Source organism: Entelurus aequoreus, linkage group LG16 (assembly GCF_033978785.1).
Source record: "Entelurus aequoreus isolate RoL-2023_Sb linkage group LG16, RoL_Eaeq_v1.1, whole genome shotgun sequence".
NCBI lineage: Eukaryota > Metazoa > Chordata > Actinopteri > Syngnathiformes > Syngnathidae > Entelurus > Entelurus aequoreus.
Window position 1 is genome coordinate 38,453,729 of NC_084746.1, and position 72,089 is coordinate 38,525,817.

The 72,089-nt window shown below is 41.4% G+C and overlaps 1 protein-coding gene and 1 long non-coding RNA gene across 2 annotated transcripts; both read right to left on the minus strand.

Moving 5' to 3' along the window:
- Positions 1-8,962: 8,962 nt before the first annotated feature.
- On the minus strand, positions 8,963-23,650 carry LOC133631211 (PDZ domain-containing protein 11-like). Its single transcript, XM_062023371.1, is given in 6 exon segments — positions 8,963-8,995; positions 14,049-14,147; positions 14,221-14,340; positions 14,342-14,373; positions 14,526-14,571; positions 23,612-23,650. Coding segments are annotated over 6 exon segments (369 nt in total).
- A 3,930-nt stretch (positions 23,651-27,580) lies between these two features.
- Positions 27,581-38,916, minus strand: LOC133631363 (uncharacterized). The gene is made up of 3 exons (XR_009821452.1): positions 38,792-38,916; positions 29,935-30,008; positions 27,581-27,792 (listed from the first exon to the last, which is right to left on the minus strand). It is a non-coding gene; the product is annotated as an uncharacterized LOC133631363 (long non-coding RNA).
- Positions 38,917-72,089: the final 33,173 nt, after the last annotated feature.

Sequence of the window (72,089 nt, forward strand, 5' to 3'; positions counted from 1 at the left end):
CAAAAATATGGCACTATCGCAAAATGATCAAGTATGACACATAGAATGGATCTGCTATCCCCGTTTAAATAAGAAAATTTCATTTCAGTAGGCCTTTAAACATGCTTGTATTATCTTAAACAAATTTAACTTGTTAACAAAATCCTCTCTTTCATAAATAAATAAACATAAATGACATATATGAATGATGTAGATTCTCTCCACTTGGTCAATTAAAAAGTAGCTCGCCTGCAGAAAAGGTGTGGACACCCCTGCTCTAGTACATGTACAACAGTTTGAGCATTACTGGTACACCTCATTTACAGTATATTGTGCAATATTTGGATTAGCAGTTTTCTAATAATTTAAGTGGTTTGCAATAATTCTGTAATAAAAACAAAAGACAAAAATGTCTCCATTGTTATGTCTTATGTATCCAAGTCTGGTTTAACAGAATTACTTCTTTTTTTTTTCAAAACATGAATGTTTGAAGCAAAGGCTGGAACAAGGTTGATTCGGGCACATTGCTGCAAAGACACACAGCTCCAAACTAATCTAATAGTCTACCTAAGCCCCAAAATAATCAAAGAATGAATCATCAATAAACCCTGATACAAAACAAATGAAAGGAAGGCTTTGTAGGATCTTCTTTAATTTTTTTTATATATAATCATAAACCAAGTCACTCCAATAACAAAGCGTCCTTGGCAAAGCTTAGTGTTTGAAGAGCTACTTTTTAGCTCTCCATTAGTGACCTATGACTGACATAAATCCATCAATAGAAGAAGGTGCTCACGTGATCAAATAAGCTACACGATGTCACCTCAGTTCACGTAGTCCTTTTCTTCATGGATTTTTCTGCTAGTGAAAGCCCTCAGCAGGACTCTCATACTCCAGTACATTTAGGAGTTGGAAATGTCAACATAATTGTTGTAAACATTGATAAAGGGAGATACAAGACTCTTGGAAGTAGGGTTGCATACCGAATTTGGTACTTGTTTAGGTACCACCCGAATTCCATCAGCAGTACCGAATACCGATTGACGTAAAATCAAATGGTACCAAACGATACCTGAGTTGCACCTCCAAATTTGGCAATTAAATCTACTATTAAGATGCACGTTATAATCAAATAGCTGGTGTGTAATAAGTTCAATACTTGCAGTTAGGGTTGTACAGTATACCTGTACCAGTCTAGTATTGTAGTACTAATGAATGAAAAACAGTACTATACTCTGTTTGAAAAGTACCGGTTCACCATATTTTTTTTTTACAGGCATGACGACGCGTCGTTGTCTACTTATGTTTATATTCATTTTGGCATGAGAAGTTCAAGTCTGAGTTCACTGTTACCCCTAGATTTCTAGCCTGACTACTCGGTTTTAGGGAGAGGGTTTCAAGGTGAATAATAATAGTTTCTCTTTGCTTCTCAAGTCCAAAGATAATATTTTCAGTTATGTCTGAGTTTAGCTGAAGAACATTGTTTTTCATTCACACACTGACCTGTTCGATGGGTCCATTAAGCGCGGTCCAACATAGCTACATTGATGTCCCAACGTGAGGTTTGGTCTTCTCTTTCCGGCGATGTTGCGGATGACTTAATCCAACAACCAGATTCAATGATCCAACAAAGGCAGCAGACTTTGTGAACAAAAACATTTACCCCAGATTTGATTCAGGAGCATCCTAGCTGGCCGCTGCCATTTTGGAGCTGGAGGACTACAAATCTCAGAAGCGTGCGATATCTTGCCTTCATTCGACAGGGGTTACCTTTTGTTATCACTCCTAAGCGTGAAAACGGGGCTCTAACTGAGGCTGACGGGCTGCAAAACTTCAGGATCATCCATGGGAGAGTGGTCGTTGAGCAAGCCTTTGGAAGGATAAAGTGCAAGTGGCTTGATGCGGTAGTGATGATTCTCATTGCAGTTTTTTTTTTTTTTTTTACTTGTGCATGGGTGCTTTGTAGCCTTGTTAGGATCACCTAAATGGATGCCCAAGAGAGGCAGACAAAAACAAGTAGAGGACACACATGAGGCCATGCTAAAAATGATCCCACCGTATTTTCCGGACCATAGGGCGCACCGGATTATAAGGCACACTGCCAACGAATTATCTTTTTTCAAACTTTTTTCATATAATAGGCGCATCGGATTATATGGCGCATTAAAGGGGTCATCATTTTTTGTTCTTCTAAATGTAAAATACTTCCTTGTGGTCTACATAACATGTAATGGTGGTTCTTTGGTCAAAATGTTGCATAGATGATGTTTTACAGATCATCTTCAAGTCGCTTTCTGACAGTCTCTTCAGGATGTGCCGTTTTGTGGGCGGTCTTATTTACGTGCCTCCACTTGGACAGTGTCTTCTCCCCGTCATCTTTGTTGTAGCGGTGTAGCGTGCAAGGACGGGAGTGGAAGAAGTGTCAAAAGATGGAGCTAACTGTTTTAATGACATTCAGACTTTACTTCAATCAATAGCGGCGCAGCATCTCCTCATCCATGGCTCACTAGTGCAACAACAATGCCGGAAATGTATCCCTTGAAAAACCGTCCGACCGGAACTCTCTGATAACTAAAGTTCCTTGGGTGAATAATGTAAACTCACTATATCGGTACTTTTTAGTAAACTTTCATGGCAAGTTTACTGACAGATATAAGTAAGAACTTTACACAAATTTAGATTAAAAATGTCAACAGTGGAGGATGAATGTCCCATAACAAGAAAATAGAGAACAAGAAGAAGCTTATCCGGCATGGACTACAAAGGGGGACATTTTTTAAGGATTTATGCAGATCCCAAATACAGATCAGCAGGTACCAGGAGGTAAGAAAAGTTGCTTTTGCATAATATTGAGAAACAAAACGCCAGATAATATGTCTTACCTTATACACACACCATGATAATACTCCTAAGTTTAATGTGCCGACAATCCATCAAGCGGTGCGGCTTCATAGCTTACCAAAGTCGTACTAAAACAGATTTAGATTTTTGAGCTCCGTGTGTAATGTTCTATATTTTCAATGGAACATATAAAATGTTGGTGTTGTTTACTTGAGTCATATTGCAGTCTACACACATATCTTATGTTTGACTGCCATCTAATGGTCACACTTATCATTACACCATGTACCAAATAAAATTGCTTCGAGGTCGGTAAGCAAAACCAGAATAATTCCGTACATTAGGCGCACTGTCGAGTTTTGAGGGAAAAAAAAACATTTTCAGTGCGTCCGGAAAATGCTGCACTTTAATAGATTAGAAAGATTTGTATTAGTCCCACAATCATGATTTTTTTGGTGTTTCACTCAGTCCCTTACCTTGTGTTGTTCTTATTAGTTTAGTTTATTATTCTTCGGTCAATCGTCAACAAAATAAACAACAGTTATACATTCATAAATTGAAAATGAAAATGTTGCAGAGCGAAAGGGTTTAGGCTGAAGTTGAACACTTATTGCACCTAACCCTATAAACAATGTCAAGTACAAGATGAACTTCCGAAAATTATTAAATGTCCTTTGTACAACATATTATAAACACACATTATACACAACATAAACACAGTTCAATTATATACACAGTAAAGGCTTGTGAAATATCCTTGTACGCGTATTAAACCTTTGCACCAATTTATATACTATATACAAACAATTACACTTCCATTATTATTTATATCCCACATTTAGTATTTGAATTAACATTGATCATACAGTGTTGATTCAAGAGTGATATATTTTTTCAAGACATTGGTCTTAAAGTGTTTTTTAAATGTGTGAATGGAACTGGAACATTTTAAGGAATCATCCAAGCTGTTCCACAGTTGAACTCCCCTGACAGAAACACATCTACTTTTTAAGATCATTCTTATCTTAGCTTTCTGGAAGACAGCTGAACCTCTGAGGTCATAGGGATAGTCTCTGGGTTTAAAGGCCTACTGAAACCCACTACTACCGACCACGCAGTCTGATAGTTTAGATATCAATGATGAAATCTTAACATTGTGTCACGGGGCGTGCACAATCAGCTGCTCCTTCGTCTGCACACGGCCATACACACTCTGCTTCTGCTGCCACGCGCCAGCACAGCTGTGCGCAATCATCAATCGACACACCTGCTGCTGATGACATCACTCCCCATAAAAGCCAGCGTGTCCAGAGAACCAACGCTGGAACGTAGTCTCTGCTTGCAGTAAGCTTCCGTCTCTGGCTCCTCACCTTTGTTTGCTCGCTCCTTGTGACCTTCGACCCTTGTGCTCATTTGTCTCTTGTTTTCCCCAGTATTCCCTCCGTCGCCTTGGAAGTGAGCAGTGCGCCTCACTTCTCTGGACCCCTTCTGGATTCTGATTTGCCTCCCTCGATCCTCGACCCCCACTTTAGACTTGGACCTCTGGACGCCCCTCTCAGCCCCACGGACCCCCGCTTGTTTCACGGACTCTCCTACCTGCCTCGCCCTACTGAACTGGTCACCTTCTCACTCAACACGCACTTACAACAACCACTGGTAAATATTCATTGTAACGCTTCACATAGTCCTGCAAACATACACAGTAGCATACACACTCCACCACATCATCAAGCTCAAAATAAACGGTTGAGCTTATTCTTGTTGCTGTGTCGTCTCCTTCCCTGCCGAACATAACAGTATGTTCCAGCCATGTCGGAACCGGACGGCACAAGCAGACCCAAGTCCGCGTCCCTTCCTCGACCCCCCACGGCTCATAACCTCACGGCCATGCACGCTGAGATTCAGGCACACCACGCTCGATTTTCGAGCCTGGAGAACAAGCTTGATGTCGCCTTCGCTAGCCTGCTGGCTAGACTGGAAAGCCTTAGTCCACGCTCTGCTCCTCCACCTGTGCCGAATTACAGTGCTCCGGCAGCCGCCACCTCCTGGAGCCCCTCCAACCCCCGGGAACCCAAGATCTCCAGCCCCAGTCCCTTTGAGGGGGATTTTGAACTTTGTCTGGGTTTTTTGGTTCAGTGTGAACTCATTTTTAAACACCAACCATCTCGCTATGCTTCTGATGGAGCGAAGATTGCATTTGTGTTTTCATTACTCTCTGGACAGGCTCTCAAGTGGGCCAACGCAGCAGTAGACAAGACTTTGGGGCTGAGCACCAACTATGCTGCTTTTCGAGCGGAGTTCCAGGCTGTGTTCGATCACCCCGTGGACGGGGGGATGCTACTGCACTCCATCCGACAGGGTTCCCGCTCGGTTGCAGCCTACACTCTTGAGTTCCGCACTCTGGCGGCCGACAGTGAGTGGGGAGACAAGGCGCTCCAGAGTGCATTCAGGAGAGGACTGAGTGACGAGATCAAGGACGGTTTGCTGAGAGACCGACCTACCTCGTGTCGAGCCCTCATCGACCTGGCTCTCTTATTTGACCAAAGACTCAGTGAACGAGCAGCAGAGAGAGCGCAGGCTTCTGCTAGTTTTCCAGCTAGCTCATCTCCGAGACCCAAGTTTCGACCTGTCGACCACGCCACCGTGTTTCGGCCTACACCTCCGTACATGCCAGCAGCAACTGTGGAACCCATGCAGTTGGGCAGGTCACGCCTGGAGGCGGCAGAGAGGGAAAGGAGATTCAGGCAGCATCTCTGCCTCTACTGCGGACCGGCTGGTCACCCCAGCCGGAGCTGCCCGACGAGGCCAAAAGACTATGCTCGCCACCAAGGGGGTTCCTGGTGAGCCACACAACTGTTCCCCAAATCAAGAGAGACCCAGGCATTCTCTTTCCTGCATCTCTGTCATGGAACTCTAGGACTCTGACCGTGGGGGCCTACCTGGATTCAGGAGCAGACGAAAGTTTCATGGATCACGAGTTTGCTCGCCAAGCAGGAATAACCCTCATTCCACTGGAGACTTTCCTGCCGGCACAAGCTCTGGATGGACATCCCCTCGGGCCCATCAAGCACCGCACCGAACCCCTGTCTCTGACCCTCTCAGGGAATCACACCGAGACCATCAGCCTCTGGGTGCTCGACGCTCCCGTCGCCCCGCTTGTCCTCGGGCGATCTTGGCTTCGACAGCATGACCCTCACATATCCTGGTCCACGGGCAAGGTCCTGGCATGGAGCACTGCCTGCCACACTAACTGCCTAAGGTCGGCAGTTCCCCCAGCCTGCAGGGCCAAGCCCACCTCACCTCCCACTGATCTCTCCTGTGTTCCCGCTGCTTATCATGACCTTTCAGCGGTATTTGACAAGGTACGTGCGCTGTCTCTTCCCCCGCATAGACCTTATGACTGCGCTATCGACCTGATTCCCAACGCCGTCCTTCCCTCCAGCAGACTTTACAATCTGTCTTTACCAGAGAAGAAGGCCATGAAGGACTACATCACTGAATCCCTTGCCTCAGGTATCATCACCCCCTCCAAGTCCCCGGTGGCAGCAGGCTTCTTCTTCGTGGGAAAGAAAGACGGTTCCTTGAGGCCTTGCATTGACTACAGACAATTAAACTGCATTACCATCAAGAATAAATATCCCCTACCTCTGCTGAGCTCCTCTTTTGAGCCCCTTGCTCCTGCCACTATTTTCACCAAGCTTGATCTCCGAAATGCCTATCACCTGGTGCGAATCAAAGAGGGTGATGAATGGAAGACGGCCTTCAACACCCATCTCGGACACTTCGAGTACAGGGTGATGCCATTCGGCCTTACTAATGCACCGGATGTTTTCCAGGCCCTCGTCAATGACGTTTTATGGGACATGTTGGACCATTTCATTGTCGTGTACCTTGATGACATTTTGATTTTTTCCCAGAACCTGCAGGAGCACCAACGACATGTCCGCCTGGTCCTCCAACGCCTGCTGGAGAACAGGTTGTTCGTCAAAGCAGAGAAGTGTGAGTTTCACGCACCTTCAGTGGGATTCTTGGGTTTTGTTGTTGAGAAGGGCCATATAAGAGTGGACCCTAAGAAGATTGAGGCGGTACTGGAGTGGCCCCAACCCACCACCCGTACGGAACTAAGACGGTTCCTGGGGTTTGCCGGATTTTGTCGACGTTTCATCAGGGATTTCAGCAAGGTAGCTGCACCTCTCCACACACTCACTTCTACCAGTATTCCTTTTCTGTGGACCAGGGAGGCCAGTGAGGCCTTTAGAAGATTGAAGAGGAGTTTTGTCTCTGCCCCGGTCCTCGTCCATCCTGACACGGACAACTCCTTCATCGTGGAGGTGGACGCGTCGGATTCTGGGATTGGAGCAGTGCTCTCCCAACGCTCCCGTAAGGACAATCTTGTACACCCTTGTGCATTCTTTTCTAGGCGCCTCTCTCCAGCTGAACGGAATTACGATGCCGGTAACAGAGAACTACTAGCTGATCATGAGGCCTTGGCAGAGTGGAGACACTGGTTGGAGGGAGCGATACACCAGTTTCAGGTCTTGACGGACCATCGCAACCTGCTCCACATTCGTTCCGCCAGGAGGCTTAACGACCGTCAGGCTCGCTGGGCCAATTTTTTTAGTCGTTTTGATTATACGCTCTCGTTTAGGCCAGGCTCCAGGAACACAAAGGCCGACGCCCTCTCCCGGCAGTTCTCGGAGGAGCCAACTTGTTCGGCTACGGCAGAACCCATCCTTCCTCCTGCCCGGATAGTGGGCATGGTCACTTGGGAGGTGGAAGAACAGATAAAGACCGCCCTGCGGTCTAATCCGGCACCAGGTGGCGGCCCGCCCAACAAGCTGTTTGTTCCCCGTGAGTTCCGATCTAAGGTGCTGGATTGGGGGCATTCCAGCATCTTTTCCTGCCATCCGGGGTTTCAACGCTCGCTATCCTTCATCCGACGACGGTTCTGGTGGCCGTCTATGGCATCAGACACCCGTGAGTTTATCGCCGCTTGTACAACATGCTCCCGCAGTAAAGCTTCCCACAGACCTCCAGCGGGCCTCCTGTGCCCACTACCTGTCCCCGGCCGTCCCTGGTCCCAAATTGCATTAGACTTTGTGACGGGATTCCCAGTGTCCACTATCCTTACCATTGTCGATCGATTCTCGAAGGCTGCACATTTTGTTCCCCTCCCCAAGCTTCCCTCCTCCTCCGAGACTGCTGACCTCCTTGCTCTGCACATTGTAAAACAACACGGTATCCCGGTGGATATAGTTTCAGATCGTGGTCCCCAGTTCACTTCCCGGGTGTGGCAGTCGTTTTGCAAGGGGGTTGGGGCTAGGGTCAGTCTCACCTCTGGGTATCATCCCCAGAGCAACGGTCAAGCGGAGAGGGCAAACCAATGCGTGGAGACCATGTTGCGTTGTGTTGCCGCTCGCCAGCCTGCCTCCTGGAGCAAGTACTTGCCATGGGTCGAGTACGCTTAACTCCATGAAGAGCTCGGCCACCGGCATATCTCCCTTTGAATGTTCCCTAGGATATCAGCCTCCTATGTTTTCCCAACAGGAGGTCAAAGCAGCAGTTCCGTCCACTCGAGCCCACATCAAACGCTGCCATAAAATTTGGAGGACCGCCCGGGATGCACTCTTGAAAGCCTCCGAAAGGATGTGCCAACAGGCGCCGCATCCTGGCACCATCATACCAACCTGGACAACAGGTGATGTTACGCGCCAAGGACCTCCATCTCCAGGTACCCTCCCGGAAATTGGCACCTCGATATGTCGGGCCTTTTTCTGTGGAGGCCATTATCAATCCTGCCTCCATTAGACTGTCTCTCCCGCCTTCTCTTAAGCGGCATCCTGTGTTCCATGTGTCACAGATCAAACCTGTAGCAGAGAGCTCTTTTTCGCCCCTACCCCTCCCCCTCCTAGGATCCTCGAGAGTGGTGACCCAGTATGGTCAGTCAAGGAGATCCTCAGGGTTCGTCGGCAAGGTAGGGGACTAGTGTACCTAGTAGACTGGGAGGGCTATGGACCAGAGGACCGATCATGGGTACCGGCCTCCTATCTTGCGGATCCCTCTCTGTTGGAGGATTTCTACCGGGCTCACCCTGAGGCTCCCCGTAGTTCGTCAGGAGCCTTGCATAAGGAGGGGGGCACTGTCACGGGGCGTGCACAATCAGCTGCTCCTTCGTCTGCACGCGCCGCAGGACACGCCCATACACACTCTGCTTCTGCTGCCACGCGCCAGCACAGCTGTGCGCAATCATCAATCGACACACCTGCTGCTGATGACATCACTCCCCATAAAAGCCAGCGTGTCCAGAGAACCAACGCTGGAACGTAGTCTCTGCTTGCAGTAAGCTTTCGTCTCTGGCTCCTCACCTTTTGTTTGCTCGCTCCTTGTGACCTTCGACCCTTGTGCTCATTTGTCTCTTGTTTTCCCCAGTATTCCCTCCGTTGCCTTGGAAGTGAGCAGTGCGCCTCACTTCTCTGGACCCCTTCTGGATTCTGATTTGCCTCCCTCGATCCTCGACCCCCACTTTGGACTTGGACCTCTGGACGCCCCTCTCAGCCCCACGGACCCCCGCTTGTTTCACAGACTCTCCTACCTGCCTCGCCCTACTGAACTGGTCACCTTCTCACTCAACACGCACTTACAACAACCACTGGTAAATATTCATTGTAACGCTTCACATAGTCCTGCAAACATACACAGTAGCATACACACTCCACCACATCATCAAGCTCAAAATAAACGGTTGAGCTTATTCTTGTTGCTGTGTCGTCTCCTTCCCCGCCGAACATAACACATTGCAACACATGCCAATACGGCCGGGTTAACTTATAAAGCGCAATTTAAAATTTCCCGCTAAACTTCCGGTTGGAAACGTCTATGTATGATGCGTATGCGCGTGGCGTCACGACGGCAACGGAAGTATTCTTACCCAATGTGTCACCATACAAACTGCTCTGTTTTCATCTAACAATTCCACAGTATTATGGACATCTGTGTTGGTGAATCTTTTGCAATTTGTTTAATGAACAATGGAGATTGCAAAGAAGAAAGTTGTAGGTGGGATCGGTGTATTAGCGGCTGGCTGTAGCAACACAACAAGGAGGACTTACTTGGATAGCAGACGCCTAGCCGATGCTAGCCGCCAACCGCATCTGTGATCGGGTGAAGTCCTTCGTCGCGCCGTCGAGCGCTGGAACGCAGGTGAGCACGAGTGTTGATGAGCAGATGAGTGTTGGCTGGCGTAGGTGGAGCGCTAATGTTTTTATCATAGCTCTGTGAGGTCCGGTTGCTAAGTTGCTAAGTTAGCTTCAGCATCGTTAGCAACAGCATTGTTAAGCTTTGCCAGGCTGAGAATTATTAACCGTGTAGTTACATGTCCATGGTTTAATAGTATTGTTGATCTTCTGTCTATCCTTCCAGTCAGGGATTTATTTATTTTGTTTCTATCTGCATTTGAGCCAGATGCTATCACGTTAGCTCAGTAGCTAAAGAGCTTCGCTGATGTATTGTCGTGGAGATAAAAGTCACTGTGAACGTCCATTTCGCGTTCTCGACTCTCATTTTCAAGTGGATATAGTATCCGAGGTGGTTTAAAATACAAATCCGTGATCCACAATAGAAAAAGGAGAGAGTGTGGAATCCAATGAGACATTGTACCTAAATTACGGTCAGAGCGAAAAAAGATACACCCTGCACTGCCTCTCTAGTTCTTCACTCTAACGTTCCTCATCCACGAATCTTTCATCCTCGCTCAAATTAATGGGGTAATCGTCGCTTTCTCTGTCCGAATCTCTCTCGCTCCATTGTAAACAACGGCGAATTGTGAGGAATCCTACCTCCTGTGACGTCACGCTACATCCGGTATAGGCAAGGCTTTTTTTTTATCAGCGACCAAAAGTTGTGAACTTTATCGTCGTTCTATACTAAATCCTTTCAGCAAAAATATGGCAATATCGCGAAATGATCAAGTATGACACATAGAATGGATCTGTTATCCCCGTTTAAATAAAAAAAGGTCTTTTCAGTAGGCCTTTAAACCTCTCCTGTAGACACCCAGGCAGCATGTGGTTATGAGCTTTGTACGTCACAATAGCAGTGTTGAGGTCAACAAGATCGTGCAGTTTTAATGTTTTTAATTTAATAAACAGAGCATTGGTATGGTCATGATAATCCGCATAATTTACAATTCTAATCGCTTTCTTTTGAAGTAAGAATATAGAGTTGATGTTTGTTTTCTAATTGTTACCCCAGATTTCAACACAATAATTAAGATAAGGGAGTACGAAATAATTATATAACATGTTCAGAGCCTTTTGATTTACGGAGTTTTTAATTTTATGTAACATAGCAATATTTTTTGCCATCTTTGTCTTAAGTATATTTATGTGCAGTTTCCAATTTAATTTATCATCTATATAGATTCCCAAAAATGTTGTTGAATACACCCTTTCTATCTCCATATCATCAATTCTTACATGACACTATGTTATTTTTCCTATTTCTAAAAATTATATATTTTGTTTTATTTAGGTTGATTGACAGGTTATTGGCATCAAACCATTGCTTTAGCATGTGGAGTTCACTCTCTACAGTCTCTAAGAGTTGGCCAAGGTCTTGCCCAGAATAGTACAGACTTGTATCGTCAGCAAAGAGAATACAGTTGAGTTTTTTAAAGGCCTACTGAAATGATTTTTTTTTATTTAAACGGGGATAGCAGATCCATTCTATGTGTCATACTTGATCATTTCGCGATATTGCCATATTTTTGCTGAAAGGATTTAGTAGAGAACAACGACGATAAAGGTCGCAACTTTTGGTCGCTGATAAAAAAAAACTTTGCCTATACCAAAAGTAGCGTGACGTCACCGGAGGAAGGACTCCTCACATTTTCCCATTGTTTACAATGCAGCGAGAGAGGATTCCACACTTTCTCCTTTTTCTATTGTGGATCACGGATTTGTATTTTAAACCACCTCGGATACTATATCCTCTTGAAAATGAGAGTCGAGAACGCGAAATGGACATTCACAGTGACTTTTATCTCCACGACAATACATCGGCGAAGCTCTTTAGCTACTGAGCTAACGTGATAGCATCGGGCTCAAATGCAGATAGAAACAAAATAAATAAATCCCTGACTGGAAGGATGGACAGAAGATCAACAATACTATTAAACCATGGACATGTAAATACACGGTTAATAATTTCCAGCTTGGCGAAGCTTAACAATGCTGTTGCTAACGACACCATTGAAGCTAACTTAGTAACGGGACCTCACAGAGCTATGATAAAAACATTAGCGCTCCACCTACACCAGCCAGCCCTCATCTGCTCATCAACACCCGTGCTCACCTGCGTTCCAGCGATCGACTGAAGGACGAAGGACTTCACCCGATCATCCGTGCGGTCGGCGGCTAGCGCGTCTATTATCCAAGTCAAAGTCCTCCTGGTTGTGTTGCTACAGCCAGCCGCTAATACACCGATCCCACCTACAACTTTTTCTTTGCAGTCTTCATTGTTCATTAAACAAATTGCAAAAGATTCACCAACACAGATGTCCAGAATACTGTGGAATTTTGAGATGAAAACAGAGCTTTTTTGTATTGGATTCAATGGGGTACCGATACTTCCGTTTCAACGATTGACGTCACGCACATACGTCATCATACATAGACGTTTTCAAACGGAAGTTTAGCGGGAAATTTAAAATTGCACTTTATAAGTTAACCCGCCCGTATTGGCATGTGTTGCAATGTTAAGATTTCATCATTGATATATAAACTATCAGACTGCGTGGTCGGTAGTAGTGGGTTTCAGTAGGCCTTTAAAGATTTTGCAGATATCATTAATATACAATAAAAACAATGTTGGTCCCAGTACAGAACTTTGGGGTACTCCATGTGTTATAATCTTTTTATCTGAATCTACATTGTTCATATGCACAAACTGTTCTCTGCCACCAAGATAACTTTTCAACCAATCATGAGCAAGACCTCTAAAACCATACCTCTGCATTTTGTTTAAAAGTAATGTGTGATCGATGGTGTCAAAGGCCTTGCTCAGGTCAATAAAAACGCCAACAACAAACTCCCTCTTATCAATTGCAGTGGTTACCTCCTCAACTAGTTCCATCACTGCCATGGAAGAGGACCTGTTTGGTTGAAAACCGTTTTGGTGTTCACTTAGCAAGTGATGCTTATCAATAAAACTGTCTAATCTTGACACAAATAATTTTTCAAGGACTTTTGAAAATTGTGAGAGTAGAGAAATAGGCCTATAGTTGGTGAACTGATGCTTATCTCCACTTTTGAAGATGGGAATAACTTTTGCCGTTTTAATTTTCTTTGGGAAAACACCTTTTATAAAATAAATATTACATATATAAGTGAAGGGAACAGCTATAAAATCCACAATTCCTTTGATCAGAGAAAAGTCCAAGTCACAGCAGTCTGTTGACTTCTTGTTTTTCTGAGAATTTACAATTTTTGTGATTTCATTTTCATGAGCGGGGGAAATAAAAAACGATTCTAAGTTGCTTTCAATGGTTTGTTAATTAAATTTGACACTGTTTTCAGGTTGTCCAACATTCACAAAGAAGGTGTTAAAAGCATCCATTATTTCCTTAGGGTCATTTATAGTTTGATTATTTTCTATGAAATAGCTTGGATGTTCCTTATTTGTCATGTTTTTTTTAATGATACTATTTAAAACTTTCTTCGTACCCTGGATGCTATTTTTATGTTGTTCTAATAGGTTACAGTAATATGTTCTTTTGCTGTGCTTTATTATTTGTGTTAACTTATTTTTGTACGTTTTATATTTTTGTTCAGTTTCTTTGGTTCTGTGCTTTAAATGTCTTCTGTAAAGATAATTTTTCTTTTTGCAGGACTTCAATAGTCCCTTTGTGATCCACGGTTTGTCCTTAACAGTGCTGTCCTTAATGACATGTTTTTTAATTGGACAGTGCTTATCATACAGTGTTATGAAAATGTTAAGAAAATGTTCATATGCCTCATCCGGGTCTGTGGAGGTATAAACCTCCCCCCAGTCTTACGCACTGAAAAAAAACCTCTACAAGACACCAGGTTGAAAAAAAAAAAACACAACAAAAAATAAGATTGTGCAGTGAACATTGTGCAAAAGAGTTGAGATAGACCTCACTGCCAAAATATTTACAACACACCAGGTGGAAATAAAAAAAAACACTCTAAAATTGACAAAACAAATACTCTGGAATGTTCTATGTCTTGGAAATGGACATCCTTGACTGAAAGAACCTGGTCTACTTCCTGTCGTCCGGCATGGTGGGCGTCAGAGTCTGGAACCACCTGATGGCACACAATCATGGTGAATAGAAAAAGTGTTGTGTGTACATCATTCAACACAGGCTGGGAAGCAGACCTTGTAGATAAAGACTCCCGACTGCGATGGCTTCCCGCCGCGGCTGTTGAAGCCATGCTGTGTTCCTGGAGGTTTGTTCAAGACGATGGTGCGCGGAAGGAACTGGGTGAGGTCCTTGTTACAGTGTTGGTATATTGGGGTGGTGAATCCGCTAAAATTCATGCAGATAACATTATCCAATTATACCGATATACCTAGATCAATCTTAAATCCCTAACCCAAAGAAGAAGTGTTATATTAGCCATTCTAGTATTTTTCAATAGGAAAATGATTAAATAAATACAGTGATTATAATGTCTTGCCTCTTGAGGGGGGAATCCATGCTGGTGGGTTCTCAAAAGAAGAACACCACTGGAAGATATGTGACGGGCACTAGGACCATGTTCTCAATCAGCGAGTACGGCCGTGGTTTCAGACTCTTCTTGGGCGCAATTGACTCATGTCAGACCTGGGCAAATTAAGGCCCGGGGGCCACATGCCAGCTTTGCAATCTGGCCCGCCGGACATTCCCAAATATGTGTTTTAGATCTTTAAGATGGAAAGTGTAGCTGCCATTATGATGTGCAGTGATGTTTTCTAATGACCATAAGTCTTGAACTATACAAAGTATTCCAATGGTTGGAATCTGTGCTTTTGCGTGATATACTAGTTTCTATGGTAATCTCATTAGTTACTACGGTCATCTAATTAGTCACTATGGTAATCTAATTAGTTACTACGGTCATCTAAGTCACAGCAGCTCAGATGAGGTACCAAGCACTGTGGGTGGGGAGCGTTTCCACAGAGTGTTTCCAGAGCCTGAAATGTGGGTGTCAGGGACAGACGCTGAAGGAGATTTTTACAACAAAGTTCTAAAGCTTAGTGATATATCAGATGTATCAGATTGTAGGTGGGTTTTTTTTTTACCCTTCACGTTCATATTTTGCTGTGTTTGTTGCATTTTTGTTGCGTTTCGCTTGATTGTAAAATATGTGGATGGAGAGGGGGTGTGACGTTCATATGTAGTTAATATTCAGTGTTTTATCCCTCATAGTTAATATTGTAAATCCCACATTCTTAATTTTCATGTACATTCTGGGTGTCTCATTCAGTAAAAAAAAATGTAAAATTCCATTCCCTTTTTTAAGGCACTCTGTCATACCGTTTTTAGCTTTTAATCAGACATTATTGTGAGGTTTTGTATTAGTGTTCCTAAAAATAGATATATTTTTTCTCTACATTTGGCCCCCCGAGGCAAAATAATTGCCCAGGCCTGACTTATATGATGATTCTTATGTTGGCAGTCTCGGAATAAACACCGCGAAAGAAACCACAACAGTTTTTTCCTGCACTCGCCACAGGCCAAATATTATCTGTTTAATGTTAAAGTGCGTTGGCATGTTTTTGTTCAAGAAAAGATTGCATTTTTACTGTGCAAGGCATGCGGGTGAAATTGAATTCTCAATGCATATATTGCAATGTGCCCGTGTTGTAATTAAACGTGAACATCCAAGGCAGTGTAGACCTTCCAAAATTGGTGGTACATTTTAAGAATAGAAAAGCGTGACTTTGCAAGCATTGTTCTTTATGGGATGTAAAACAGTACTGGGGGATCATTTACAGTCGGAGCTTTTGAGAACAATCCATGCATTCAAATGGCCTTTTACTGTTTGTTGTGGATTAAAATGAACCTACTCTACAATGAGAGGGAGGAAAAAAAACACTCATCTTGACCTTGGCGCCATGTCTGTCTTAGGAAAAGATAGTGACAGTCTGTAGATTCTATCTATAGACACTGATGACAACTTTATCTTACAGTAATAGTCCGCCAACAATCACTCTGAGAAAGTAATCAATAAAGAAAAAAAACATACTTTTTTCTACGGCCACTTTCCGGAAGGTTGCATTATAACTGAAATATCTGGGGCAGAGTAGACCTTTTTTCGCTGATAGAAAGTTTTTCAAACAGAACATCTCCTGTTTTCATTTCAGAAACTTAAACCAGATGTCCAGTAAGGTGTAGAAAGAAAAAAAAAAACACATCACGACCTTGCCTCTGAGTGTGTTTTTTAAAGAACCAATAAGGACAATGGCAACCTTTGGACACCCTGATATTTATGCACATAATCATAAAGCGAAGTCACCGCAGCGACCTGTCAAAATCAGGAAGCAATCTGCATGAGTGATTAGTTATGCCTGGCTGAGTTTGCTTAACATTCTCCATCTGCACGCACCTCAAGGTAGGGAATAAACAGCATTTGGAATAAGGCCGGGTAATGACAAGGTTAAGCTGATGCAGATGCAGTAAAAACACATTTAGCATGGACGCAGGCCACTAGGTCTGCTAACCAGAAGTTGTATTTATTTATAAAAAAAAATTCAAATGTTATCAAAAATGGTGGTAAAACAAAGGCACTGTATTGCAAGTGCTGGGGAAAGCATTTACAAAAAGTAATTAGTTATAGTGTTTTTATCAAAAGAGAAATGTAATTAGTAACACAATTAATCCACCAGGACGTTATGTAATATTTAGGGTTTGTGTATTAGTCAGTTAGTTAGCAACACAACTTAAACAGAGTGTAGGCGGATTTGTATGATGCATTCAGGAAATTGGGGACATGCACAAACGAGACTAAATACAACTGAATATATAATACAATTAAATAAGATCAAACACAAAGTGTTGGACACACTTCTGGCCGTAGACACATGGAATAAACTCATTAACGAGACAAGCAGTATTGCAAAACCCAAAAGCAGTGAATTTGGCACGTTGTGTAAATGTTAAATAAAAAAAGAATGCAATGATTTGCAAATCCTTTTCAACTTATATTCAATTGAATAGACTGCAAAGACAAAATATTTAATTTTCAAACTGACAAACTTCTTCTTTTTTTTTAAATAATCATGAATTTAAAATTTAATGGCAGCAACACATTGCAAAAAAGTTGCCAAAGGGGCATTTTTTACCACTGTGTTACATGGCCTTTCCTTTTAACAACACTCAGTAAACGTTTGGGAACTGAGGAGACACATTTTTTAAGCTTCTCAAGTGGAATTATTTCCCATTCTTGCTTGATGTACAGCTTAAGTTGTTCAACAGTCTGGGGTCCCTGATACCGAAGTACATGTCAAACTACTTCCTTAACGTAAATGACCGCCATAACCACAACACCAGGGGGTGCTCCACTAACCACGTTAAACCCAGATTCCGAACTAACAAAGGTCTTAACTCATTCTCTTTCTATGCCACATCAATGTGGAATGCGCTCCCAACAGGTATAAAAGAAAGGGCATCTCTATCCTCCTTCAAAACCGCAATAAAAGTTCACCTCCAGGCAGCTACAACCCTAAACTAACACCCTCCCCGGATTGCTAATAATCAAATGTAAATAATCAAATGCAGATACTTTTTCTTTTGCCTTCTGATCTCTCTCTCTCTCTCTCTCTCTCTCTCTCTCTCTCTCTCTCTCTCTCTCTCTCTCTCTCTATGTCCACTACTTGATGTCCATATCCCCCCCCACCCTCCACACCCCTGATTGTAAATAATGTAAATAATTAAATGTGATTATCTTGTGTGATGACTGTATTATGATGATAGTATATATGATAGTATATATCTGTATCACGAATCAATTTAAGTGTACCCCGACTTAAACAAGTTGAAAAACGTATTTGGGTGTTACCATTTAGTGGTCAATTGTACGGAATATGTACTTCACTGTGCAACCCACTAATAAAAGTCTCAATCAATCAATCAAAAGTCTCCGTTGTCGTATCTTAGGCTTCATAATGAGCCACACATTTTCAATGGGAGACAGGTCTGGACTACAGGCAGGCCAGTCTAGTATCTGCACTCTTTTACTACGAAGCCACGCTGTTGTAACACGTGCAGAATGTGGCTTGGCATTGTCTTGTTGAAATGAGCAGGGGCGTCCATGATAACGTTGCTTTGATGGCAACATATGTTGCTCCAAAACCTGTATGTACCTTTCAGCATTAATGGTGCCTTCACAGATGTGTAAGTTACCCATGCCTTGGGCACTAATACACCCCCATACTATCACAGATGCTGGCTTTTGAACTTTGCGCCTATAACAGTCAGGATGGTTCTTAACCTCTTTGTTCCGGAGGACACGAGGTACACAGTTTCTAAAAAACAATTTGAAATGTGGACTCGTCAGACTGCAGAGCACTTTTCCACTTTGCATCAGTCCATCGAAGATGAGCTCGGGCCCAGCGAGGCCAGCAGCGTTTCTGGGTGTTGTTGATAAATGGCTTTCACTTTGCATAGTAGAGTTTTAACTTGCACTTACAGATGTAGCGACAAACTGTAGTTACTGACAGTGGTTTTCTGAAGTGTTCCAGAGCCCATGTGGTGATATCCTTTACACACTGATGTCGCTTTTTGATGCAGTACCGCCTGAGGGATAGAAGTTCCGTAATATCATCGCTTACGTACAGTGATTTCTCCAGATTCTCTGAACCTTTTGATAATATTACGGACTGTAGATGGTAAAATCCCTAAATTCCTTGCAATAACTGGTTGAGAAATGTTGTTCTAAAACTGTTGGACAATTTGCTCACACATTTGTTAACAAAGTGGTGACCCTTGCCCCATCCTTGTTTGTGAATGACTGAGCATTTCATGGAATCTGGTTTTATACCCAATCATGGCACCCACCTGTTCCCAATGAGCCCGTTCACCTGTGGGATGTTCCAAACAAGTGTTTGATGAGCAATCCTCAACTTTATTAGTCTTTTTTGCTACTTGTGCCAGCTTTTTTGAAACATGTTGCAGGCATCAAATTCCAAATGAGCTAATGTTTGCAAAAAATAAAATTTTCCAGTTCGAACGTTAAGTATCTTGTCTTTGCAATCTATTCAATTGAATATACGTTGAAAATGATTTGCAAATCATTGTATTCTGTTTTTAATAACCATTTACACAATGTGACAACTTCACTGCTTTTGGGGTTTGTAGATGGATTGATGGATGGAATCTATGTTGTAGTTCAGCAGTTTAAGGAGAAATGCTGGATGAAGGGCAGAATAACAGGAATGTCCAGGGTGCTTGATGATATAACCAAATGGCAGCCCATAGAAATAAAATACAGTGGCTCTAAGGTTGAACCCTGTGGTACACCACAGACATGTCCAGAGGCACAGATAGGGACAAATAGAGAACAGAACCTCCTGATTTGTGTTTTGTTTTCTACCACTCCCAATTTGGAAGTAGACCACCCTGTGGTTATTAAGTTAAGTTAAAGTACCCATGATTGTCACACACACACTAGGTGTGGCAAAATTATTCTCTGCATTTGACCCATCACCCTTGATCACCCCCTGGGAGGTGAGGGGAGCAGTGAGCAGCAGCAGCGGCCGCGCCCGGGAATAATTTGTGGTGATTTAACCCCCAATTCCAACTCTTGATGCTGAGTGTCAAGCAGGGAGGTAATGGGTCCCATTTTTATACTCTTTGGTATGACTCGGCCGGGGTTTGAACTCACGACCTACCAAATCTCAGGGCGGACACTCTAACCGTTCAAAGACCTTTTAGCTGGCTTGTTGGGAAGGAGCCCCACTCACATTGCAAATAGTAGTCTGGTGGATAATTAAACAAGGTGTTAGTATTCCCCTTCTATGTAATGTATGTTTTAATGCAAGTTTAATGAAGACTTCATCTGGACTTAGACTTAGACAAACTTTAATTATCCACAAGGGAAATTGTTCCACACAGTAGCTCAGTTACAAATGACTTAGATGTTTTCACTTCCCTTTTATAAATTGATCTATTCTTATTGTTTTCCAAGCTGTATATTGCTCTGTAGCTTCTTATTGTTTGTTTTTTCATCTTAAAACTTAAGTGCAAAATTTTACAGCCAGCCCTTGTGTTTTATGAGAATATGGCCAAATATCCCTAAACTATATATATTTGTACTTTTATTGTTTGATTATATAATCCTTTTTTCTTATACTTTATAATTAGCTTCATGTTACGTATTTATGAGTTATAACTCACATTTCCATGCTGTTGCTGCAAGCCAGTTTCGGGTGCTGCTTTCTATTCCCCTAACATAGGGCTAACATCTACTTGGCTGTCACCTCACCGTTCTTTTTTATGGGAAATGACACGCGCTCTGACCACATACTGTGCAAACTTGCTATGAAAGACAGTTGTCTGAAAACCCTTTTGCAGCTTAATATGATTTGCTTTATACTGAAACAGGCTTTGGTAGCGCACGGAACATTAAATTAGGACCAAGGTGACCAGGGTGTGGGTTTCTAAGACCCCCGACTGTGAGGAAACGTATGCTTCTAGCTTTGGTGTGTCAGGTCTTCCACTGGTCTTTCACTCTAATTTCTGCAATGTAGGAATTAGGGTTGTCCCGATACCAGTATTTTGGTACCGGTACCAAAATGTATTTTGATACTTTTCTAAATAAAGGGCACCACAAAAAATGGCATTATTGTCACTTTAACAAAAGGTTCATTAAACATGTTTATTATTGCAATTTATTGCTTAAATAAAATAGTGAACATACTACACAACTTGTCTTTTAGTAGTATGTAAACAAACAAAGACTCCTAATTAGTCTGCTGACGTATGCAGTAACATATTGTGTCATTTACCATTATAATAATTATATTATTTTGTCAACATTATGAGGGACAAACTGTAGAAATTGATTATTAATCAACTTGTTCATTTACTGTTAATATCTGCTTATTTTCTGTTAAAATGTAATAATCACTTATTATTCTCTTGTTTGATACTTTACATTAGTTTTGGATGATACCACAAATTTAGGTATCGATTCGATACCAAGTAGTACCAGGATCATACATTGGTCATATTCAAAGTCCTCATGTGTCTAGGGACATATTTACTGAGTTTATAAACATAATATAAATAAATCAAAAACAAAAAAAGATTTTGTGACGATAAAAAACATCGATGTCTGCATAGTAGTATCGACTAGATACACTATTGTACATGGTATCATTACAGTGGATGTCAGGTGTAGATCCACCCATGGCATTTGTTTACATTGTAACACCGGTGAGCTATTGTATCCTCCTACGGTTTGTAGTGTTTAGCTATCCCTCGTTCTGCAGTGATAACGATACTTGTAAGAAACTTACTTTGTCGTTGTGGAGGCCAGGATTAGTCATTTAGAAGTAGCTAAAACACTGCCGCTAGCTAGCTAGCCATGTCTTAAAGCACCTCTTCCTGAGGGTGTTTCAGTGTTATAACTTCACCTTTATCTTTAGTTTTTAGGCCAAAATGCGTCCGTTCTCCCTTTTCTGTCTATACACTGTGTCTGCTTTTAAGTACTCCATGTGTGTGCGCTGCTCGTAAAACCAGCAATGTCATGCCCGTTAAAAAAAGGGGGCAGCGGGGACTGGTATTTTTTAGAGGCGGTATATATATATATATATATATATGATTCATTAGTATTGCGGTACTACACTGGTACCCTAGTAGGAATACAGTTTTTATATTCCATATTAGTTAGTCAACACAAAAATGTAGGGTAAATCCTGTCTTGGATGATGATAGACATGAATGTGGTACTAAGTCCACTACCACTGATGATGTAATGTATTTGATGTGGTACCAATGGACTCTTGCTGGTATCCCAGTGGCACGTAGCCGCATATTCCGATTAAACAAATTAGGTTAAAACTAAAACGCAAGTGTTTCCTCCTGCTGAGTTGACAGAACTTGACTTACAACAGCAGGGAAGTCAATAATTAAACATTAGCATGGCAAAAAAAAAAAAAAGGGAAAAAAACCCTTCTGAGTTCCCAGCTTGCATCTCAGCTTTGTTTGATCTTCAAGGCGTCCTGGCATCTTCTCCCTTTAATGTGGGGTTCAGCCTGGATTCTCAGGACTCAATCCCACCATCTTAAGTTTTTTTTTCCTTTTTTTTTAATTTTCCCAGCACACGCGGGTCACGCCTGGCAGGAGGCTGAGAGCGCCGGCCCCTCTGAAGGTGCCCCCGCACTGAACGTATTTCTCCTGCTGTGCCGGGACACCTCTGGGCTTAGCTGCCCAACACACCTACGTAGGGAAGGCATGTGTTGGCCTGTTAATGTGCTTGAATGCATCCGAAGAAGAAGAAGATGGCAAAAAAGGGATGATTAGCACTTAATACTTGGGTGGGGGTCTGAGTGCCTTAGAAGTATTGCATTTGTATTTGTAGTCACTTAAAGGCCTACTGAAACCCTCTACTACCGACCACGCAGTCTGATAGTTTATATATCAATGATGAAATCTTAACATTGCAACACATGCCAATATGGCCGGGTTAGATTAGTAAAGTGCGATTTAAAATTTCCCGCAAAATATTCTGCTGAAAACGTCTCGGTATGATGACGTTTGCGCGTGACGTCACGGATTGTAGCGGACATTTTGGGACACCATTGTGGCCAGCTATTAAATCGTCTGTTTTTATCGCAAAATTCCACAGTATTCTGGACATCTGTGTTGGTGAATCTTTTGCAATTTGTTTAATGAACAATGAAGACAGCAAAGATAGGTGGGAAGCGGTGTATTAGCGGCCGGCTGCAGCAACACAACCAGGAGGACTTTGAGTTGGATAGCAGACGCGCTACCGTGAGTACGCAGCTTTGGTTTCCAAACATTTGATCGCTTGCCCGTAGGTGCGTCCCGCTATGTGCATGTCGCGTACGTAACTTTGGGGAAATATATGTGCTGTATGAACTTTGCGGAGGTGAACGGTACTTTGGGCTGTGGGATTGAGTGTGTTGTGCGGGTGTTTGATTTGTATTGGTGGGTTATATGGACGGGAGGGGAGAGGTGTTTGTTATGCGGATTAATTTGTGGCATATTAAATGTAAGCCTGGTTGTGTTGTGGCTAATAGAGTATATATATATGTCTTGTGTTTATTTACAGTTTTAGTCATTCCCAGCTGAATATCAGGTCCCACCCGCCTCTCACAGCATCTTCCATATCTGAATCGCTTCCACTGCCCTCTAATCCTTCACTCTCACTTTCCTCATCCACAAATCTTTCATCCTCGCTCAAATTAATGAGGTAATCGTCGCTTTCTCGGTCCGAATCGCTCTCGCTGCTGGTGGCCATGATTGTAAACAATGTGCAGATGTGACGCGCTCCACAACCTGTGACGTCACGCTACTTCCGGTACAGGCAAGGCTTTTTTTATCAGCGACCAAAAGTTGCGAACTTTATCGTCGATGTTCTCTACTAAATCCTTTCAGCAAAAATATGGCAATATCGCGAAATGATCAAGTATGACACATAGAATGGACCTGCTATCCCCGTTTAAATAAGAAAATCTCATTTCAGTAGGCCTTCAAGCACAAATGTCGCCTCAAGGTCACCACCAGCGTGCTTATGAAGTATTAGAACATGTTAATCACCTCCACCAGGAACAAACCACACGAGGTGTTGGGATGCATGTTTCTGGGTGGTCGGTTGCATAAGTTATAAACATTGCTGCGGGCTGGTCCGAGGAACACTGTTACGGTGTGTACAGGGGAAGAAGACGGCACAGACAGCAGGGACGTTGTTTATTTATATATATGCACAATATATATAAATAAGAAATGGACTTTGAGAACTAATCCAAAATGTGTGTGGTGTGTGAATACGTGTAGATATTAGCTGTAGGGTGTTACCGGTAGTGTTGAGTGAGGAGTGGGGGTCCAAGAAGGAAAAGGCAGGCTGGAAGGTCCAGAGAACAGGCAGGAAGCCGGGGGCAGTCGTGTCCGTGTCCAGGCGGGAGGTCGAGATCCAAGATGGGCAGTGACGGAAGCAGATATTTACATATATCCATATTTAAGTGTTACTTCTTTATTTTCATAGTCATATTACAAAACAGCTAGTGTTCTTCCAATTGTGCTCTTTTGGTCTGCAAGTACTGTGTGTGCTAACCTTGACTTTAGGAATGTAAGAAATACAGATACTCATTTTCCTTATCTGTTCCTGTGTCTAGCTGAGGAGAAGAATGGACAAGTGTATTCTGACAACGAGGGTGGGAGGGAGAGACATATTATAGAAGACAACACTTCGGTAAATTAGATTAGACAGGTTTTAGCTGCGCTAATGAATGCTCTGTGCGGGACTGGTCTCATTGTATTTCCAAGGCTTTGGAAATAAATTACAAAATACCTATTCTGTTTCTGGTGGTCCTTCTTACTCAGCTTATGTGTCATCAAAAGAACTTGGGAGTGACCAGCAACTTAAATTCCCCGGGAGGAAGATCTGCTGGGACGCAACAGCAGCCAGAGAGCCAAAGGGGAACACGGGGAGACGAGACACACTGCTCGTAACCAGGGGACGGAGACATGCTGCTGGAAGACACGACACAGGACAGCACAATGAACACGGAAGAGGAGAAACACAGAGAGAGAGAGAGCATAGAGGTAGATACGAGTGGCTTACTGCAGGGTTTTTCAACCTTTTTTGAGCCAAGGCACATTTTTTGCGTAGAAAAAATCTGGAGGCACACCCCCAGCAGAAATCATTAAAAAACGAAACTCAGTTAACGGTAAAAAGTCATTGTCGCAATTGTTGGATATGACTTTATACCATAACCAAGCATGTATCAATATAGCTCTTGTCTCAAAGTACGTGTACTGACACCTGTCACATCACGCCCTGATTTATTTGGACTTTTTTGCTGTTTTCCTGTGTGTAGTGTTTTAGTTCTTGTCTTGCGCTCCTATTTTGGTGGCTTTTTTTTTTTTTTTTGGTATTTTCCTGTAGCAGTTTCATGTCTTCCTTTGAGCGATATTTCCCGCATCTACTTTGTTTTAGCAAACAAGAATATTTCAGTTGTTTTTATCCTTCTTTGTGAGGACGTTGTTAATTGTCATGTCATGTTCGGATGTACATTGTGGACGCTGTCTTTGCTCCACAGTAAGTCTTTGCTGTCGTCCAGCATTCTGTTTTTGTTTACTTTGTAGCCAGTTCAGTTTTAGTTTAATTCTGCGTAGCTTTCCCTAAGATTCAATTCCTTTTCTTAGGGGCACTCACCTTTTGTTTATCTTTAGTTTAAGCATTAGACACCTTTTTACCTTCACTCTGCCTCCCGCTGTTTCCGACATCTACAAAGCAATTAGCTTCCTGCTGCCACCTACTGATATGGAAGAGTATTACACGGTTACTCTGCCAAGCTCTAGACTGCACCGACACTGCTGACCCCACTATGGACTGGACTCTCACTATTATGTTAGATCGACTATGGACTGGACTTTCACAATATTATGCTAGATCCACTTGAAATCCATTGCACCGGTCGCCCTAGAGGGGGGGTCACCCACTTCTGCGGTCCTCTCCAAGGTTTCTCATTGTCATCCCACTAGGTTGACTTTTTCCTTGCCCTGATGTGGGATCTGAACCGAGGTTGTCGTTGTGGCTTCTGCAGCCCTTTGAGACACTTGTGATTTAGGGCTATATAAATAAACATTGATTGATTGATTGATTAAACAATGGCACATTATTTGCAGACTATAATTACTGGTTTGCAAAAAATATTTCTAACCCAAATAGGTGAGATTTGATAATCTCCCACGGCACACCAGACTGTTTCTCACGGCACTAGCGCGGCACAGTGGTTGAAGAACACTGGCTTACTGTACGGGAACAGGTTGTTACGTTCTGGCCCGGAACGCAGGTTTGCACTGGCTTGAAAAGGCAGGAAGCTCATCGGCGACAGGTGTGTAGATAGCTGATTGAGCCGATTGATTGCAGCTGCCTGCTGCAGCCGGGGAGAAATTATACTCGCATGAAAGATTTCTTCAGAATGCACGCTCAGGAAGACACAATTTACACACATGCAGGTGTGTGGTAGCCATTGTTGTGTTATTTTGATTTTTGTAGTCCTTCATATATTAATTTAAAGTAATGATTTATTGCTTGATAAATGCTTGGGCCTACTGCGCTACAGCATTTTGGTAGTGGTCATTGTGGTGGTGTTTGATGAATACTTGGGCCTACTGCGCTACAGCACTTTGGTGTTGGTCATTGTGGTGGGGTTTGATGAACACTTGGGCCTACTGTGCTACAGCACTTTGGTGTTGGTCATGTGGTGGTGTTTGATGAATACTTATTGTTCACCTTGGATGGACTGTTGGAAAGAAGACCTTTTTGCAAATAAAGCTATTTTTGAGAGACTTAAGTTGGAGTCCTTAACCTTAACATTTGACAACCAAACAATTACACAAGGCGACTCGGTAAAGAATCTGGGTATTATCTTCGACCCAACTCTCTCGTTTGAGTCACACATTAAGAGTGTTACAAAAACGGCCTTCTTTCATCTCCGTAATATCGCTAAAATGTGTTCCATTCTGTCCACTAGCGACGCTGAGATCATTATTTATGCGTTCGTTATGTCTCGTCTCGATTACTGTAACGTATTATTTTGGGGTCTCCCTATGTCTAGCATTAAAAGATTACAGTTGGTACAAAATGCGGCTGCTAGACTTTTGACAAGAACAAGAAAGTTTGATCATATTACGCCTATACTGTATATACCTTTATATACCTGTGTACATATATACCTATATATATATACCTATACGGTATATACCTTTTATATACCTATATATATATATATATATATATATATATATAGATATACACCTATATATACACCTATACTGTATATGCCTATATATACATATATATATGTATATATATATATATATATATATATATATATATATATATATATATATATATACACCTATACTGGCTCACCTGCACTGGCTTCCTGTGCACTTAAGATGTGACTTTAAGGTTTTACTACTTACGTATAAAATACTATGCGGTCTAGCTCCATCCTATCTTGCTGATGGTATTGTACCATATGTCCCGGCAAGAAATCTGCGTTCAAAGAACTCTGGCTTATTAGTGATTCCCAGAGCCCAAAAAAAGTCTGCGGGCTATAGAGTGTTTTCTATTCAGGCTCCAGTACTCTGGAATGCCCTCCCGGTAACAGTTAGAGATGCTACCTCAGTAGAAGCATTTAAGTCCCATCTTAAAACTCATTTGTATACTCTTGCCTTTAAATAGACCCCCCTTTTAAACCAGTTGATCTGCCGTCTCTTTTCTGCTCTCCTTCGTGGAGAGGGGCGGCACAGATTAGGTGACCACAGATTAGGTGACCACAGATGAAGTGCTAGCTGTACAAAGTCGGGACCCAGGATGGACCACTCATCTGTGCATCAGTTGGGGACGTCTCTGCGCTGCTGACTTGTCTTCACTCAAGATGATCTCCTGCTGGCCCCACTATGGACTGGACTCTCACACTATTAACTAGATCCACTCCACGTCCATTGCACCGGTCGCCCGGGGGGTCCCCTCATCTGCGGTCCCCTCCAAAGTTTCTCATTGTAGCCCATTGGGTTGAGTTTTTCCTTGCCCTGATGTTGGATCTGAGCGGAGGATGTCGTTGTGGCTTGTGCACCCCTTTGAGACACTCGTGATTTAGGGCTATATAAATAAACTTTGATTGATTGATTGTTTGATTGAGTCAGAAGTGCGTTTGAAAGTGAACCACCTGTCCTGGCTCAGCCCACGGCCTTTGCTTTAGAGCCTGGGGAAGGCAGAAAGAAGATTTTTGATGAATCTGAATATGAGAGCAAGCTGCAACTGTCTGTCCACACTGCAAAGCCACTTCAAAGATACTAATCCTTGCCACTGTGGCGGAAAATAAACTAAGCTTCTTCCAAGTGTCTTTAGTCGTTTTCCACTGTAGGGACTTTTTAGAGTTCCTATAACCTTTTTAGTCCGAGGGCCATTTTTTGTTGTGTTCCGACATACGGGAACTAGGAACTACGGCCCTCAGATCCTAGAACCCTTTTAGCTCCTACTCTGAGACAGGGTCTAAACTGAGTGCCATAGGACCTAAAATACCTAGGTGTTTGGTGATTGGTTAAACAGACGAGCTACGCCCCTTGCCGGATATGCGCTTCTCCTAGCCACAATACAGACCCGCCATTTCCAGTTGTTTACGAGATCACAACAGCAACAGGAAAATTGGACACAGCCAGGGATAAATAGACCGTAAAGGAGGTCAAAGCTCTCCTTGCCGTGTACGCTTAAAATGATCAAAATACGTAAACATTAAATGTTATTATAGATGTTACTACAATACATATATACTTACATCATGTACAGTACAGGCCAAAAGTTTGGACACACCTTCTCATTCAAAGTGTTTTCTTTATTTTCATGACTATTTACATTGTAGATTGTCACATCAAAACTATGAATGAGCACATGTGGAGTTATGTACTTAACAAAAAAAAAGGTGAAATAACTGAAAACCTGTTTTATATTGTAGTTTCTTCAAAATAGCCACCCTTTGCTCTGATTACTGCTTTGCACACTCTTGGCATTCTCTTGATGAGCTTCAAGAGGTAGTCACCTGAAATGGTTTTCACTTCACAGGTGTTGTTTTCACTTCACTTCCGAACTAACAAAGGTCTTAACTCATTCTCTTTCTATGCCACATCAATGTGGAATGCGCTCCCAACAGGTATAAAAGAAAGGGCATCTCTATCCTCCTTCAAAACCGCAATAAAAGTTCACCTCCAGGCAGTTACAACCCTAAACTAAAACCCTCCCCGGATTGTTAATAATCAAATGTAAACAATCAAATGCAGATACTTTTTCTTATGCCTTCTGATCTCTCTCTCTCTCTCTCTCTCTCTCTCTCTCTCTCTCTCTCTCTCTCTCTCTCTCTCTCTCTCTCTCTCTCTCTCTCTCTCTCTCTCTCTCTCTATGTCCACTACTTGCTGTCCATATCCTACCAAGTCAGACCTACACTGTTCCAATATCCATTTCTCTGTTCTCAATTGTTGATGACTGATGATAACAACGAAACCTAACCCCCCCCCCCCCCCCCCCAACCTAACCCCCCCCCCCCCCCCCCCCCGGATTGTAAATAATTCAATGTGATTATCTTGTGAGATGACTGTATTATGATGATAGCATATATTGATGGTATATATCTGTATCATGAATCAATTTAAGTGGACCCCGACTTAAACAAGTTGAAATATTCGGGTGTTACCCTTTAGTGGTCAATTGTACGGAATATGTACTTCACTGTGCAACCTACTAATAAAAGCCTCAATCAATCAATCAAGTTTTGATGCCTTCAGTGACAATCTACAATGTAAATAGTCATGAAAATAAAGAAAATGCATTGAAATGAGAAGGTGTGTCCAAACTTTTGTCCTGTCCTGTATATAAAACCCTAATGGAGGGCTTTGGATGTTTTTTTAGGGGCTCTATATATGGCCAGAATCGAACGTCTTTGTGTCTTTCATAATGATTGTGAACGATAGGCAAAATTCCAAATAAAAGGAGCAGTTCCCCTTTAAGGGCCAATAGTGGATGTCAGGATTGCAAGGTATTTTTCAAAGACTCAACCTGGAGTAGATAGTTTGTGTGTTTACTGTGAGGAAGCGTCCTCACAGTCAATGAAAGGGAACGACTCGCTCCAGCATAATGGCCGAGCATCTCGCAGCAGCCCGTGTAATCATGTGGAATATCATCCCAAATGTACTTCATTTGTAAAGTGCAGCACTGTAGCAAAGTGCTCAATAAGTCTACTCTGGCCCGTCTCGGTTGGATGTCTCATACCATCTCCTTTTTTCCTCACCCCTGTGACGTGAAAGCTCATTTCTGGGTAAGGCGGCGGGATTTGGTTGAGGGATGTGCTCCGTACCTTCTCGCCATTTCCCTGGTTTGCTTTTCTGAGTCTGTTAATCCCCTGGCAAACTGTGATGAGACTGCAACTCCCTGGAAGTGCAAACAGCACATCAATAATACATCCAGTCCAGCTGCATCCATCGCAAGTGCAGACACACACGCTTACACAAACATGGAGACACGTGCATCCAGCCTTCCCGGTGTGACTTGACTCGGGGCTGTCACACTCATAAAAGCCCTGCATTATTTATTCATGGAGAGCCAAAATATCGGCAAGAACTGTACGGAAAAGATGGTACACCTGAAGCGTTTTCAAAAGGATCATGCCTGACCAGACTGATTGCTTAGTCCAAAAGAAAGGTGACTCGTGTTGTTTGGACTCAGTCTCTGACAATAAGTGCATATTCAAGCTGGGTTCCTCTGGGTGCTGGAGAAATGTCAAGCGCATGCAAAGCGGTTGTGCACGGACAGGACTGAGTCTGTGTGCAGAGCATTCAGGGAGGTAGCGATAAAGCTAGCAAAACATTTGCTGTATCAACAACACTGAGACAACTTAGTGAGATGAAATCATACTAGCTGTATTGATAATAAATACAAAGCGGCATACACTATATTGCCAAAAGTATTTGGCCACCTGCCTTGACTCACGTATGAACTTGAAGTGCCATCCCATTCCTAACCCATAGGGTTCAATATGATGTCGGTCCACCTTTTGCAGCTATTACAGCTTCAACTCTTCTGGGAAGGCTGTCCACAATGTTGGGGAGTGTGTTTATAGGAATTTATCCACCATTCTTCCAAAAGCGCATTGGTGAGGTCACACACTGATGTTGGTCGAGAAGGCCTGGCTCTCAGTCTCCGTTCCAATTCATCCCAAAGGTGTTCTATCGGGTTCAGGTCAGGACTCTGTGCAGGCCAGTCAAGTCCATCCACACCAGACTCTGTCATCCATGTCTTTATGGACCTTGCTTTGTGCACTGGTGCACAGTCATGTTGGAAGAGGAAGGGGCCCGTTCCAAACTGTTCCCACAAGGTTGCGAGCATGGAATTGTCCAAAATGTTTTGGTATCCTGGAGCATTCAAAGTTCCTTTCACCTTTCATAACAAGGGGCCAAGCCCAACTGCTGAAAAACAACCCCACACCATAATTCCTCCTCCACCAAATTTCACACTTGGCACATTGCAGTCCAAAATGTACCATTCTCCTGGCAACCTCCAAACCCAGACTGGTCCATCTGATTGCCAGATGGAAAAGCATGACTCATCACTCCAGAGAAAGTGTCTCCACTGCTCTAGAGCCCAGTGGTGACGTGCTTTAAACCAGTGGTCCCCAACCTTTTTGTAACTGCGGACCGGTCAACGCTTGAAAATTTGTCCCGCAAACCGGGGGCGGGGTATGTTTTTAATTTATTTTTATTTTTTTTTGTCATAAAAAATACAATCATGTGTGCTTACGGACTGTATCCCTGCAGACCGTATTGATCTATATTGATATACAATGTAGGAACCAGAAATATTAATAACAGAAAGAAACAACCCTTTTGTGTGAATGAGTGTAAATGGGGGAGGAAGGTTTTTTGGGTTGGTGCACTAATTGTAAGTGTATTTTGTGTTTTTTATGTTGATTTAATAAATAAAAAAATAATTAATAAAAAAAAATAATAATAATATATTTTTTTTAAATTTATTTCTTGTGCGGCCCGGTACCAATCGATCCACGGACCGCTACCTGGCCTCGGCCCGGTGATTGGGGACCACTGCTTTACACCACTGAATCCCACGCTTTGCATTGGACTTGGTGATGTATGGCTTAGATGCAGCTGCCCGGCCATGGAAACTCATTCCATGAAGCTCTCTGCGTACTGTACATGGGCTAATTGGAAGGTCACATGAAGTTTGGAGCTCTTTAGCAACTGACTGTGCAGAAAGTCTTTGCACTATGCACTTCAGCATCCGCTGACCCCTCTCTGTCAGTTTACGTGGCCTACCACTTGGTGGCTGAGTTGCTGTTGTTCCCAAACTCTTCAATTTTCTTATAATAAAGCCGACAGTTGACTTTGGGATATTTAGGAGCGAGGAAATCTCACGACTGGATTTGTTGCACAGGTGGCATCCTATGACAGTTCCACGCTGGAAATAACTGAGAGCGGCCCATTCTTTCACAAATGTTTGTAGAAACAGTCTCCATGCCTAAGTGCTTGATTTTATACACCTGTGATTAGGACACCTGATTCTCATCATTTGGATGGCTGGACAAATACTTTTGGCAATATAGTGTACATTTGGCATGTTAGTTTGCTCCGTGCTAACAGATGGCTCCACACGTATTCTTATGCCTGCTTATGGCCGTGTGCAAATCTGTGACTGCTATTTCCCTGCCAGCAGGTCAGAGAAAATGAAGGAAAGACACTCGGAGAAGTGCAGTGGCAAGCATCCAGGGTAAATCATTAATTTCACTGCATACGCGTCTTTTGTCTCCCTCTGGAGGTTTGTCATCTTTGGAGGCTGTCGTCAAGGCCAAACTGGAAATGGCTTTTTTCTTTCTTTGTTTTTTTGTTTTTTGAAAACGGCGAGTCTCCATCTGTTCTGCTTCTGTGTTCAAGTCTGAAGACCGAGGTCAAATGTGAAACACAAGGACGCTACGCTAATCAAGCACCAAATCTGGGTTTGAGCAAGTTGGGCTGCTAAGGCGAATATAAATGAATAGTCTGGCATGAAAGTGAAAATCGTTTCCATCTTGCATTTAGTTTAAACACTTTCAAGCTATTAAAAGGTGAAAAAATCCAATATTCAATACGGAAGTGAAGCTACACAAAAGTCTTAAATAAAGATCTGGGGCCGTACTTATCAAGCTTCTTAGAGTGCCATTTTACACTTAAGTCTTGAGAATTTGCGAAATTTAGTCCTACTCTCAAACTTAAGAATAAAAGCTTTTTATCAACGTTCTTAAGTCTAAGAATCACTCCTACTCCCCACGATATTTAAGAGACCTTCAGAGGTGTCTTAAGTGGTTAGGAGTTGCCAGCAGGGGATGGCACTGAGGCGAGAGAGACGTGCGCGAACGTTCAGGGAACGGAACAATGTGTTTTTTTTTTGATGACGAGCAGCTGATCAAACGGTATCGTTTAGACAGAGCGGATATTATTTTTGTCACAGATTTAATACTTTTCGATTCCTTGTTGATTTCTGCATGTGTCTGCAGTGGGCTAGTATATATAGAGCCACCCACACCAGTTTCAAATTAGTTGCCTAATTAATGAATTGGAAAGAAAATGTTATGACAGTAGCGTATGTGTGTGGCCGTGAGGTGAGTGACGTCAGTGAGTGTGTGGGCGATAGAAGAGAGGGAGCGGTAGCGTGAGTGCCGGCGGGGACTAGTTTGTTTTGTATTATTTTGTAGTGTATTGTCAAAATATACACTCCCATTGTCCACTTAAATATTTCCAAGATATTTCTTTATTCTTAGACAACGGATTCCCTTCCGTGATTGGTCATTTCTATGGACACAGAAATGACATCACCTAAAATTCCGTTTACGGCACATAGTAATGTCGTAATTCAGCTCTGAGTGTGACACTTAAGATTCAGTCCTACACTTCGCTGAAAGTGTGAGTAAGACGCTTGATAACTAACTTTTAAGTGCAGCTTTCAGCGAAGAATTTATTTACTCTTAAATCAACTCTTAGCAGACTTCTTAGGAGTAATTCTAAGAAGCTTGATAAGTACGGCCCCTGGGCTCTAGAGTCTCATACAAAGCAATTTCAAGTTACAAAATCCAAAACCAGTGAAGTTGGCACGTTGTGTAAATGGTAAATAAAAACAGAATACAATGATTTGCAAATCCTTTTCAACCTATATTCAATTGAATAGACTGCAAAGACAAGATACTTCACGTTCGAACTGGTAAACTTTGTTATTTTTTGCAAATATTAGCTCATTTGGAATTTGTTGCCTGCAACATGTTTCAAAAAAGCTGGCACAAGTGGCAAAAAAGACTGAGAAAGTTGAGGAATGCTCATCAAACACTTATTTGGAACATCCCACAGGTGAACAGGCTAATTGGGAAGAGGTGGGTGTCCTGATTGGGTATAAAAGCAGCTTCCATGAAATGCTCAGTCATCAGTCATCCTTCACAAACAAGGATGGGGCGAGGGTCACTACTTTGTCAACTAATACCTGAGTAAATTGTTTAAGAACAACATTTCTCAACCAGCTATTGCAAGGCATTTAGGGATTTCACCATCTATGGTCTGTAATATCATCAAAAGGTTCAGAGAATCTGAAGAAACCACTGCACGTAAGCAGCAAGGCTAAAAAAACAACATTTAATGTCCGTGACCTTCGATCTCTCAGGCAGTACTGCATCAAAAAGCGACATCAGTGTGTGAAGGATATCACCACATGGGCTCAGGAACACTTCAGAAAACCACTGTGAGTAACTACAGTTTGTCACTACATCTGTAAGTGCAAGTTAAAACTATACTATGCAAAGACAAAGCCATTTATCAACAACACCCAGAAACGCAGCCGGCTTCGCTGGGCCTTAGCTCATCTAAGATGGACTGATGCAAAGTGGAAAAGTGTTCTGTGGTCTGACGAGTCCACATTTCAAATTGTTTTTGGAAACTGTGGACGTCGTGTCCTCCGGAACAAAGAGCAAAAGAACCATCCGGATTGTTATAGGCGCAAAGTTGAAAAGCCAGCATCTGTGATGGTATGGGGGTGTATTAGTGCCCAAGACATGGGTAACTTACACATCTGTGAAGGCGCCATTAATGCTGAAAGGTACATACAGGTTTTGGAGCAACATATGTTGCATCCCTGCTTATTTCAGCAAAACAATGCCAAACCACGTGGTACAACAGCATGGCCTCATAGTAAAAGAGTGCAGGTACTAGACTGGCCTGCCTGTAGTCCAGACCTGTCTCCCTTTGAAAATGTGTGCCGCAATATGAAGCCTAAAATACGATAACGTAGACCCCAGACTGTTGAACAACTTAAGCTGTACATCAAGCAAGAATGGGAAAAAATTCCACCTGATAAGCTTAAAAAATGTGTCTCCTCAGTTCCCAAACGTTTACTGAGTGTTGTTAAAAGGAAAGGCCATGTAACACAGTGGTAAAAATGCCCCTGTGACAACTTGTTTCAATGTGTTGCTGCCATTAAATTCTAAATTCATGATTATTTCCCAAAAAATATGTTTCTCAGTTCCAACATTATTGTCTTTACAGTCTATTCAATTTAATATAAGTTGAAAAGCATTTGCAAATCATTGTATTCTTTTTTTATTCACCATTTACACAACGTGACAACTTCACTGCTTCTGGGTTTTGTACTTCAACCCGGAGGTTTTCTTCCTGTCACCCACACTTTGTCGCTAAATCAATCAATCAAAGTTTATTTATATAGCCCTGTGGAAGGGGCGTGGTCCACGCGTTCCCTGCAGGCAGGGCGTGTGCAGGTGCTGGCCATGAAGCAGCAGACAGGTGAGTGGATATCTCAGCTGGAAAGAGTTATCTAATCACCTGTTCCTTCATTAGCAGCGTCGGAGACCATGAGCGGGGCTGACGGGGGAGTGAGAGGAGCCAGAGATGGCTGGAAAGCACGGAGAGAGCAACACACATAAAGACTGTTGAAAAGCAACAGAGACTTTGTAAAGGAAAAAGAATAAAAAGACTATTGTAACTCTGCCTCAGAGGGGTGTGTCGTGATCCTGTTGGTACAAAATAACCCCGGAAGACCTTCACAAGCCCTTAAAGGCCTACTGAAATGACATTTTCTTATTTAAACGGGGATAGCAGGTCCATTCTATGTGTCATACTTGATCATTTCGCGATATTGCCACATTTTTGCTGAAAGGATTTAGTAGAGAACATCGACGATAAAGTTCGCAACTTTTGGTCGCTGATAAAAAAAGCCTTGCCTGTACCGGAAGTAGTGTGACGTCACAGGTTGTGGAGCTCCTCACATCTGCACATTGTTTACAATCATGGCCACCAGCAGCGAGAGCGATTCGGACCGAGAAAGCGACGATTACCCCATTAATTTGAGCGAGGATGAAAGATTTGTGGATGAGGAAAGTGAGAGTGAAGGATTAGAGGGCAGTGGAAGCGATTCAGATAGGGAAGATGCTGTGAGAGGCGGGTGGGACCTGATATTCAGCTGGGAATGACTAAAACAGTAAATAAACACAAGACGAGTCATACCAAAGACTATAAAAAAAATGGGACCCATTACCTCCCTGCTTGGCACTCAGCATCAAGGGTTGGAATTGGGGGTTAAATCACCAAAATGATTCACTGCTCCCCTCACCTCCCAGGGGGTGAACAAGGGGATGGGTCAAATGCAGAAGACACATTTCACCACACCTAGTGTGTGTGTGACAATCATTGGTACTTTAACTCTTTAATTTAACATATATATACTCTATTAGCCACAACACAACCAGGCTTATATTTAATATGCTACAAATTAATCCGCATAACAAACACCTCCCCCCTCCCGTCCATATAACCCACCAATACAACTCAAACACCCGCACAACACACTCAATCCCACAGCCCAAAGTACCGTTCACCTCCGCAAAGTTCATACAGCACATATATTTCCCCAAAGTTACATACGCAACATGCACATAGCGGTGGCGCACCTACGGGCAAGCGATCAAATGTTTGGAAGCCAAAGCTGCGTACTCACGGTAGCGCGTCTGCTATCCAACTCAAAGTCCTCCTGGTTGTGTTGCTGCAGCCGGCCGCTAATACACCGATCCCACCTACAGCTTTCTTCTTTGCTGTCTTCATTGTTCATTAAAAAAATTGCAAAAATTCACCAACACAGATGTCCAGAATACTGTGGATTTTTGCGATGAAAACAGACGACTTAATAGCTGGCCACAATGCTGTCCCAAAATGTCCCCTACAATCCGTGACGTCACGCGCAAACGTCATCATACCGAGACGTTTTCAGCAGAATATTTCGCGGGAAATTTAAAATTGTACTTTATAAGTTAACCCGGCCGTATTGGCATGTGTTGCAATGTTAAGATTTCATCATTGATATATAAACTATCAGACTGTGTGGTCGGTAGTAGTGGCTTTCAGTAGGCCTTTAATCACAAGTGTCTCAAAGGGCTGCACAAATCAGATCCCAAATCAGAGCAAGAAAAAACTCACAAAAACTTTAAACAGCCAGCGCCTCATCAGTGGTCACCTAATAACCTCTCCACGCAAGAGAAGGGGCAGAGCAGAAAAGAGACGGCAGATCAACTGCTCTAAAAGGGGGTCTATTTAAAGGCTAGTGTATACAAATGAGTTTTAAGATGGGACTTCAATGTGTGTAAATACTGTGACTTTTCATGTCCACTTGGCGGCTTTTTCCGGTGTTATTGAAGACTTTTCTTGTTTCTCGGAGACTGTGAGGTGAAAGCACGCTGCAGTTACTGTCCTCGGCGAGCAGTGGCGGGTGCTGCCGTGAGCACTCGCCCCGTTCCAAAGCACTCACGAGGGCTCAGCTGCAGCTGGTGGTGCTGCTGCTGCGCCAGCAGAGCGGAGACCCCTTACCACTCAAAAAGTACAGACTGCAAATGATTTGCACAAAGCCGCTGTGTTTCCCGCCCTGGCTTACAAAAACGAAATGTCATTTTACATGTAAATGTTTCTTCACTGTTACGTTAAAATAAATCACTGCAACATCCCAATCCTTTGTTGAAGAGCCAGTCAACAGATTCGGTTCATTAATGCATTTCGCAACCGCCCAGTCTTTGATTTGATACTCTAGTATTTAACAATCTAGAACAGGGGTGCCCACACTTTTTCTGCAGGCGAGCTACTTTTCAATTGACCAGGTGGAGGGGATCTACATCATTTATATATACATCATTTAAATTGATTTATTTATGAAAGAGAGGTTTTTGTTAACAAGTTAAATGTGTTTAATGATAATACAAGCATGTTTAACATTCTTTTCTTTCATTAGGACAAGAATATAAGTTGGTGTATGACCTGATTCTGATGACTTGCATTGATTGGAATCAGACAGTAGTGATGATAATGTCCACATTTTCAAATGGAGGAGAAAAAAAAGTCCTCCTTTCTGTCCAATACCACATGAAAGTGGTTGCTTTTTGTTTGTCCAGCTTCCATACTCCTTTTTATACACTTTACAAGAAATACATTGGCGACAAACTCCGTAGCTTGCCAGCTTGTTTGCGCTAGCTTTGTGAGACTCTTATTCTGTTAGCGCAGGCAGGACGAAGCAGGGCTTTTATTGTGAAGACAGGAACTGTGCAGTCGGTCTTTAGAGTTCTGACGGCAGGTACGGCGCGAGAGTCTGTTGATATAAAAAAGGGTTTCTCACCTTCCTGTCGGTCATTTTTTCTTAATAATGATCTGGCAGCAGCCAGCGTCATCTCACAAGACCCTCGGGTGCCGTGAATGTCAAACAAGTGAAGAAAGTGACGTTTTGGTGAAGATTGATGATCGCTAAATTTTTAGGTCTATTTTTTTAATGCCTGGCTGACGATGGACTGACACACCCTCCGCCATCGATGTAATGGGCATCCTTGGTCTAGAACAGGGGTCGGCAACCCAAAATGTTGAAAGAGCCATATTGGACCAAAAATACAAAAACAAATCTGTCTGGAGCCGCAAAAAATTAAAAGCCATATTACATGTGTCATGAGCTATAAATGTAATTAAGAGGACTTAAAGGAAACTAAATGACCTCAAATATAGCTACAAATGAGGCATAATGATGCAATATGTACATATCGCTAGCCTAAATGGCATGTTAGCATCGATTAGCTTGCAGTCATGCAGTGACTAAATATGTCTGATTAGCACTCCACACAAGTCAATAACATCAACAAAACTCACCTTTGTGCACTCATGCCCAACGTTAAAAGTGTGGTGGACAAAATGAGACAGAAAAAGAGGCATAAAACACGTCCTAGAAAGTCGGAGAAATTTATACATGGAAACAAACTATACGGTGAGTTCAAGGACCGCCAAAATAAGTAGGAAAAAACGGCGCTCGCCAAATACTCGAATGAGTGAAGCATATTTAATATAAACAGTGATTTATAACAATTAGGGAGGTTTGTGTCATGTTTGTCCTCCTACAGAAACCATACTAAAACAAAAAAATACATTTTTTCCCCTCATTTTTTTCCATTCTTCATACATTTTTGAAAAATCTCCAGAGAGCCACTAGGGCGGCGCTAAAGAGCCGCATGCAGCTCTAGAGCCGCGGGTTGCCGACCCCCGGTCTAGAACATCATTTAATTTAAACAACATGTACTAAGAATCAAAAGAATGTTCATTTCATAAATGATTATGTTAAAGAAACAAACTGATTTGGGCCACATACAAAACTAAACCTGCTTGTGCACAAACATGGTTGGTGCATGTTATCTTCTTTTTATGGAAAATGTCAAATATGTGTCACGACCCGCGTGACAATTTTACTGGGTCTTCTTGTCTAGCGTTCGTGTTTTTGTTCCACTTCCTGTTTTGGTTTTTGTCTTGCGGCGACTTTGCCACTGTTCTCCACACCTCATCTGGATTGCCGCTGATCACTATTCAGAACGGTTCATTTTGATCCTCCACACATGTGAAACTTGTTTCAAATGTTTTCATCCAACTCAAATTTGATGCTGATTTTGTACCAGAACAAATTCATACTATCTTATTTTTTATCGCAAAGTACCACATTTTACATCATTGAAACATATTTTCCTGAAACATATTCAGCAGGGATTCCATCCCAATATACCTGCTGACTTGCACAGCACTAACACAACACATCATGGAGGACTTTGTGAATGTTTTGAATGTTTAAATATTTATCAGAGACTGAGCATTAAGGGGCTAGAAATCCATTTTGCGATAGCATTTCGTATGATGCACCTTGTCATTTATTAATATAATTTTTACATGCACTTATTCATGCCAAACACCACATGCACAAGACATGACCTTTACATAGGGAAAGGCCTGTCAGACTCATTGACTCATTTTCATGGTGTGCCCTTCTGCACTGCACCTGCCATCTCTACAGCCTGGGGTCTCGCCCAAAACCACTATGCGGTGCCATGACAATGTGGCCCTATTCAACATGGATCGATAGCTGCTAGCTGGTTAGAGGTCTTCCTTGCTTTGTCTTGCATTCTCTGCACTCTTATTTGCTCCTAAAAGCAATTTCAAACATATTGCTTTCAGACGTCAGGCCAATTGGGAACGACATCGCTCATCAAAAGTTAGGTGGAGACAAACATGTTTCTTTTCACAGAAGGAATTAGATTTAAGAAGGACAAGACAGAAAATCTTTACTAATACATTTTGGTTTGTTAAAGGGGAAACACAGCTGCTTTGTATGTATACCGTGTTTTCCGGACCACAGGGCGCACCGGATTATAAGGCGCACTGCCGATGAGCGGGTCTATTCAGGTCTATTTTCATACAAAAGGTGCACCGGATTATAAGGCGCATTAAAGGGGCCATACTATTATTTTTTTCTGAATGTAAAAGACTTTCTTGTGGTCTACATAACATTAGTTATTTGGTCAAAATGTTGCATAGATGATGTTTGACAGACCATCTTCAAGTCACTTTCTGACAGTCTCTTCCGGATGCGCCGTTTTGTGGGCGGTCTTATTTACGTGCCTCCACTTGGACAGCCTCTTCTCCCCGTCACCTTTGTTGTAGCGGTGTATAGGGATGATACTCGAAACCGGTTTTCCCGGTTGTTTGATAAGAAAAGAACCGAGTCCTCTGACTCGAATCCCTTTTTGAGAACCGGTTCCCGTTATCGAGACCACTATAGTAAAGGAAAAGAGTTGATTCTTTATTCGAATCCCGTCCCGACCAGAAATGCTCCGTGGGACATCACAATAAATGACGTCACGTAGCTCAGTCATTAGGCGCAGATAGCAAAAGCAGGAAAACAATGGACGGGAAAAAGCGCTCCAAGGTGTAATAAAGTTCAAAACAAAAGCTATAATCCATCGAATAACTTTACTGAGAGATTTTAGCAGGGTAAAACACATGACGAACACTTTTACGACCAACCGGAAACATAGCAACGCACCTCCTTTACGGCAGCTGTCGCAACGTTCTTGAAACAACCGCAGCACATACATATATATACAACATATCTCTCTTTTTTAACTTTTGTTTTTCTTTCCTTGTAAACAAAACAAAATCACACTGTAGATGTGTTGTCTGTCTAATTGTAAATAATGCAGACGAGGCGTGTTGGCTGAGTTCTTGACGTTTACTTTCACAGCGTGGCAACATGCAACACTTTTCGGGGCTACCGCGCATGCTCGTAACTCCCGTTGCATGCTGGGTAGTGTAGTTGTTATATTCTCTAGCTCATAACATTTTTCCCCCATAAAGAAATAATGTTAACTCAATAAAGTGTATTTCTTTTTTTAGCTTTAACTTTTCATTTATTAGCATTGTAACCACATTTGCAAACAACTTTCCTCTTCATAGAATGTTCTTTCAATAAAGAAATAAAGTGCAAAAATGTCAAAGCATCATAACAAACAGTTATGTCAAATAGCAGCAGAAGTGCACTTTTTGGAGAGCTGTATTATTTTCAGTTTTGTGCCCAAGGGACTGATTTTATTTAACACTATATTATTATTTATACTCCTATAGTGATCACAGAGACAGGTTGTTTTTGTGTTACTGTATATATTTGTTTCTCTGAAAAATCCCACTTAATATACTTTGGGTAACAACAGTCAATATTTATTTATTTTATTTTATTTTTTTAGGTGGGTAACAGTCAATATTTATTTATTTATTAGATTTTATTTTTTTATTATATAATAAAAGTGAGCTTTTGTTAAACCAAATATTGTGTGTTTTTTTCCATATACAACAACTTATCTGGACTCGATAAGAGAATCGATAAGGAATCGGTTCGATAAGAGGATTCGATAATAGGCTCGAACTCGATAATTCCTTATCAAACATCATCCCTAGCGGTGTAGCGTGCAAGGACGGGGGTGGAAGAAGTGTCAAAAGATGGAGCTAACTGTTTTAATGACATTCAGACTTTACTTCAATCAATAACGGAGCAGCATCTCCTCATCCGTGGCTCACTAGTGCAACGACAACGCCCGAAATGTGTCCCGTGAAAAAACTTCCGACCGGAACTCTCTAATAACTAAAGTTTCTTGGGTGAATAATGTAAACTCACTACACCGGTATGTTTTAGTGCTTTCATGGCGAGTTTACTGACAGATATACAGTAAGTAAGAACTTTACACTACTTTATGGATGAATGTCCCATCACAAGAAGATAGAGAAAAAGAAGAAGCTTATCGACTACGGTGTCGGCACGGACTACAACTTATTCAGATCCAAGGACGTCGTTGTAGCTCTATTTATTTATATATACAATAACAAATAAAGTGTGAAACTAATCTAAATATGTGTGGTGTGCGAATATGTGTAGTTATTAGCTGAATGTTACCAGGAGTGTTGAGCTAGGGGCGGAAGTCCAAGGGGGCAAAGCAAGCTCGGAGGTCCGTGGGTAGGCGTGAGGTCAAAGGCAGGAGCGAGGCATCAGAGTCCGTGTCCAGGCGGTAGGTCGAGATCCAAAAAGGGGCAGCCAGGGAACCCAATCTTGCCAACCCTCCCGGATTTTCCGGGAGACTCCCGGAATTCAGCGCCTCTCCCGAAAACCTCCCGGAAGAAATTTTCTCCCGAAAATCTCCCGGAATTCAGCCGGAGCTGGAGGCCACGCCCCCTCCAGCTCCATGCGGACCTGAGTGGGGACAGCGGCGACAGTCTGTTTTCACGTCTGCTTTCCCACAATATAAACAGCGTGCCTGCCCAATCACGTTATAACTGTAGAATGATCGAGGGCGAGTTCTTGGTTTCTTATGTGGGTTTATTGTTAGGCAGTTTCATTAACGTCCTCCCAGCGCGGTAACAACACACAACAACAGCAGTCACGTTTTCGTCTACCGTAAAGCAGTTTGTATGCTGTAAACAGCAATGTTGTGACACTCTTAAACAGGACAATACTGCCATCTACTGGATAACACTGAAATTCAAGTATTTATTTTATTTATATGTATAATAAAATAAATATATATATATATATATATATATATATATATATATATATATATATATATATATATATATATATATATATATATATATATATATATATGTGTGTGAAATACTTGACTTTCAGTGAATTTCATATATATATATATATATATAAATATATAAAATATATATGAAATACTCGAGTTGGTGAATTCTAGCTGTAAATATACTCCTCCGCTCTTAACCACGCCCTAACCACACCCCTGCTCCGCCCCCGCCCCACCCCCGACCACGCCCCACCCAACCCCCACCTCTCGGAATCGGAATCGGAGGTCTCAAGGTTGGCAAGTATGCAGAAAGGAATATGGGGAGACTAGACACACAGCTCGTCGTCAGGGAACGGATGAATGCTGCTGGAACGACACAGGAACACGGGACAAATGAAACACGGACGAGGAGAAAACACAGAGAGAGGGAGCATAGAGCTTGACACGAGTTGGCTTACTGTACGAAACAGGAAACTACGTTCTGGCCCGGAATGCAGGTTTGCACTGGCCTAAGAAGCCTAGGGAGCTCATCAGCGACAGGTGTGCAGATTGCTGATTGATTGCAGCCGCTGGCTGCCGCAGGAGTGGCGCGCTTGGAGGTGCGCTCAGGGCAGCGCGCAGATGAATGCGCACTGGAATGCGCTCGAGCCGTGACAACACTTCTTCCACTCCCGTCCTTGCACGCCACACCGCTACAACAAAGTGGACGCACGTAAATAAAACCGCTCACAAAACGGGGCATCCTGAAGAGACTGTCAGAAAGCGACTGGAAGATGATCAAATAACCACCATTACATGTTATGTAGACCACAAGGAAGTCTTTTACATTTACAAACAATAATAATAAAATTACCCCTTTAATGCGCCTTATAATCCGGTGCACCTTTTGTATGAAAATAGATAAAAAATAGACCATTCATCACCCTACGGTCCGAAAAATACAGTTGTGTTTTTTTTCAATTTACAGTAATATTCTGTAAAGAACAACATAACATTTATTGTCCTTTTTATTAATTTGATGGGTAGTTTGCTGTAAAGTTAAGTATTCGTATTTATTTTTATTTAGACAAAAAAATGTTTGGAAAGTATTAAAATATAATGTAATATTTGTTGCAATATTGGAGACTATTAAAGTTTAAAAGGTATGCAATTTCAAGCAGTACATATATATTTGTTGTCAATATATTCTCACTAAATGTAATTTACTTTTTTCATTTTAAGTACACATATCATTTCCAGGTGTTTGCGGGCCAGATAAAATGATGTCGCGGGCCAGATCTGGCCCCCGGGCCTTGAGTTTGACACATGTGGCTTCAAACATTGCTCCAGTATTAGCATTTAAAATGTAACCTTACCGCACATGTCCTCATAGAGTCGTATCGATATATCAGTGCGAGGTGCGCCTTGAGGCTATTGGCTTTCTGTTTTGTTAGCTCGTTTTTGCCCAAATGTACACATGCGTTCAGTGCAATAGACAGAATCTCAATAATGATTCTGCTTATGTAGAGACAAAGCTCTCTGCATAGGACGTGTTGCAGATACAATTGGGATGTGTGCTAACGCTGAGATGTGTTTGACTCCCAGGTACAGAGAACATTCACAGGGAATCAATAGCTGCCTATTGCTTTAACGCAGAGGGGAAAGGTAGAACTGCAGACGTGTCCCTGGAGGTGGTTTACGGAGACACCTGACCTACCATCATGCTTTATTTCAAAGATAGCTCGTAGAGCAACAGCAGAGGTTGTTCAAAACCCAGAGGTATGCGATATAGTTTTAGGTGGCCCTTAGGTTAGATCAGAAATATTTGTCTTTTGGGAGACGCAGAAAGAAAACAAGCCCTTTCACGTGGACTCTAGCAGATTTACCAAGCTGCCATTCACTGAAAACGACCTCAAATGAATCACTGCTCTGAGAACAGATCCAAATCCTCAATCTACAATAGCCATCACTGCCGGTTTTCTCCGCTTTGAGATGGACGCCGTGGGGCACTAAGTAAACAAATGCCCCTTTTCTCCTTGTCGCGGATGAAAGTCAAATATTAAAGTGAAATTGCATCCCTTGGATTCATCATCTGCTTTCCATTATGTCTAATAACTGCTGCTGCAAACAGCTTTTTTGTATGCAAATGAGTCCATTAATGAAGTGACTCTGTAACTCTATGGCTGAACATAGGAGTGGGACTCAGGCATTACTCACATTCATTTCAGAACAAACAAAGCAAATTATTGGCTGTGATGAAAACCAGTGCATACATCAGGGGTGTCCAAAGTGCGGCCCGGGGGCCATTTGCGGCCCGCAGATAATTGTTTACCAGCCCGCCACACATTCTGGAAATGCTATTGCAAAAATTAAAAAAACATTTGAAAAAGTGGAATGAAGTGAAATCTAACTAGAAAAAGTTGCAATGTTGACACAAAGCTACCATGCAGGCTTTTTTTTTTCTTTTGTCTATCTTTCTTTTTTCTTTTTTTGTCATTGCTCCAAAAAAAAAAAAAAAAAATCAATGTTATAATGAATTATTGACCTATTCAAAACTCCAATTATTTCAAATATTTCACTTTAAAATGTTTAATGTGGGAAATATTGCATATATTGTGTGGTTGCCATACAGAAACATCAACATTTTATTTGACAAAAGAGCATAAAACAAACAAAATAATAGTTCAAACGTAAAATCGACAGATATATCTGAAGTTGAGCTCGTAACTTAAGTGTTGAAAAAACTAATAAAAATGTATCACTTTCTGAGTGGGGCACCTTTTGAATCCCAAATATATTTAATGGGATTTTATTTATCTTTTCACTATGATTACTCAAAAATAATAATGAATTAAAATCAATGGTGTCCTGCATTATTGATATTTTTAAGGCTCTAATTACTTCACATCAAACATTGCTTTCTGAATGTTTTGGGCAGTGGGGGAAATACTGCATGGTTCAGTTTTATTATAAAAAAACTAAGTTATCTGTGACAGAAAAGGCATAAAACCTTTTTGTTTTTTTAAACTTTAAATCAACCTAAAGTTGATATACTGTACAGATTTACTGTAAGTGTTATATAAATAAAAAAAATAATAATTTGACTTGTTTTTAACATTTTAATGACTTAGACCCTTTATGGTCCCCGGGAGCCCTAAAGGTAAAAAACAAACAAAATCCATATATTTTGTTATGGTTTGAAAATTAAAAATATCAAAATGGCCCCCGCATGCTTTAATTTTTCCGTGTGCGGCCCTCAGTGGAAAAAGTTTGGACACCCCTGGCATACACATACTGTAGTTGGCTGGAAAGGGCAGTAATATGACAGTAAAAGTAAAAAGTACTACTTGACTAAGTGTAATACGTAGTCTGTGGAAAAAACTACTCAAGTATTGAGTAACTTGCAAGGAACTTCTGATTTATTTAGTAGCTATTTTTTAATAGTTCTACAACCGGAATTGGTGTGTGTGTGCGTAAAACAAACTTAAAAAAACATCTACAATTTACTGCAACAAAGTGGAATTCCTGTAGGCTGAAATGTGAACATTTCTACTGACAGGCATGATATAAATGTTGTTTTGTCTAGTTTGTAAGTAAACATTGACGATTTGACATTAGGTGACTTGACGAAAACATCAATAGAAGAGGACGCAAAATAGAATATTAGATGACCCTCTATTGTTTTTGAGTGCCAGATTTGCTTCTTTTTGCTTAGTTTATCCACAAGTTCTAACTCAGACGTTCTCCGCCTTAAGGGTGCTCCTGATTGTGGGGATCACGTTTAGCTTAAAGGCCTACTGAAATGATTTTTTTTTTATTTAAACGGGGATAGCAGATCCATTCTATGTGTCATACTTGATCATTTCGCGATATTGCCATATTTTTGCTGAAAGGATTTAGTATAGAACATCGGCGATAAAGTTCGCAACTTTTGGTCTCTGATAAAAAAAAGCCTTGCCCCTACCGGAAGTAGCGTGACGTCACAGGAGGAAAGGCTGCTCACATTTTCCTATTGTTTTCAATGCAGTGAGAGAGATTCGGATCGAGAAAGCGACGATTACCCCATTAATTTGAGCGAGGATGAAAGATTTGTGGATGAGGAACGTGAAAGTGAAGGACTAGCGTGCAGTGCAGGACGTATCTTTTTTCGCTCTGACCGTAACTTAGGTACAAGGGTTCATTGGATTCCACACTCTCTCCTTCTTCTATTGTGGATCACGGATTTGTTTTTTAAACCACCTCGGATACTAAATCCTCTTGAAAATGAGAGTCGAGAACGCGAAATGGACATTCACAGTGACTGTTATCTCCACAACAATACATCGGTGAAGCTCTTTAGCTACGGAGCTAACGTGATAGCATCGTGCTTAAATGCAGATAGAAACAAAATAAATAAACCCCAGACTGGAAGGATAGACAGAAAATCAACAATACTATTAAACCATGGACATGTAAATACACGGTTAAAGGCCTACTGAAATGAATTTGTTTTATTTAAACGGGGATAGCAGATCTTTTCTATGTGTCATACTTGATCATTTCGCGATATTGCCATATTTTTGCTGAAAGGATTTAGTATAGAACAACGACGATAAAGATTGCAACTTTTGGTATCTGATAAAAAAAAGGCTTGCCCCTACCGGAAGTAGCGTGACGTAGTCAGTTGAACATATACGCAAAGTTCCCTATTGTTTACAATGATGGCCGCATGAAGTGAGAGAGATTCGGACCGAGAAAGCGACAATTTCCCCATTAATTTGAGCGAGGATGAAAGATTTGTGGATGAGTAAAGTGCAAGTGAAGGACTAGTGGGGAGTTGAAGCTATTCAGATAGGGAAGATGCTGTGAGAGCCGGGGGTGACCTGATATTCAGCTGGGAATGACTACAACAGTAAATAAACACAAGACATATATATACTCTATTAGCCACAACACAACCAGGCTTATATTTAATATGCCACAAATTAATCCTGCATAAAAACACCTGCGTGTTTGTTATGCTAGCTCCTAGCTCCTATGCTAGCTCCTAGCTCCATAGAACACGCCAATACAATTCAAACACCTGATCAACGCACACAATCACTCAGCCCAAAAGACCGTTCACCTAACCCAAGGTTCATAAAGCTTATATATTTTTAAAAAGTTACGTACGTGACGCGCACGTACGGTCAAGCTATCAAATGTTTAGCAGCCAAGGCTGCATACTCACGGTACCTGGTATTCAGCTGGGAATGACTAAAACAGTAAATAAACACAAGACATATATTTACTCTATTAGCCACAACACAACCAGGCTTATATTTAATATGCCACAAATTAATCCTGCATAAAAACATCTGCGTGTTTGTTATGCTAGCTCCTAGCTCCTATGCTAGCTCCTAGCTCCATAGAACACGCCAATACAATTCAAACACCTGATCAACACACACAATCACTCAGCCCAAAAGACGGTTCACCTAACCCAAGGTTCATAAAGCTCATATATTTTTAAAAAGTTACGTACGTGACGCGCACGTACGGTCAAGCTATCAAATGTTTAGCAGCCAAGGCTGCATACTCACGGTACCTGGTATTCAGCTGGGAATGACTAAAACAGTAAATAAACACAAGACATATATTTACTCTATTAGCCACAACACAACCAGGCTTATATTTAATATGCCACAAATTAATCCTGCATAAAAACACCTGCGTGTTTGTTATGCTAGCTCCTAGCTCCTATGCTAGCTCCTAGCTCCATAGAACACGCCAATACAATTGAAACACCTGATCAACACACACAATCACTCAGCCCAAAAGACCGTTCACCTAACCCAAGGTTCATAAAGCTTATATATTTAAAAAAAAGTTACGTACATACGCAAAAAAAAGTTGCGCACATACGGTCAAGCGATCAAATGTTTAGAAGCCAAAGCTGCATACTCACAGTAGCACGTCTGCGTCTTTGTCATCCAAATCAAAGTAATCCTGGTAAGAGTCTGTGTTGTCCCAGTTCTCTACAGGCGTCTGTGTATCGAAGTCAAAAGTCCTCCTGGTTAGAGTCTCTGTTATCCGAGTTCTTCCATCTTGACTGCATCTTTCGGGAATGTAAACAAAGAAGCGCCGGCTGTGTACTGTTGTTGCTGACTACGTTCGAAAAATACGTCCATTTCGCACCGACAACTTTCTTCTTTGCTTGCTCAGCTTCTTTCTCCATAATGCAATGAACATGATTGCAACAGATTCACGAACACAGATGTCCAGAATACTGTGGAATTATGAAATGAAAACAGAGCTTTTTCGTATTGGCTTCAATGTGGAAGGCATACCCGTGTTCCCCGGGCTACGTCACGCGCATACGTCATCCTCAGAGGCGTTTCGAACCGGAAGTTTAGCGGCAAATTTAAAATGTCACTTTATAAGTTAACCCGGCCGTATTGGCATGTGTTATAATGTTAAGATTTCATCATTGATATATAAACTATCAGACTGCGTGGTCGGTAGTAGTGGGTTTCAGTAGGCCTTTAATGCTTTCCAGGCTGGCGAAGTTTAACAATGCTGTTGCTAATGACGCCATTGAAGCTAACTTAGCAACGGGACCTCACAGAGCTATGCTAAAAACATTAGCGCTCCACCTACGCCAGCCAGCCCTCATCTGCTCATCAACACCCGTGCTCACCTGCGTTCCAGCGATCGACAGAGCGACAAAAGACTTCACCCGATCATAGATGCGGTCGGCGGCCCGGAGACGGAGAAAGTCAGGGTGAGGTCGGCGGCTAGCGCGTCTGCTATCCATCGCAAAGTCCTCCTGGTTGTGTTGCTGTAGTCCGCCGCTAATGCACCGATCCCACCTACAACTTTCTTCTTTGCAGTCTCCATTGTTCATTAAACAAATTGCAAAAGATTCACCAACACAGATGTTCAGAATACTGTGGAAATTTGAGATGAAAACAGAGCTTTTTGTATTAGATTCAATGGGGCCGAATACTTCCGTTTCAACGATTGACGTCATGCGCATACGTCATCATACATAGACGTTTTCAACCGGAAGTTTAGCGGGAAATTTAAAATTACACTTTATAAGTTAACCCGGCCGTATTGGCATGTGTTGCAATGTTAAGATTTCATCATTGAAATATAAACTATCAGACTGCGTGGTCGGTAGTAGTGGGTTTCAGTAGGCCTTTAAGTCTTTCACATTTTTTTCCATCTAAACTTGGACCCAAACCCTCGTTCTTCGAAGTCAGAATCATTAGAATGAAATTACCCTCCTCTCACTTGGTCTGCACAATTTTGTGCGAGTCAGTTGGACTGGAGAGGTCCATACTTTCCTACTATTCCCATCCGTCCATCCATTTTCTTCTGCTTATTTGAGCCACTTCGTCCAGCTCCCCCCGGGGGATCCCGAGGCTTTCCCAGGCCAGCCGGGAGACATAGTCTTCCCAACGTGTCCTGGGTCTTCCCCGTGGCCTCCTACTGGTCGGACGTGCCCTAAACACCTCCCTAGGGAGGCGTTTGGGTAACATACTTGTGAGGGTCTTCTGATGTATTTAGTAGCTGTTTTTTAATAGTTATTGGACTACAACCGGAGTTAGTGTGTGTGTGTGCGTGAAACATAAAAAAAAACCATCTACAATTTACTGCAACAAACTGTAATTCCTATAGGCTGAAATGTGAACATTTCTACTGACAGGCATGATATAAATGTTGTTTTTCCGAGATTATAAGTAAAAATTTAACATTATGTAACTTGAAGAAAACATCAGTAGAAGAGGACGCAAAATAGAATATTAGCAAATGACCTTTTTTGTTTTGGAGTGCCAGGTTTGCTTCTTTTTTCTCGTTTTTTCCACAGGTTCTAACTCAGACATTCTCCCCTTGAGGGTGCTCCTGATTTTGGGGATCACGTTTAGCTTAAGTCTTTCACATTTTTTTCCCATCCAAACTCCGACCCAAAGGCTCGTTCTTCGAAGTCAGAATCATTAGAATGATGCAAATTACCCCCCTCTCACTTGGTCTGCACAATGTGCAAGTCAGTTTGACTGGAGAGGTCCATACTTTTCTTGTATTCCCATCCATCCAATTTCTTCCACTTATCCGAGCCACTTTATCCAGCTCCCACCGGGGGATCCCGAGGCGTTCCCAGGACAGCCGGGAGACGTAGTCTTCCCAACGTGTCCTGGGTCTTCCCCGTGGCCTCATACCGGTCGGACGTGCCCTAAACACCTACCTAGAGAGGCGCCCGGGAGCCATCCTGACCAGATGCCCGAACCACCTCATCTGGCTCCTCTCGATGTGGAGGAACAGCGGCTTTACTTTGATCTCTTCCTAGATGACAGAGCTTCTCACCCTATCTCGAAGGGAGAGCCCCGCCCCCCGGGTGGAGGAAACTTGTACCCGCTTGTACCCGTGATCTTGTCCTTTCGGTCATAACCCAAAGCTCATGACCATAGGTGAGGATGGGAACGTAGATCGACCGGTAAATTGAGAGCTTTGCCTTCCGGCTCAGCTTCTTCTTCACCACAGCGTTACTGAAGACTGCGCACCGATCCGTCTGTCGATCCACTCTTCCCTCACTCGTGAACAAGAGTCCGAGGTACTTGAACTCCTCCACTTGGGGCAAGATCTCTTCCCCAACTTGGAGATGGCACTCCACCCTTTTCCAGGTGAGAACCATGGACTCTGACTTGGATGTGCTGATTCTCATCCCAGTCGCTTCACACTAGATGGCGAACCCAGTCCCGGCCAGATGAAGTCATCAGGACCACATCATCTGCAAAAAGCAGAGACCTAATCCTGCAGTCTGACCCCTTCTTTGGTTGTGTTGCTACAACCTGCAACAATGCATCCGACAGACATATTGGATCATTCCTTCCAATTCTGTGCCAAAATATTGCAATACGGGATAAAGATGCTACCAAAACACATACCACATGATATGAAATCGCTGTTAGTCTTCTGTAGGAGACCTCAGCCGTTTTGAAGCTAAACGTGGGTGTTCCAAAATGTGCTGAAACTTGTAAGAAAACAAGTAGACATCACCTGTAGACATCATTTTTATGCCCACAACTATGAAATAAGTGCCAATGTTGTCAGCATTAGAAGGTCCTGAATAGAGACCAGTGAAGAAGCCCTTATCTTATCAACTTAGCATCTAGAACAAAATATATTTTCATCGTTTTGGACATGGAACCCAAAGTCAAAATGTAAGAAAACTGAGTTAATTAATCACTTCCTAATTCTGCCTCTTGCAGAACTATAATTTTGGGAGGAACAATTCTTCTGCATTGTGTGTAGGATGTAATACACACCACCTACACTAGAGGTCGCTGCTCTGCTCCACTTGACTGGTGTTAGTGCATCTGACGACACAGGAAATACAAAAGTAGTCAATGTTTTTCTGCCAATTGTCAAGCCCCTACACAAATACAATAATACAGAACAAGAAACAGTGAACTTAAGTTCTTAATGAGACAATAAATACACGTTTTTGTGGTCACTTGAACGCCCACCTCTCACGTTGATATCGTGGACAAAAGGGAAGTAGAAAGGCGTGTCCGACACATATAAAGAGGCAGGTGTCACAACAATTATTGCAGTAGGAGGGACACAACGAGACAATGGTTCCACATATTAACAAAACATCAAACCACTTTCAGGTATTTTCATGTAACGTACACATTTTGTGTAATTAGAACAATAATACAACATTATGAAACACATTATGTTTACATGACATCATCGACCCTGTTACACTGGCACAAAACAGGATCCTAAAGGCAGGGTAAGTGTGGAACAGACTTGGGCAAATTAAGGCCCTGGGGCCGCATGCGGCCCGTTAATCTTTTCAATCTGGCCCGCCGGATATTTCCAAAACATTTTTTTTTAGATCTTTAAGATGGAAAGTGTAGCTGCCATTATGATGTGCAGTGATGTTTTCTAATGACCGTAAGTCTTGAACTATACAAAGTATTTCAATGGTTGGAATCTGCGCTTTTGCATGATATTAAAGTTAAAGTTAAAGTACCAATGATTGTCACACACACACTAGGTGTGGCGAAATGTGTCCTCTGCATTTGGCCCATCCCCTTGTTCACCCCCTGGGAGGTGAGGGGAGCAGTGGGCAGCAGCGGTGCTGCGCCCGGGAATCTTTTTTGGTGATTTAACCCCCAATTCCAACCCTTGATGCTGAGTGTCAAGCAGGGAGGTGATGGGTCCCATTTTTATAGTCTTTGGTATGACTCGGCCGGGGTTTGAACTCACAACCTACCGATCTCAGGGCGGACACTCTAACCACTATACTAGTTACTGTGGTGATCTAATTAGTTACTATGGTAATCTAATTAGTTACTATGGTAATCTAAGTCACAGCAGCTCAGACGAGGCACAAAGCAGTGTGGGTGGGGAGCGTTTCCACAGAGTGTTTCCAGAGCCTGAAATGCGGGTGTCAGGGACAGATACGTAAGGAGATTTTTACAACAAAGTTCTAAAGTTTAGTGATGTATCAGATGTATCAGATTGTAGGTGGGGGGTTTTTTACCATTCGCGTTCATATTTCACTGTGTTTGTTGCATTTTTGTTGCGTTTCGCTTGATTGTTCATATGTTGTCAATATTCAGTGTTTTATCCTTCATAGTAAATCACACATTCTTTATTTTCATGTACATTCTGGGTGTCTCATTCAGTTAAAAAAAATGTAATTCCATTTTGTTTTTTAAGGCGGTCTGTCATAACGTTTTTAGCATTCAATCAGAGATTATTGTGAGGTTTTGTATTATCATGTTTCTAAAAATAGATATATACCGGCCCCCAGACACATTTTTTTTCTCTAAATTTGGCCCCCAGAGGCAAAATAATTGCCCGGGCCTGGTGTGGAAGAACCCAATAAAACATCTTGTGGGTTGTTCGTCAGAAATCGCCACAGGAGCTCTACGGAATCTTGGAATGACCTTGACACATTTCAGTTCCTGGACCCAATGTAAAGATCAGGTGTCTCAGTACGTCTGCCCAGTATGGAGATGAAACAAAGCAGGTGCAACATGTTGAATTGCTAAATACATTCAACAGCAGTCAAGTGCTAACAACACGCCGCGCCGACGGAAGGGTATTTTTATTTTTTTTGTTTCTGTGGGTGTCTCCCGGCCGACTTCAAAGTGGGCTTTGAAGTCGCTGGTTGAAGATGCGTCTACGCTCTTTTGTTAGCTAATGTGCCGCGCCGCGATGCTTGAGAAAATGCCAAAGAAGGATGAAAGCCATGCAGATCACTGCTTTGACACAACCGAGAGGAGAATGGGGCAGGTGTTTGCTCATGTTGTTCACATTCGAAGAGAACGTATGGTTCAGGCAAACTTACACCGGTCATTGTTCTCGGAGAAAAATGAAAATAAAACATCATCTAACTGCAGGCTCTCATGTCGTTTATTTTGGAGTTGAGTAAGACTTAGACTAAGGCAAACTTTATTGATCCACAAGGGAAATTGTTGGACACAGTAGCTCAGTTACAAAGGATGGAAAGGGTAATGCACACAAGGGCACAAAAAGAGGGCGAAAACAAAAGGTATAAAGTACACTAAAAATGTACCATAGTAGCAATATAAATATAACATATATGTAATATTGACATACTATATATAAATATAGTTGGGTTTCAGGTTATTTGGAACATGCATGCATACAACATGATACATCACACATGCATGCATACAACATGATACATCATACATGCATGCATTCAACATGATACATCACACATGCATGCATACAACATGATGCATACAACATGATACATCACACATGCATGCATACAACATGATACATCACACATGCATGCATACAACATGATACATCATACATGCATGCATTCAACATGATACATCACACATGCATGCATACAACATGATACATCACACATGCATGCATACAACATGATACATCACACATGCAGGCATACAACATGATGCATACAACATGATACATCACACATGCATTCATACAACATGATACATCACACATGCATGCATACAACATGATACATCATACATGCATGCATTCAACATGATACATCACACATGCATGCATACAACATGATACATCACACATGCATGCATACAACATGATGCATACAACATGATACATCACACATGCATGCATACAACATGATACATCACACATGCATGCATACAACATGATACATCACACATGCATGCATACAACATGATGCATCACACATGTATGCATACAACATGATACATCACACATGCATGCATACAAAATGATGTATCACACATGCATGCATACATGATACATCACACATGCATGCATACAACATGATTCATCACACATGCATGCATACAACATGATACATCACACATGCATGCATGCAACATGATACATCACACGTGCATGCATACAGCATGATACATCACACATGCATGCATGCAACATGATACATCACACATGCATGCATACAACATGATACATCACACATGCATGCATACAACATGATACATCACACATGCATGCATGCAACATGATACATCACACATGCATGCATACAACATGATACATCACACATGCATGCATACAACATGATGCATCACACATGCATTCATACAACATGATACATCACACATGCTTACAAAATGATGCATCACACATGCATGCATATGTGATACATCACACATGCATGCATACAACATGATACATCACACATGCATTCATACAACATGATACATCACACATGCATGCATACAACATGATACATCAACCTTGCATGCATACAACATGATGCATCACACATGCATGCATACAACATGATACATCAACCATGCATGCATACAACATGATGCATCACAATTTCCAGTTTCTCTATTCAACATGTTCAAAAGGGAGTAGGAAGAAGCAGAGCTCATTTAATCCTACCCCTTTTGCTTTACACAGCAGTTGCTAAAACGTTTGTTAACTTCCTGTTGTCAATTTATTCACAACATACTCCATAAGTAATAACATTAAAAATAAATAATTAGTGAAGTAAGTTATATTTCATATGGTGAGATAAATAAGATGACCTACAAAATGAATGGATGGATGAAATAAACTCAGAATGTTTATCATGGTGCTTCTTCTTTGTACTTTGTAAACACTTTAAGTTTGAAGAGTTTCTTGAAGTGGATCATATCAATACTTTGTTTGATTTCTTTACTTAATCCATTCCATCATTTAATTCCACATACTGATATACTGAAGGTTTCAAGTGTTGTTCGTGCGTACAAATGTTTTAAATGACATTTTTCTTTAAGTTTATATTTCTCCTAAAAATATATATATAATGGATTCCTACTCTCAAGGAATCGTTTCCATCTCACATTGGTGGGAACACAGCCTGCTTGTTGGAGTTGTGACTCAGCCTCGTTGTTTTTTTCTTGGCTTAACAGCACTTTCTTCAATTGTCTTCGGTCAGTCGGCTGTTATAAAGGAGCCATGATTGAAAGTGTGGGGGAGTATTATTGGTTCCTTCTCGGTCTTCTCTAGTCAAATTGAACATTGTAGAAGCTGTTTAGATTGAGATTACAGGAGTGCCGCTGTGCATGCATTACGCCAAGTCCATTGTATGGGTGCTCTGGGTGCATCTGTTCAAAGCAGCCTCAGAAACCTTGGGCTTGTGTTAGATCAGTCCAAGTCTTTGGAGGGTCACTGTCCTCAACTGACCAAAAACTGTTTTTATCGCCTCAGAAATATTTCTAAAGTGAGAAATTTGCTGTCAAAATTGGATCTGGAAATGATCATTCACGCGTTCATTTCATCTAGTATTGACTATTGCAATTCTCTCTTCACTCTTTTCAACAAGTCAACACTAAAGAGACTTCGAACGGTACAAAAATCAGCTGCCAGACTTTTGACCGGTGCACCCAGACCAGTCCATGTCACCCCCATTTGATCCAGTCTTCTTTGGCTTCCAGTCAAATTCAGTTGAAGATTTTAGTCCTGACTTTGCGTGCGTTGCATGGTGGGGCCCCTCAGTACATCACTGACTTGTTATGCCCCTACTCTTCAGTTGCATGGTGGGGCCCCTCAGTACATCACTGACTTGTTATGCCCCTACTCTTCAGTTGCATGGTGGGGCCCCTCAGTACATCACTGACTTGTTATGTCCCTACTCTTCAGTTGCATGGTGAGGCCCCTCAGTACATCACTGACTTGTTATGTCCCTAATCTTCAGTTGCATGGTGGGGCCCCTCAGTACATCACTGACTTGTTAGGCCCCTACTCTTCAGTTGCATGGTGGGGCCCCTCAGTACATCACTGACTTGTTAGGCCCCTACTCTTCAGTTGCATGGCGGGGCCCCTCAGTACATCACTAATTTGTTAGGCCCCTACTCTTCAGGGTCTTCTAAAGATCCCAAAAAGTCATTTTAAAACCCTGGCATTCTAGACTTTAGCTCCCAGACTCTGGAACAACTTCCAGCAGTCCCTCCGTGATCTTGACTGTGTTGACACTTTTAAGAAACATTTGAAAACATCCCTTTTTAGTAAATATTTTAGTTAATGCATCTTTTAACTATCATTTTAGATCCACTTTGTATCCTTTTTATGATGTTGTTGTTTTCATTGAATTGTTGTTTTACTTCACCTATGTTTTGTACAGCGCTTTGTCATTTTATCTGTGAAAATCACTTGTTAAATACAATGTACTTACTTACTTCTGAATAAAGTAGGGTCATGTACGACATACACTATGCTTGTGATTTAGTCAGTGAGAAGTACGGCTATTGGATTGTGCACTTCACGATCCAATAAAACATGTCACATCTTGTTTGTTTTCCTCCTCCCTTACACTTTAGTTTCAAGCAGAACTCGGTGGAATGTCCAACTTGCACTTTATGAATAGTCAGCAGGAGACGTGTAATGAAAGGTCGTAACTCTACTCGATGGTTATTAGGAGGGTCAAAGGTGGTGTGGGAGTGACTTGTACTAATATTTGAAACATCACCTTTCTCGTGCATGTGCAATGGGAACTGTAAATGTCTTGTAGGGTTTGGAAATAGATCAAGGTTTGCAGGAAAACATGTCTCCAAGTCCAAAGCCCAGAGAAACAGTGTCTTAAGGTCGTACAAAACCCCAGCACATCTCCCGGGAGCGGAGTTCTATTTCATATTTTTTAGACGATATTCATTTCTGTAAGCCACTCTTTCTGCAGGCGAGCTACTTTTCAATTGACCAAGTGGAGGGGATCCAACTCATTCATATATACACTACCGTTCAAAAGTTTGGGGTCACCCATACAATTTTATGGAATAGCCTTCATTTCTAAGAACAACAATAGACTGTCGAGTTTCAGATGAAAGTTCTCTTTTTCTGGCCATTTTGAGCGTTTAATTGACCCCACAAATGTGATGCTCCAGAAACTCAATCTGCTCAAAGGAAGGTCAGTTTTGTAGCTTCTGTAACGAGCTAAACTGTTTTCAGATGTGTGAACATGATTGCACAAGGGTTTTCTAATCATCAATTAGCCTTCTGATCCAATGAGCAAACACATTGTACCATTAGAACACTGGAGTGATAGTTGCTGGAAATGGGCCTCTATACACCTATGTAGATATTGCACCAAAAACCAGACATTTGCAGCTAGAATAGTCATTTACCACATTAGCAATGTATAGAGTGTATTTCTTTAAAGTTAAGACTAGTTTAAAGTTATCTTCATTGAAAAGTACAGTGCTTTTCCTTCAAAAATAAGGACATTTCAATGTGACCCCAAACTTTTGAACGGTAGTGTATCATTTATATTGATTTATTTATGAAAGATAGGTTTTTGTTAACAAGTTAAAGGTGTTTAATGATAATACAAGCATGTTTAACATTCCTTTCTTTCATGAAGACAAGAATATAAGTTGGTGTATGACCTGATTCTGATGACTTTCATTGATTGGAATCAGACAGTAGTGATGATAACGTCCACATTTTCAAATGGAGGAGAAAAAAAAGTCCTCTTTTCTGTCCAATACCACATGAAAGTGGTTGCTTTTTGCCATCTTATTTGTCCAGCTTCCATACTCCTTTTTATACACTTTACAAAAAATACTATACATTGGCGGCAAACTCCGTAGCTTGCTAGCTTGTGCGCGCTACCTTTCTGAGACTCTAATTTTGTTCCAGCAGGCAGGATGGAGCAGCGCTTTTATTGTGAAGACAGGAACTGTGAAGTCGGTCTTTAGAGTTTTGACGGCAGGTGAAAGTCTGTTGAAATAAAAAGTGTTTCTCGCCTTCCTGTCGGTCATTTTTTCTTAATAATGATCTGGCAGCAGCCAGCGTCATCTCACAAGACCCTCGGGTGCCGTGAATATCAAGAGATGAAAGTGACGTCTTGGTGAAGATTGATGATCGCCCATTTTTAGGTCTATTTTTTAAATGCTTGGCTGGCGATGGACTGACACACCCTCCGCCATCCACCTCCAGCTCGCCATCCACGTAATGAACACCCCTGCGACTTGAAGATGATCTGTAAAACATCATCCATGCAACATTTTGACCAAAGAACCACCATCACATGTTATGTAGACCACAAGGAAGTCTTTTACATTTAGAAGAAAAATCACACTGCAAAAACTGAAATCTAAGTAAGATTGAATATCTCAAATAAGGGTGATATTTGCTTATTTTCTGTCTGATAAGATAATTCTTCTCACTTAGCAGATTTTATGTTGGAGTGTTTTACTCGTTTTAAGTGCTTTGGTCCTAAATGATCTCAGTAAGATATTACAGCTTGTTGCTGAGATTTGATGACCTATATTGAGTAAAACATGCTTGAAACTAGAATATCAACTGATGCAAAGCTGTGTCATCAACACTCACAAGTATAAAACTACTGTTTTAAAGTAATCATTTCTTATTTCAAGCATAAAAAAAAAATCATGATTTTGACACAATTGTGTCTCATAATTAAAACAGATGACAGCCAAATGGACTTTGCGGTTTTATCTTCAATGAAACAATAAGAAAATATGTACTCCTATAGTAGTACAGTTGGCACAGTACAGTAAACTGACAGTTAACATTTAAACATTTAACATGTGACATTTCTAACTATTTTGAACAGAAAAGGTTCATGCACATTCAGATAAACTCTTCGAAATTTTAATTAAAAACATTTTGGCCGGGGGCCTGGCTGTATATATGCGCACTAATTGACTAAAAGAGCACGCACTTGGCGCGATGATGTCATGTTGTCGATGGAAAAATGCATTTTTAGACCATATGATTTGCCTGAGTGGCTAGGAGACCCCGAGAGTAACAAGCGGTTGCCTTGTTGCCTTTCCATTAAGAACAATAAATTAGTTTTTAGTATAAGTTTGCTGGTTTCAAGAAATGTAATCATTATGTCAAGATAATGGCACTAGCATTTACTTAATTTAAGAATATTTTTCAACATATTGAGCAAAAAGGTCTCTCTTTTTTTTTCTACCAAGAAAAATGCACTTGTTATTAGTGAGAATATACTTATTTTAAGGTGTTCTTGGGTTCATTGAGGTTAGCTAATTTTACTTGTTTTGGAAAGTCTTGACAAGCCAATTTTTCTTGTTCTATTGGCAGATAATTTTGCTTAGTTCAAGTAAAATACCCCTAATTTTTGTATTTTTTTTTCTTGTTTTTGAACACTAACTTTTTGCAGTGTATAATCTGACTCCTTTAATGCGCCTTTTGTATGAAATTAGACCTGACTAGACCCGCTCATCTGCAGTGCGCTTTATAATCCGGTGCGCCCTATGGTCCGGAAAATACGGTCCTCTGATATTCTTTTAAAAACATTTTACCAATCTCTTTTTTTTGTTGTTTTTTTTTTATTTTCACAGCGCCATGAAGTCATCCTGTGCTGAATCCCTTCTCTGACTCTGCCGCCTCAGTCCGCCTTCCCTATTCACGCCGCCTTTCATCCTGCGAGCTGCATCCTCCATCTGCTTTTAATAATGGACAATGGCAAAAAAGGCAGATGTAGATGAGATTCTGCTGTTGCGCCATTGAAGGGAGAAATAGGAGTTGTGACCTGAGATGTAAGATTCATTCTGGGTGGGTATTAGTCGTGTTGAACAGTGGACAGTACGGTCCTACCAAACCTGAAGGACTAATATTACTGCATGAAACATTTTGGGTGGAAAGTCTTGTAAATATTAAAACATATTTAAAGAGCAAAAGGTTATTTGCAGCTAAATGATGAAACTCTCGTATGTCTAAATCTGTTTCTCATTCTGCTATTTCTGAAAGCCCTTAAGCCAGGGGTGGGCAATTAATTTTTACCGGGGGCCGCATGAGCTACCCGAGCACTGCTAGAGGGCCACATCGACAATATTTCAATTAAATTTTGCTCAATATTATTTTTGATCATCATCGGCAGTCACTCGTAGTCGAGTATGACTGTCCTCAGAATGGATGGATTCCCATTCGGGAGGACGCCTGCGCGTGACGTCTTTTAGCGTGGGGAGACTGATGCGCCTGCAGCCACCACACGGTCCTTGGCAGAGAGGGGCCTTGATCCAGTGGCATGGATCCATGACGACTGGAGACCACCCTCTGTTGCAGCCTTCATCCACCTTCAGTGCCGTTGTGACATGCAGTGTCATCCTCCGCCACTTCCACCGTTGAGGTCTTTGAAATGCTATTCAACCCATAGCTGGGACCCTGACAGGTACTACCACCCCGGGTCAGAGTGGACCTGGGAGCAATGATGACTGAGGGGTAACTCCACCTTCCCCAAAACTCCAGAACTCCCGAACTGAAGCCTCATCACCGGATGCAGTTTTGAGTCATACCCAGGACAATTATTTTTGATATATACCGTAAGATAAATAATAATAATAATAATAATAATAATAATAGTAATACTTCAACATAGTGTGTGTAACAGCATTCCATGACTAATATAAATAAATTAACATTAATAATAAATGACAGTAAAATAAGCACACGTATGACTGAGGAGTCATAGTGTAACTTTGTGTGGTGTTTGAGTTGTCCGACTTTTTGTGTGGCCATAAACGCACCAGTGGTTTAGTGCTATGCGTGTTGGTGACAGATGACAAGTTGGTTTTGGCCTGGTTTGTACGGCAGAAAATTACTAGTTTTTCGAGATAGAATTGTTTTACTCATGTTTTTGGTGTGGTTATGTCCGAATATAAACAGTTTTGTTCAATAAAGTGATCGATATAATTCCTGTCCTCGAAGCATCTCGATAGACGTTACAATAATTGAACGGTGTTCAATTGAACGGTGTTGACGAACACCCTTAGGGCCGCTTGTTGTCACTGTCACTCAAAGTTGCATTGCAAAATTCCATAGAATAAATATGTTTATTTTGTTTAGAATTCAGATGGGATTTGATTTGGTGCGCGGCATATACTTGCTGCGCGTAGCGGACGCTTGAGCAGTGCGCAATTGCGCAGGCACGCACCTTAGGTGAGGGGACGTTGCTTTGCAGTTCATGTGTTGTTGAAAACACGCCATTCCTCATCAACTTTTCTCTTTTTGGCGTCTCGGGTGTAAACCGTGCATTACTTGTCACTGCATGTGCACCTTCACTCGCAGGTTACACACGGACACACGCCCATAAATAATACTTTTCAAAATAAAAGCAGCACAGTTGTATTGCGCGCAGGACATAGATGTTTTTTCAACTTTATTTTGTAATTGCAGTTGTTCACATTCACTCACAATCACGCACACGCATACGTCCACACGGAAGTAATACAAATAACGATTTTCAAAACAAAAGCAGCACCGTTGTATTGCACACTCGACATAGATACTTTTTGAAATTTATTTTGTAATTTATAATTGGCCTCACGCGGGCCGGACAGGGACGCACAAAGGGCCGGATGCGGCCCGCGGGCCGCAGAATGCCCAGGTCTGCCTTAAGCACATCAGCGAGTAATCTTGTAGATAAATCCTCTTTTTGGACAGTCGTGCATGTTTTTTCCAACCGCTTTGATGGAAAAGTGTTGCCGATTGCAGAAGTTAAATATTTAGCTAACTGCAATCGAGTGTAATTAGACTAATGAATATGAATGGATTTGCCTCATTAATAATGAATAAATGGCAACAAGTCTCTGTTGATGAATGTTAATTGAATCTATCAATAAATGATCATTAGAGTCGTCCTACAGGGAAATAACAGTGTTTGTGTGAATCAATGCTACACGCATACAAAAGCATTATTTACTAGGATTGCTAAAAAAAACATTCGCTTCTGAATCACAATTTTTATTTATTCCGATCCTTATATCCGTTCTTGTAAAACATCGGTTAAAAGGATTTTCTTTCGGAATACATTTTTAGAAATACATTTTTTTAGGCTATTTCAGTGATTACTTGCTTATGTGTCATATATTAGGAGCTTTTTGTAACCTGATTTGAATAGGTTTTTTAAAATCCTTTTTATACTAAATAATTAAAAAACCCAAAAGCAGTGAAGTTGTCACTTTGTGTAAATGGTAAATAAAAACAGAATACGATGATTTGCAAATCCTTTTCAACTTATATTCAATTGAATAGACTGCAAAGACAAGATATTTAATGTTCACACTGAGAAACTTGCTTTTTTTGGGGCAAATAATCATGAACTTAGAATGTAATGGCAGCAACACATTGCAAAAAAGTTGTCACAGGGGCATTTTTACCACTGTGTTACATGACCTTTCCTTTTAACAACACTCAGTAAACGTTTGGGAACTGAGGAGACACATTTTTTAAGTGGAATTCTTTCCCAATCTTGCTTGATGTACAGCTTAAGTTGTTCAACAGTCTCCCTTCTGCTATTTTAGGCTTCATAATGCACCACACATTTTCAATGGGGGACAGGTCTGGACTACAGGCAGGCCAGTCTAGTACCCGCACTCTTTTACTATGAAGCCACGTTGATGTAACACGTGGCTTGGCATTGTCTTGCTGAAATAAGAAGGGGTGTCCATGAAAAAGATGTTGCTTGGATGGCAACATATGTTGCCACAAAACCTGTATGTACCTTTCAGCATTAATGGCGCCTTCACAGATGTGTAAGTTACCCGTGCCTTGGACACTAATACACCCCCATACCATCACAGATAATGGCTTTTCAACTTTGCGCCTATAACAATCCAGATGGTTCTTTTCCTCTTTGGTCCTGAGGACACGACGTCTACAGTTTCCAAAAACAATTTGAAATGTGGACTCGTCAGACCACAGACCACTTTTCCACTTTTCCACTTTGCATCAGTCCATCTTAGATGAGCTCGGGTCCAGTGAAGCCGGCAACGTTGCCTGCGTCACAACATAGTGGCCTAGTGGTTAGAGTGTCCGCCCTGAGATCGGTAGGTCGTGAGTTCAAACCCCGGGCCAAGTCATACCAAATACTATAAAAATGGGGCCCATTACCTCCCTGCTTGGCACTCAGCATTAAGGGTTGGAATTGGGGGTGAAATCACCAAAAATTATTCCCGGGCGCGGCCACCGCTGCTGCTCACTGCTCCCCTCACCTCCCAGGGGGTGATCAAGGGTGATGGGTCAAATGCACAGTATCATTTCGCCACACTTAGTGTGTGTGTGACAATCATTGGTACTTTTTAACTTAAACGTGTGCCCAATATTGTATCATGATGCCATGGATGTGGAATAAAAATGAGTGTCTCCATGGTGACAGCTTGTAGAACACACACAATCATTTAAATAGGGCGATCTGCACCACTTTTGCACTTCAATTGCACAAGCAGTCTTAGAAGATCACCCACAACATGCCCAGGAGGTGATTTCTTTTATTTTTTTTGCACTTGTTATTTGGGGCCTCGGTAGATCCGGCCCATGGTGTTTTTGAAACATGCCCCATGAGTGCTAAATATAAAGACTATTTTCACCTCGACACGGTTAAATTGCTTAACTGCAGTGCCTGCAAATACAAAATGGTTGCTTTTCCCTGGGAACTGATACTCTTTATTCTCAGTTTTCGGGGGTCTCGGTGACTGGATGTGCATGTAATGTTGTTTAAGGTAGAAGGAATTTACATATAAATTGGGAAGTGGGGGTTACCCAGAAGGTGCTGACAACACAAGCTTGTTGAGCACGGCTGGTATTTGTCATTTACTCATGTTTTCAAAAAGGGTTTGATAGCTCATGCATCAGGGTGTTTTTTGTTTTTTTTTGGCCCATAGACCCTAAACATTGTTTTTTGCCTCCTGAAATAGAAACTCTCAGAGCAGTTGTTTGCAACATAGCTGCTGTTTTGTCTGCAGTCAACACTGCACTGATTAAGGTCATTAAAACTCACTTTAGTCTTCCTCCATAGGTCGGTTCAATTCATGCAATTCCAGGCCATACAGCACTGTTGCCTTTGCCATTCTGATCACTTTAGTCTAGTCTATCACTAGAGACGAGCGCTATATAAATATAATTCACTTCACTTCACTTATTGCTGTAATGATACCAATATTTTGGTACCGGTACTCAAATTATTTCTGTACTTTTCTAAATAAAGGGAACCACAACTAATTTGCATTATTGGCTTTTTTTTAACAAAAAATCTTAGGGTACATTAAAGATATGTTTCTAATTGCAGTTAAGTCCTTAAATAAAGTAGTGAACATACTAGACAACTTGTAAGTAAATAATTATATTATTATATACTATTATTTTTGTCAACATTATTAAGGACAAGTGGTAGAAAATGATTTATTAATCTACTTGTTCATTTACTGTTACTATTTGCTTACTTCCTGTTTTAACATGTTCTATCTACACTTCTGTTAAAATGTAATAATCACTTATTCTTCTCTCGTTTCATACTTTACATTAGTTTTGGATGATACCACAAATTTTGGTGTCAATCCGATACCAAGTAGTTACAGGATCATACTTTGGTCATATTCAAAGTCCTCATGACATATTTCCTGAGTTTATAAACATAATATGACATTTTTTTAAACGAAAGAAGATGTTGTGATGCCAAAAATATCGACGTAATCATAGTGGTATCGACTCAATACGTGCTTGTACTTGATATCATTACTGTGGATGTCAGGTGTAGATCCACCCATGGCGTTTGTTTACATTTTGATGCCGGTGAGCTACGGTGTGTAGTGAAGCATGTTTAGCTATTCCTCGTCCTGCATGGATGATACTTGTAAGAAACGTACTTTAGTTGTCGCCATGGAGACCAGGATTAGTGATTTAGAAGGAGCTAAAACATTGTCTTTATCTTTAGTTTTTAGGCCAAAATGCGTCCATTCTCCCTTTTTTGTCTACTACACACTGTGTCTGCTTGTAAGTACTCCGTGTGTGTGCGCTGCCGAACATGCTCCTCTGCTCGTAAACCCAGCAATGACTCGACGTGACGATGACGCGAGCACGGTGGTGGTGAGGGGGGGGTTGAGGGGCAGTATAGTACCAAAAGTGATTCATTAGTATCGCGGTACTGTACTAATACTGGTACAACCCTAATATGAATGGTATATGCATTGCAAGCCTTCCACACAGCTTTTACACAACATCTCGTTATGTTAATCCAATCCAATCCAATCCACTTTATTTATATAGCACATTTAAACAACAACAATGTTTCCAAAGTGCTGCACAGCCATGTTAAAAACAATATTAAAAACAATGTTATGCTCCACCAATGACTGAATAAAAGCAAAAAATAAATAAATATAAAACCAATATAAATACAATATAAAAATAAATATGATTAAAAACGATTTTAAAGGGTAAAACCGATTAAAACAGTAAATAGAAATCAAAATTTATAAAAAAAATAAAAAAAACACAGAGGACAACAGAGGACAGAAGACCACACAACTCACGTAGTGTTAAAAGCCAAAGAATAAACATGAAAACATGAAACTTACCCTAAAATGGCTACACCACTAACCTTTTTTTTTTTTTTTTTTTTTGGGAAAGAAAACAATCAGAAACTTCTATTTTTTCAGTATTGATAATAGTTTGTGTACATCATTAAAAAAAAAAAAAAAACTTTTTCCCCCCCAAACAAGTTTTCTTAAAAAGCCCACAGATGTGTTTTTGTTTTCCTGTCAAAGAAAGTTCCGTACATGAACAAGCAACAACCCCATTGATCATCATGAGCATGTCTGCTCAGATCTATATCATCTCTGCAGCAGAAATAATACAACAACTAAGACCAGCTGCTTGCTGCTCGCCCATCACACAAACAGCATTTGACATGTAAAACAAGATAGGTAAGAAATGTACTTTACAAAAAAGTGTGGAAAAAGTGCAATACGGCTGGTTAACTGTTTCCATCTCAATAGATTATTCCCCAGATGGAGTCTGGTGCTTCTTCTTCTTCTTCTTCTTCTTCTTTTCTACCTCCAAGAATGGTTCCATATTCACATCTGTTGCAGTTCTGATATCCATAGGCATGGACATTTATTAGAGGCATCAACAAAGTACGTCTTTGCGTAGCAGGGGGATGGAAACAAGACGAGACATCAGGTTTGTAGAAAATATATTCATTAAAAATAATCAATCAGGTGTGTCCAAACTTTCCAGCGTGGCCTGCATAAAGCGGAAGTAAAGGACGGACCGTCTTGATGCTAAATAAGTCGATACATACTAAGTAGAGATGTCCGATAATGGCTTTTTTGCCGATATCCGATATTCCAATATTGTCCAACTCTTAATTACCGATTCCGATATCAACCGATACCGATATATACAGTCGTGGAATTAACACATTATTATGCCTAATTTTGTTGTGATGCCCCGCTGGATGCATTAAACAATGTAACAAGGTTTTCCAAAATAAATCAACCCAAGTTATGGAAAAAAAATGCCAACATGGCACTGCCGTATTTATTATTGAAGTCACAAAGTGCATTATTTTTTTTAATATGCCTCAAAACAGCAGCTTGGTGGGCGGGGTTGAGGTGTGTGTGTGTGTGGGGGGGGGGGGGGGGGGGGGGGGGTAGCGGGGGTGTATATTGTAGCGTCCTGGAAGAGTTAGTGCCGCAAGGGGTTCTGGGTATTTGTTCTGTTGTGTTTATGTTATGTTACGGTGCGGATGTTCTCCCGAAATGTGTTTGTCATTCTTGTTTGGTGTGGGTTCACAGTGTGGTGCATATTTGTAACAGAGTTAATGTTGTTTATACGGTCACCCTCAGTGTGACTTGTATGGCCGTTGACCAAGTATGCCTTGCATTCTCTTGTGTGTGTGAAAAGCCGTAGATATTATGTGATTGGGCCGGCACGCAAAGGCAGTGCCTTTAAGGTTTATTGGCGCTCTGTACTTCTCCCTACGTCCGTGTACACAGCGGCGTTTTAAAAAGTCATAAATTTTACTTTTTGAAACCGATACCGATAATTTCCGATATTATATTTTAAAGCATTTATCGGCCAATAATATCGGCAGTCCGATATTATCAGACATCTCTAATACTAAGCTAGCTGAACAAAACCTAGCTTGACAACGCAAATAATAAAATAATAATAAAACACTGTAGACACCCCTGATGTAAACAGACTTTGCATCCTATGAATTGGAGTAGTTTGCGTGACAGTTTTGGGGGATTTTGTGTTGGTTTTCCTGTGTTTAGCGGTTCTACCCGCCGAGCGCTTTATTTTTGTTCCACTCCCTGTTTTGGCTTTGTCTCGCAGTGACTTCACCGCTATTTCTGAGTGTTGTTCTTCCCACCTGCTTTTGATTAGTGACCAGCCTCCGATCACTAATTTGGATGGTGTGTCTGCCAGTGTCGCCTTCCTTGCATCACCGGATCATTAAATCAACGCTCATTGGGTGCCTTTTTGAATTTTAACCACCTCGTCCCTAATTAAAAGGACCTTCATCGCCCACTGTCTCTGCATCCTGGGGTGCCACCGACATGCTGTATCACGGCACCTAGTGAGTGAACCACAAAGTGACGAAGGAACGCTCTAATTCCAAATGTTTTTACGTGACTTTATATAATTTTGTTAGAATAATTATGTTTAAGTTATCACACAACTCTTATGCTTAAAGGCCGTTGCTATAGTTATTAGCTATTGTGCTCAAGTTAGACTTGTGTATCTGTATAAGGACAAAACTTATTGTCTGAGGGGTGGCCTCAGCCGCAGATGTTATCTTTGTTTTAGCCCGCTAACAGCCAAGGACTTCAAGGACCTCAACAAAGATAAGATGACAGCACGCAGACGAAGCAGAGACAAGGCAATCACAAGGCCCCAGCACATTCCGTCATGTATTGTGCGTACTGGAGCTGCTTTGCATGATATGTGTGACCACTCCTTTTAGAGGCGGCCTCAGTGATGTTGACTGGGGAACTCTTGAATAAATAGAGGGACGCGGGAGCTGTACCTTAGAGCGTAGGGCGAGACTATGACTAAGTGTGCAGCGCCATGCGTTCTCCTCATGAGCCAAATTGAACTCTGTCTCTGCATGATTCCTTGCTTCTTGTCTGTTTAATAGATGTCATCAGTGTTTGAACCTGACACATTTGAACACTTTAACGATTTGCCAAAGCAATAAATATCCTTGTTGCAACAATTAAGTTGTAGACAGACATACGTATGAATACAAAAATGGTGGTGGCACTGCATCTTCAAATAATATTGATAAATGATGGATTCATGTTAACTCAGCAGTGTTGACTTGAGCAAATGCTTTCCTAAGAAACAAATATTATTTATTATTATCTGAAACATAATGCAACACTATTCCTAAACTTGTCAAAGTGTGTTTGTATTACTATTTAAACTGTATTATAGACTGTCACTGCCTTTATGTCGGGTTTTGTTGCTGTTTTGTGTTCATTCCTGTTCTGTGCTTTTATTTTGGCGGCTTTTCCTGTTTTGTTGGTGTTTTCCCGTGGCTGCTTGACTTCTGTCCCAGAGCACTTCCCCTCACCTGCTCTCTGTTTGCATTTAAGTTGATCCTTTTCCTACCGTCACATTGTTGTTGATGTGTTATCGATTCCCTGGTGACCATAGACCAGTGTTTTTCAACCTTTGTTGAGCCAAGGCACATTTTTTGCGTTGAAAAAATCCGGAGGCACACCACCAGCAGACACCATTAAAAAACAAAACTCAGCTGACAGTAAAAAGTTGTTGTCGCAATTGTTAGATATGATTTCAAACCATAGCCAAGCATGCATCAAAATAGCTCTTGTCTCAAAGTAGGTGTCCTGTCACATCACACCGTGACTTATTTGGAGTTTATTACTGTTTTTCTGTGTGTCGTGTTTAAGTTCTTGTCATGCAGTTTCATGTTTTCCTTTGAGCGATTATGTCCCGCATCTACTTTGTTTTAGCAATCAAGAAGATTTTAGTTGTTTTTTTCCTTCTTTGTGGGGACATTGTTGATTGTCATGTCATGTTCGGATGTACTTTGTGGACGCCGTCTTTACTCCACAGTAAGTCTTTGCTGTCGTCCAGCATTCTGTTTTTGTTTACTTTGCAGCCGGTTCAGTTTTAGTTTTGTTCTGCATAGCCTTCCCTAAGCTTCAATGCCTTTTCTTAGTGGCACTCACCTTTTGTTTATTTTTGGTTTAAGCATTAGACACCTTTTTACCTGCCCGCTGCCTCCCGCTTTTTACGACATCTACAAAGCAATTAGCTACCTGCTGCCACCTACTGATATGGAAGAGTATTACACGGTTACTCTGCCCAGCTCTAGACAGCACCGACACTCAACAACAACACATCATTTGCAGACTATAATTACTGGTTTGCAAAAAATATTTTTAACTCAAATAGGTGAAATTAGATAATCTCCCACGGCACACCAGACTGTATCTCACAGCACACTAGTGTGCCGCGGCACAGTGGTTGAAAAACACTTCCATAGACCATCCTTTTTGATGCTAGATACACTCGTAAGTTGTAGACGCCGTCTGCGCTACATTTCCTGGAAGTCTTTTGCATTTTCTCATAGTCATAGTCTGTCCGGTGTCGTGCGAAATTCTGTACCCCAGAAATCTTTAGCATCTCCCGCCACGGAAGCGCGCATGTGGGCAGAGCTCTGTGCCTTGTTCAGACAGCGGCAGCACTTTTTGGGGGGAATTTTGCCTTTCGTTCAGAATTAGAGATGTCCGATAATATCGTCCTGCCGATATTATCGGCCGATAAATGCTTTAAAATGTAATATCGGAAATTATCGGTATCGTTTTTTTTTTATCTGTATCGTTATTTATATTTTTATTTATATTTTTTTTTATTAAATCAACATAAAAAACACAAGATACACTTACAATTAGTGCACCAACCCAAAAAACCTCACTCCCCCATTTACACTCATTCACACTCATTCACACAAAATGGTTGTTTCTTTGTGTTATTAATATTCTGGTTCCTACATTATATATCAATATAAATCAATACAGTCTGCAAGGGATACAGTCCGTAAGCACACATGATTGTGCGTGCTGCTGGTCCACCAATAGTACTAACCTTTAACAGTTCATTTTACTCATTTTCATTAATTACTAGTTTCTATGTAACTGTTTTTATATTGCTTTAATTTCTTTTTTATTCAAGAAAATGTTTTGAATTTATTTATCTTATTTTTTATTTTATTTTTTTTTTAAAAGGACCTTATCTTCACCATACCTGGTTGTCCAAATTAGGCATAATAATGTGTTAATTCCACGACTGTATATATCGGTATCGGTTGATATCGGTATCGGTTGATATCGGTATTGGTAATTAAGAGTTGGACAATATCGGATTATCGGATATTGGCCAAAAGCCATTATCGGACATCCCTATTCAGAATCATTATGACAGATGTATTTTTTTTTTTATGCATTCTAAAAATAGTAAATAAATGTGATCATTCTGCCTTAAAAGCCCTTATAAAACATCCAAACACCTCAATTAGGGTTTTATACACATGATGTATATATGTAATGTAGTAACATTTAGTATTTACGTATTTTTCTCATTTTAATTTCGAAAAAGCATCGCGATGTTAGCTTTTTTTCCATCATCACTGATTATTTACTCACTGCAGACTTTATGACAGCCAACAAACTAATAAAACATCACTTACTGTACGAGGTCTGCTGTCATTAGGAAGCCGACTGCTAGGATGTTCATGCATTCCAATTTAGTTGAAGAATGACTCATAATCC